The 58,735-nt window shown below is 43.8% G+C and overlaps 1 protein-coding gene across 1 annotated transcript; it reads right to left on the bottom strand.

Annotated features, from left to right (window-relative positions):
* Positions 1-31,631: 31,631 nt before the first annotated feature.
* On the bottom strand, positions 31,632-45,245 carry LOC134503357 (gap junction beta-5 protein-like). The gene is made up of 2 exons (XM_063312144.1): positions 45,018-45,245; positions 31,632-33,177 (listed from the first exon to the last, which is right to left on the bottom strand). The coding sequence occupies exon 2, from the start codon at positions 33,150-33,152 to the stop codon at positions 32,301-32,303; it is 852 nt and encodes a 283-aa protein (XP_063168214.1). The 5' UTR covers positions 33,153-33,177; positions 45,018-45,245; the 3' UTR covers positions 31,632-32,300.
* Positions 45,246-58,735: the final 13,490 nt, after the last annotated feature.

Below are 58,735 nucleotides of genomic sequence, written 5' to 3'. Positions count from 1 at the left end.
ATTGATTAACACAACTGAAGACATCTTTAATTAATACTCTTATTAACAGAACTGACTAGCATGTATTCAGAGATCACACTATTTGATTGCAGTGGACCGTAATTATTATACTGAAATTCCTCCCTCGCTTGACCTTACTTGCCCCTTAAGGAATTCAACATTTGCATTTTGGCATTCTAGGTGGACTCATGGCTGACACTGCAAACTGTCTTCCTGAATTCATTTACCTGACCTTTGCTGGAATAAATGCAAATTTTAAATATAAAAATGTAACATCTACCCTAACCTCACCCTAAAAACAGCGGGGTGGGTTTGCAACAATCTTTCTTAAAGATGCTGCTCAGTTGAGGTAGATTAAGCTTTAGCATTTAGCAAGGATGAAAAGTTATGAACCACTGTTTTTAATAGGAACTTATGGATGACTTCTGGTCATGTTCCCAAGGGCTTCTGGGGGTTCTTCTGTTCTCATGATGTTAAGAACAGACTTTCTGGGGAATTCTGGGACTTGAAGTCTACATACCTTAAAGTTGCCAAGGTTGAGAAACACTGTTCTATATTTTCCTGGACTTACAGACTACTGCTGAGAAGAGAAATTATTCTTCCCACTTTTGTCAAATGAGACAACCAGCCAGTGGACACATGAAAATAAACATGGTGTTACTCAGGTAAACACTCAGCTCCCCAGAACAGATCTTTCTTGCATGACCAGTCCTAATAGCTTTCCTTCCGTCTTTCCCTTGAAGTGGTCTTATTTCAAGGAGTTCAAAAAAAAAAAAAAAGACGCCTCCAGTATTTTGAATTTCTCATTCAGATTCTGAAAATGTGGCTTTTTTTTTTTAAATGCTGAATGAATTTTCACCATTTTTTGCTTGCCTTTTAAACTGGCCACTTGGAAACGTGGCTGCTTTCCATCCGTCTGATGAACAGTATTTATGCTTCCAGCCTGCGGCTTGGTAAGTCAATATTCTGGCTGCCCGTGGGCTGCTGCAGGGTGGGTAGGAACTGTTTCTGACTAGATGCTGGAATTCTTTCCTTAATTAAAGAGTGGGTCTCTCTTCTTTCAGTGCAGACAGCTCAGCCTGTTTGTTCTGCTCCGGGCTCTGGGAATAGCATTCTCTTCCCCAACATACTCTTTCTCAGCCTTTTTCTTCTGGACCTAGAAGGACCTTCATCTCCATGGCTACTGCTTATTGACCTTGCCAGCTGCTCCAGAGTTGGCAACCCCCTTCCTTGCCATGCTCAGCTCTTGCTTCCACCACATGAACATCTGAGGGCGAAATCTGGTTCTTGCATTGGCTTTCTTCCATCCACCACCTCCCTCTCCCTTCTGTCCTACCCAACCCATCTCTGTGCTATCAAGAAGTTCAGTTCCTGGTTCTGCTGACTAAGTAGCTGATAAAACTATTTAGGCAGGCAAGAAGGGTGAGTTTCCCAATCATTAAATCAATCAATGGATTTCAACATTTTCCCCACCCAATTTTCTCCATACTGTCAAGTGGCTTCCATTTCCTCCATTTTCCTCCCCTACTTTTTATTTCTTCCCTAGACCCTTCCTTCTAATGCTGAGCATCCATCTTGCATAGAAGTTCTCATGGATGGTGTAGTTGCACCTTACACTGTATATCGGATTTCCCATCCTGGCATCTTCCAGTTGCATTGGGACTTCAACTCCTGGAATTGCTTATATTTAGCAAAGGAGCTGAGGTCCTTTCCTTATGAGTGATTCCAGACTGAACTCCATTATTCAGCTGTGGTTCTTCAACAGTGAAAGAAAGTCTTTCTGCATGTGCTCTGGAACGCTATAACTTACTGACTCCAAAATTCCAAGGCTGGAGAGACTGGCATGGAAAACGTTTATTGAATGGCTATAGGAAGGATTTTGGGAGATTGGAGCCACAGTGGCTGGAAGTAGATTTAGTGCTTCTAACATCATGTCAATGTGTGTGATTATTATTATTTTTTTGCCTTCTTACAAAAGCTCTCTTTTTAAATTTTAGTATTTCCTCCATTTTCTACAGAAAACAGCCGGCAATTGTGTAATGTCAGGAAGCTCCACAGAAAAGAGATTCAGGGGTCCTTTGCAGCCTCTGATTACCCACCATTTCTTTAACTGCTTTTTAAAGCAGGGTGCAGCATTAAATTAATCTATCTCAGGGGCTAGATTCACCAAACACATTTAACCAGATCATTTACAAAGACCTAGCAACTGCATACACACATTCTGCTAAGCTTGGTTAGTGTTGAGCTCAGCTTCATTATTTGCAGGAGTGTCCAGGGGGTGGGCTAAAAAAAATTAAGATGGAAGCTGTGGTCATGTGATGAATGCCCCACTCCTTTTAAATGCATGTTGCAAGGGGTGGGGCTTTGATTGCCTAGCTGTGACCACCATCTTGACTTTTTTGACCCCCCACAGATACCCCTGATTATTTTTGGCCTAGTGAAACCCCAGCCTTTTTTTGGTTTACATGTCAATATATTGTGAAAAAACGATTTCTAAGTTCAGTACCCCAGTTAAACATGTGCGGACACAGCCATGGAGTTACTGTGAAGTGATCCTGCGGGAAGTAACTCCCTTGAATTGTCTCAGATCCTTGGAGGAAGATTGAGATTTTACAAAATGCCATAATTGTAATTTTTTAATTTTCTTCCATCTCTAGTTTGGAACTAGAAGAAAGGATATTTTTGTTAATCTGAAATGACCTTTAGGGATGCCAAAATCCTGGACTGCTTGTTCTGCATCTGATCCACACATGCAGTTGTAAAAAAAAGTTGTTCTTAAGAGATGGCATTATTTATTCATGAAAGATTCCGTTCCACTTTTTCCTCATTAAATGGAGTGTTGCCTCAAAATATGTACAACTCATTAAACTCTTTCCAGAGAGTTAAAGGATTAAAGCAAAATAATTTAGTAACATCCTATTAAAATCCTAATAATAACAAACCCTCTAAAATAAGGGACAATCAATCCAGATTTATATATATTAAAAGCTGTCCCAGGCTATGGATGATGGAGCAACAGAAATGATTTGCACCATTCCTAAACCACCATTGGGAGCTTGACTCTGCATTAAGCCCAACTTTGACCCAAGTTCCAGTTGGTAAATCTTGGATTTGAAGGAAGATCCAGCAAGGTGGAAATCGGCCCCTTCCTGTTGCAGTGGCCACTCCTATACCATTTCCTAGTCATATGCGAAATAAGGGCACAAATTCCCTTTAACCTAAATTCAGATCCAAGAACCTCGCAGTCTTTTCACAGTAGAGACAATTTTTTGTTTTGCACCTCTGCAGTCCTCCTACGCTGTGATTTTATCAGCTTTTATGTGCCAGCCAGCACACTTTGAGTTTGTCTGGGTAAAGGGAGCCCTTAAAAAAACTTCAAACTGACCGCGCTACCCTTTGCTGGATTGCTTGACCATATATAGAGCCAATAAAGAGTTTGGGGCACAGAAAATTCACATATATGGAAAGAGTGTCCACCAGCACATTAATTAACCGAAGGATAGGTTGTCTTGTTGAGGACAGAGCTGCCTACACCGCATTAGCCAAACCCTAGTTATGTAAAACTAATGATCAGGGAAAATCCCTGTTTGTTTCAGTCATGTATCCTGAAAGCAGGGCTGTCCGAATGCCATACGGGAGGGAAGGAATGAAGGGAGGGAGGGAGGGAGGGAGGGAGGCACTGTTTTCCATATATTATGAAAATTGGGCATCACTGAATTATTTCTCTAATTTTGCATAATGTGGTGGATGACCTGCACTATCTATGCAAGAGAGAGAGAGTGAACACATAAAGCCATGATTTCTTTTATTTTGCATAATATTTTCTGTATGTTTAATATTCTATAAATAATATAGAATCTAGTCTCTTCCCAGTTACATCTACCTGTCCCATCAGGTCCAGCAGAAGAGGTATACTCCAGGTCCCGTCTGCTAAGGAGTTCCATCTGGTGGGACCCAGGAGATGGGCCTTTTCTGCTGCAGCCCCTGCCCTCTGAAGGATCATCCCACCCAAGGTGAGGTTAGCCCTGTCTCTGCTGGCCTTCCAGAAAGCCTTGAAAACAGGCTTTCCTGTTCTTTCTTCCATCATCCCTGGGGACCCCATGGTGAGCTTGCAGAGTGGTGGGTAGGAGGCTAAATGATGGTTGTTCTCCAGCTATCTAGGGGTTCTTTTACACTTTTATTCTTGTATGCTTTATTTTTGTGGTTATTTTTGTTCAGTTTTTGTTTTTTATATTGTGATATGGTTTTAACTGTTATTCTGTTTGCAAGCCACCCAGAGTCACTTTTTGTGAGATGGGCAACAGCATCAATTTGCCAAACAAACAAACATTTCTGCATTTGTAAAAATTACTGCTTTGCCCTGAATTTTCTTCAGCTTTGGGATAGAGACAAAGCACTGTGATGGACACTGCATCATAACCACCTGCCCTCAAAAAAATCTAATTCAGCCACTCTTTATTTTTATTTTATTTTATTTATTTTATTAAAGAGATTTATACAGCCACCCAACTCACTCATGGTGACTCAGGGCGGCTTACAAAAATAAAACCCCAGATACAAAACCCACTACTCCCCTACCCCCCTCTTTGATATTTTACCAGCCTAGGCCTGGCAACCAGCTTGATTGATAAGTGGCAAATAGAGGGAGAAAATGTAGAAGCAGTGAAAGACTTTGTATTCCTAGGTGCAAAGATTACTGCAGATGCTGACTGCAGTCAGGAAATCAGAAGACGCTTAATCTTTGGAAGAAGAGCAATGACAAATCTCGATAAAATAGTTAAGAGCAGAGACATCACACTGACAACAAAGGTCCGCATAGTTAAAGCAATGGTGTTCCCTGTAGTAACATATGGCTGCGAGAGCTGGACCATAAGGAAAGCTGAGCGAAGGAAGATTGATGCTTTTGAACTGTGGTGTTGGAGGAAAATTCTGAGAGTGCCTTGGACTGCAAGAAGATCAAACCAATCCATCCTCCAGGAAATAAAGCCAGACTGCTCACTTGAGGGAATGATATTAAAGGCAAAACTGAAATACTTTGGCCACATAATGAGAAGACAGGACACCCTGGAGAAGATGCTGATGCTAGGGAGAGTGGAAGGCAAAAGGAAGAGGGGCCGACCAAGGGCAAGATGGATGGATGATATTCTAGAGGTGACGGACTCGTCCCTGGGGGAGCTGGGGGTGTTGACGACCAACAGGAAGCTCTGGCGTGGGCTGGTCCATGAAGTCACGAAGAGTCGGAAGTGACTAAACGAATAAACAACAACAACAAGGCCTGGTGAAATGGTGGGAGACAATTCACTTCATTCACTTTCTCCAGACATCCATGCAGAAACTGCCAAGACATTCTTCCTTAGATTTCTCTTTCTAAAATCTGTGTCAAAATATACCTTCTTGTTTCCTGAAAGAAAGTGAATTCTGGTTTTCTACCCCATTCTCAAGTTGCGTTAGAGTTTCCTTTGGATGGCATTTCCCCAATTTTTCTTATTGCAAGAGGGCAAAGTATTGTAGCTCTTCAGTGCTTCATTTCTCTCTGGCATTCTGCAGCCTCCTTGACTGGCCTGTGTTCTCCCTGGGAGGTTCCCCCCTTGGTATGAATGGAAGTATGAGAAGGCAGGGAGGCTGCAGTCTGCAAGAGAAATGAGCGCTTAGGATATTCTATCACTACCACTTAAGAGAAAAAAGCAGATGAACTTTGCATTCCACCCAAGAGCCTTCCATAGAAAGGTTTATACACTTTGGGGAGGAGGGGAGGAAAGCAGTATTTCCATCAAACTGGATGAGAATAACCCCCAAACTGCAGAAAAAAGAAACTGGCACATCAGTATTCTAACTTCTCCAGTGTTTTAGCATTGGTTTAATCTCCCGATATTTTAATTCCTTCCTTTCTGCATCGTTTCCACCTCTTCCATTTCACTGGTGAGCTGAACGTGGTGTTTATTTATTTATTTATTATTCAAATTTAATTACCGCCCATCTCCCCCAAGAGAGGGACTCTGGGCGGTTTACAATAAAATCAAGCTCCAAACATAAACATTAAAATCTCATAAAACCAGCCACATCACAATTATTATAAAATACAATAAATAAATATGTTCCAGATGTGGCTGCACTACAGTGAAACATAAGCACCTCCTGTTTTCCAGTTTCTTGCCTAATAAACTGGAATGTGGATTCTCTTCCAGTGGATCCTACTTTTCCAAACATCATCTTACATAACCTCTCCAGGGTTGGCACAGGGTTTCCTTCTTGTTTCCAGAGACCTCAGTCCAATGCATGTTCGTACAGATGCAGATCAGTCAAAGGGAGGGTTATTTGAAGCTTTTGATGGTGTTGTTTGTCTTGCCACACATTTAAAAGAAGGAGCTGGCCTGGAAACCCTGCCAAAGCCTCACATGGCCAGCACAAGCTTTTTCTTTTTCTAATGACAAACATCTCTGTATCCTTAAAAAGCACTGTCTGTTGTTCCTCTTCAATGTGCTCTTCAGACATGTTCCTTCTCGCAGTCAGAAGAGATTCCTCTACTTTTCTGTTTGGGTCTCTGTGGCTTGCATTTTTTGCCTTATGTGCAAATGTGAATGCCTTTACAGATGTCTGACTCATTCTGTTATCCAAACATGCACCGTTGCAGCATGTCTCACGCCCAAATTAGCATTGAGTCACCCATTAGTTTTGTTACTGTACTGGCCTTCATCTCATTGTACACTGTCCAGTTCCATGCACTGAAAATGCTGGATGGTTTGTTGACTGTGCAAATCAACATCTGGTTAATTTGGAGGACAATAAATTCTTCTTGGCATCCCCCCCCCACCACCACGCAAGCTTTTTGGCGACTAACAGAAGGCTTTGAGAGCCAACAAGATTTTTCATAGCTATTTTCAGGGAGGGTGGAGAAAAGCATTATTAATTAAATGCCTGAGTGAATTAATTCTGAGGAGGTGGAAATCAATTGGTGAGAACTTGTAGAAGTGTGGGAAAAACTGTGATGGGGTAGGGCAAACATACCCTTAGAAGAACTTCAGGGGAAAGGAATTGTGAAGTAACTGGGTATTGATTCTTGCTCAGAATGTAGCAGATTCCTGAGGAAGTGTTGTATATTGATAGAAGATAAACACATGGAGGAATGGTGCAAAAAACATGGAATTGCCTGGATGATGCTAGCATTGTCTGAGAGATCAGAACTTTTTCAGAAATGGGGCATTCTGGTCACAGTTTAAATGGTTTGAATTGGTCCCCATGCATCCGAGATCATATGGGAGGATTCCCACCAGCTCAAACGACGTGACATAAAATGGTATGTGCAGTCATGCCAACCTGCCTGCAGCCTAAAATCAGAAAGTTACTCTTTCATTTATGGTGAAAGCATAGCGAGTTATTGGAACAGTCTTCTCTGTGGAACTGAATTGTTTCTTCCCTTCCTATGTTTTCCTGCTTGATATAGTCTCCAGACCAGGGTTTCTCAAGCAGGGTTCTGTGGCCCCCAAGGGTTCTGCAAGAGGACACTCGGGGTTCCGTGGGAGATCACAATTTATTTAAAACTTTATTTCAAATGCAGGCAACTTCACATTCAAGAGGTAAGTTTCATTCTTTATTTTTAGTTTAAGAACACTGTTCATGCATCTATACAGGCCTACCCATGAGATGAATGTAATAATTTTGTTAACTTCTGGTCCATTTTTGAGTCTGAATGTGCAGGGGTTCCTCCAGGGTTAAAAGGCTGAGAAAGGCTGCTCCAGACAGTGAATGTTCGGCAGCTTTAACTAGGCTGAAGAGACTTGAGCAACTCAGCTTGGAATCAGATCTTTATCATAATTAAGCTATTATTTTAATTGCGCTACTAGTAACTGTTGCATATCAGTGAGTAGGGTAAGACTGATACAAAATGCACAATTCAAGCCATCTTTTTCTGTGTGTCTCCTTGTGTAACAAGCTTCGTGCCTTCTGCTTCTCATGCTAAGTCATTAGTGGCGGTTACATGTTTACATGCTCTGCGTTCCAGCTCTGAGAATCTCTTGCCACTGTTGGAACCCTGACAATGAGTGCTTTTATCTAAAAATGAAAACATTTTTCTGGAGGCAGCCAATTGGAGCTCCATGGACCATCAGTGGGCAAGACCCAAGCCAGAAGTCATAAAGCAATGCGTGTGACTTTTATTTGTTCAGTACCCAGCAGGGAAAAACAGAAGACAGAAGTTCTCTTCATTAGCATCGTAATTGGTGGGACGCAGCAGGAGATAGTATCTGTGAGGCTGGAGAAGGGACAAAACAGTATTTGTCCCCCAAATCAGAGGTTCTCCACCCTTGATCTAGGCAAACAGACCCGTGGTGTTTTAGTGTTAGGACCTGGGAACTAGCATCCCAAGTATTTCTGAATCTGTATTTTTCTATATTAGAAAAAAAAATAATTTCATTGAATTTCACTGACAAGATCACTGCTAAATCAGACAGCATGGTACAATGATGAGTGCCAGGGCCAAATTTATAATTTCCAAGGGTAATATTTGTATTTTTGGCAAGTTACATCCCAGTACTAATCCTAATCTGATAATGGAGAGGAACATTTCTTCCTTCAGTACAAGGGTCTTGAAATCTTTAGATTTGTGAATAAATGAATAAACATTTCTGAAACCACTTTTCGTCTCTTCAGTCATGAAATCTGTAATTGCTCAACATTAAATAAAATTCTGTGGGGCAAGAGTTAACAATACAGTATCCAAGACATCCTCTGACGGTGTCTGTAGCCGCCCTTAGATTAAACAAAAACCAATGTTAAAAGTCATGGTTGAAATCTCATGAGATGAGGCTGAAATTGTGTGAAATTTGAACGTTCTTGCCCATGTCCCCGTTGTTCTCTGAGAGGTCTAGGTTGCTGTACTGCAGTATAGATGTAGAGCAGTCTTTTTCAAACTCGGCAACCTTAAGATGTGTGGTCTTCAACTACAGGTAGTCCTCAACTTACAACCATTCATTTAGTGACTGTTCGAATTTACGACAATGCTGAAAAAAGTCTTACAACTGGTCCTCACACTTATGACCATTGCAGTTTCCCTATGGTCATGTGATCAAAATTTGGGCGCTTGCCATGTATTTATTTACGACAGTTGCAGTGTCCTGGGGTCATGTGACCACCACTTGCAACCTTCCCAACCAGCTTCCGACATGCAGAATCAATCAGGAAGCCAGATTCGGTTAATGACAACATGTTTTGCTTAATGACCATGGCAAAAAATGCTGTTAAATCAAGCACAGTCATGTGATGCCTCGCTTAATGACTACATTGCTTAGCAACCAAATTCTGATCCCAATTGTGGTCGTAAGTTGAGGACTACCTAATTCTGGGAGTTGAAGTTTATACATCTTAAAGTTGTCAAGTTTGAAACACACTGATCTAGAGAGAGGGAAAAAGAGAGGAGCAGGTGAAGAAAAGGGCAATTAAAACATTCAGTGGGTTGAAGCTATACCCCTGTGAAGAAAGGGAAACTATTTGGAGTTTTAAAAATTAAGAAAAAAGCAGGTAAGGAGACAGCATGGTATATTAAAGGAAAATGAGGGAAAATGAGAAAGTGGCTAATGATAAGTTTTACTTTCTCTTTCATGATAAAAGAATTGGGTCCCTTTGTGGAACTTTAGGGTGGGGAAAATGTGGCTGCTCTCACAAAACTTGGTGGCTACTCTGTTTTTAACTGGTGGCCTTTGGAGATTGTCTTCCCACAATGCCCTGGTTCAGAAAGGCATGACCAGAAGCCCAAAGATCACAGCTGGCTCTCAAAACCTGTAGGTGAGGCCCCTATAGCCTTCCTAACTTCATTCATTCATTCATTCATTCATTCATTCATTCATTCATTCATTCATTCATTCATTCATTCATTCTACCCAATTGCCAGGCTTGCTCCCCAAACATAGACTTTGGATGGCTTGTGATAATAAAAATACAAGAGATCAAGACTTAAGATTCAAAATGTTATAAAAATGGAAATTCATAGTAACCCCCATTTGGTCTCCACCCTCCTATAGCCCAATGCGAGGACTGTTTTAAGCACCTTCATAAAAGTGAACAGAGAGGGGGCTAGATATTGCATTTAATATATTTTTGTGAGGGAGGTGCTTCAGATGGGTGGTGCTCAAATTTATGGATCAGAGATTTTACATTTGGGGCTGATTTTGTTTTGCTTCTGTTTTTATTTATTCTTAAATTGTTTTAAGCTCATCCTTGGGTTTACAGAAAGCTCCGTAAATTAGCGGAGGATCATACTACTGGTCTTCGACAAACACACAACCAAAATTGGAGGAGGCCGAATCTTAGACACCACAAAAATGTGCTTTGGGGGCTGGATATCAGCCATAGGTTGCCTTGTTATGGTGTAACATTCATGGTATTGGGGAGAAATCCAGAATGGCATCTGGAAGTCGCTCCACATCAAGGACAAAATAACAAAATATTATGTTGAAAATGAGGCCCAGGGCAAATGACAGCATCTCACAGGGATTTGCGAACTGGCAGCTGTTCAAGTGAGGTTTGACATGGCACCAAGCCAAGCTGCACACATGGAGTAAACACTACTTTTCCTTTTGCAAATGCAGTGATGCTCGTTTGCTGCAGTGTTCTCCATTATAATTTCCTCTACATTTTCCTGTTGATAAAAATGCAGGACCACATCCTCGAAGGGCAGGTGATCTAGAGAGGTGGCAGTAGCTAATCTCCCCCCCTCCAACGTGCATCTTAATGCTTTTTTTATTTGCATCAGAGCCAATAGGAATGCTGGCAAGCTGCAGAGCCAAAGTACAGAATGGGTAAAGTGCACAGATTAAGTGTAAAAATAGCTAAGATAAAGGAAGTTTTATCTTAGAACTAGAGAACAAGAAGGGCAAGACATGAGAAGAATCTGAGAATGATCCATCTGGAAATCTCCCAATCTGGTTTCTTCCTAACCAAACATGGGAAGATGAACTCAGGCTGAAGAGAGTTCCTATCTAGTTTTCTGGCAGAGATGGAGAACAGAAAGGAACAATGGGTAAAATGCAGAAGAAAAGGAGTGAAATCAGAAACTAATAATTTTTTCTCTGTCCTCCCTTGTGGAAACCCCTCTACTGATTCAGAACTGAGTCAAATAGGAAAATTGTCAGATGGTTCAGGAGAAATGAATTATGACTCACAAACCACCCTTCATGCAGAGAAATCTGTGGTGTTTGCTTTGGAAAACTACTTCACGGGGGTAAGAGATGGAAACTATTTCAACTTAAGAGGTGGAAACTATTTCAACTTGCAGGCTGGAGGACTGGTGCTCTCAATTCTAATTCCTAGTCAGTAACCTTCACAATGGTTTCTCTTCATTGCGTGTATTTGCTTGGACCCTCAGCAATGCATCTCTCTTTTTTGGGGTGGAGACTCTTTTGAGTAGCTGGAAATTGAAGAGTTCAGAGAATTGTGGGGTTGGAAGACCTCCAAGGTCTTCTAGTCTAACTCCATATACAGGGCAAGAATCCTCAGACTGTCCCAGACAAATGGTGTCCAAGCTTTGTTTGAAAACCTCCAGTGATGGAGCAGGAGGAGGCAGACTGGTTCACTGCTTAATAGTGCTAACAGTCAAGAAATTCTCCTTTATTTTGAGTTTGGATCTCTCTCTGTAAAGCTTCCACCCATTGGTTCTTGTCCTACTTTTGAACACCACAGACAGTAAATTCACCCCCTCTTCTCTGTGACAGCCCTTCAAGTATTGGAAGGCTGCTATCACCCCTCCCCTTAGCCATCTCTTCTTGAGTTGAAATATCTCACCCCCTGCCCCCAATCCCCAAACAGGAATGTTGGAACTGGTGAAATATCCTCTCCAGACAGCAAAGAGCAAAGGTGAGGCTATAATGGTTCAGGTCATCTCCCAGTCCCTTACTGAAATGGACCTTAATAGCAATACAGAAATAAGCCTTGCTAACAAGCACTTTTCATGTATTGATTTTAATCTTTCCATGGCACATCTGTAGCCCCACTGCAGCTAGCTTTGAAGCTGAATTGAGAAGAAATCCCTGTAGGGGGATTTAGAATGCCTTGTTTAGCAAAAGTACTTGCTGACAAATTGTTTTCTATTGCTGCTAGCATTCAATTCGGGAAGGAAAGGGAAGGAAAGGGAAGGAAAGGAAGAATGGGTATGGGTATGGGTATGAGGATGGGGATGGGGATGGGGATGGGGATGGGGATGGAAGGAAGGAGGGAAGGGAAGGGAAGGGAAAGGAAGGGAAGAGAACATAGAATGGTTGATTGAGCCCTGAGAAGGAAAGAAGATCTTGGTTAAGCCCAAAGTTTGAATGGGGATCTTCAAGAACATGTCATAATGTGGGTTCTGGGAACTAGTGTTGCAGGGCATCATGGGAAAAAGAGCTCCCTAAACAGACTCAGCAGGTCCGGCATTTCCAGGAAATGTTACTGACATTTCTGTGAGACTTGGAGCTCAACATTCAGGCTTGACTGAAACTACACCAATTTTGGGGGCTGTGCCCCCCCAAAAGGACAGCTTCTTGCCAGGTTTATGAGCTCCCTTGTAATGTCCTGCTCTTGTTTTCATACTCAGATATGATTGGTTGTGATTGCGTTAGTCAGGGCCAAGCGCTTTCAAACAGCATCTTGCAGATGAGATCTAGAATTCATTGACATTTTGCTGAAAAGGGTCAACCCCCAAATATAGCTAATTTGGAGAAATAACTGTGGAGTCCGTGGTGCTCTCCGAGCCTTGTTGTTTTCTTGCAGATGTTTCATTGCCAGACTAGGCAACATCTTCAGTGTGAAAAGGGAGTGGGCCTTGCTCTCAGTTTATGTACAGTGGCTCGCCTTGCTTGTGTTGGTGGGGGTGTCGTTCAACACAAGCAGGGCGAGCCACTGTATATAAACTGAGAGCAAGGCCCACTCCCTTTTCGCACTGAAGATGTTGCCTAGTCTGGCAGTGAAACGTCTGCAAGAAAACAACAAGGCTCGGAGAGCACCAAGGACTCCACTGTTCGACCCTGAGCTACAGAGATTCGCTTAGAAATAACTGTAGCAGGAGGGCTGAAGCTTCCCGGTGTCAGATTATGGACAGCTTTTCTGTGGGCAGACAGACGGTCCTAAAGACGGTCCTAAAATACAGAGCTTAAAATTGTCCACCTTTGCCTTCTTCTGCACAAACAATTGTGCAAGGCTTTTCCAGCCATTACCTGCATTAATACTTGGATGATGCAAGCAGGTCTTCCATCCCTGCTGATCACATGAAGTTGGCAGGCGTGCTGCATCCCTTGGACTAGGCTGATGCATCTGTACTATTTGATCCTCCCCTTCTGTAGGTGAATTGCTGAACATATACAGTACATGGCAAGGGAACAGAAACGGCAAGTTTCGTAAGGTAATCATTTGGGGAAAGGAGCGAGAAAGATCTCTAATGGGCCTTTTCCAATTTTCTGCCCTGCAGTCTCTTGAAGGCGGGAACTTGGCCTTTAATCCTTAGAACAGGTTTGTCCAGAATGCTGGGAAAGAGCAGGAGCAGTCAATTAGCTCTTTATACAACCCAAGCATGTCTCATAATTCAGCATGTCTTAACATGATTAAATACGTGGAAGCAATGAGCAGGCGTTTCATTATGAAGGTACGGGGCCACCGTGGTTTGCACAAGCCAAGTCCATCTCACTCCGTCATGTCCAATCTCTCCGTTAATTGAAAAGCAAGATTCAAGTGGAGGACAGTGGCCACCAACACAGAAACCATTTTAGTTCCAGTATGGTAGCACTAAGCAGCTTGAAGCCCTAGGGCTGCCTGCTGCTCCAAACCCCCATTTTTAGGGCCTCCCAACACCACAGATGCCAGAGACTGATGGTACAGTTTCTCCAATTTTAAGAACAGCCTCCATTTTTTTTCCCCAAAAGCAGCCCTTTCCCCCCAAACAGAATATGCTGGCCTTTTTCATCTGCACAGCACAACCGCACCCACCTGAATAGACACCCCATCCATTGGAAAGTCATTGTCCTGCCCATGTGTACGATGAAGGTCCACTTATCTGGATCGCTGATCTCCCCACCACAACTTCTGGCCTCCATAAAGTTGCCAGTCACAAAAAGTAGCAGTTTGGTCAGAGAGGGGCCGGTCCACTCTATGAGCACAATTGTTAATGGTCCAATAGAGCGAGTTGGTACCCCGGTCCCTCATTGAGTAGGCTGGTCCATCTGTCTGGTCACTTTCAAAGGTAGAAAAGGAATGATGTGGGCTCTCTCTTGCAACCATAGGGGAGAAATCGACCAATCTGATGAGGCACTGAGTTTGAAGACTGCTACAGAGAGTGATTGCATAACAATAAAAATATACAGGGAAATCTAAAATAAAGCCAAATGGGGATACCCTAGAAATGAATTGGCAAGGAAGACAAAATTAGCATCAAAGCACTGATGCTATTTCTTCAGCAACTTCATAACAGTGAACCAAGGTATTTGTCTTAAGTTATGCTGATCTTTTCACTGGTTCTTCTTATCTATATGACCACATTTCATTGGAGGTAAATGCCAGAGATCTGGTGATAATGATTTCATACTTATGGACTGTGTTTACACAACGCACAAACTGGTTACTAATCTATTTTCTGGACTAACAAAATGCATTGCCTATAAACCATTCAAAGGGCCTGCATTTACAACAAAGCTAAGCCACAAGAAAACCTAACCCAAATAAACACCAAGTTTAGCATGGGATATGAATGCAACTGTTAGATTAACAGCGGACACATCAGGACATGGTGCACAGATTAGACTGTCTTGGCTCCCTGTACTTAAAAGAAGAAGACCATGTTGAAACATACATGGCCACTAATAGTGGGGTACTTATTCACACCATTCACAATTTCTTAGGGTAGCACTCAAATAATCTTTTCAGTGTTAAGATAGCACTGTAAAAACTGGGAAAAGAAAGATATTGAAAAAAAGGTGAATGGGACATTCTCAGTTAAAACTGTCCAGACAAGCTATTTAAAAAATGAAACAAATGAAGGGATGCATTGTTTGCTGTGTGTGTGTGTGTGTTTGTGGTGGGGCTAGGGAGGGCAAGAATATCCTGCAACAATAGGAATCAGATTATCTCAGATAGGAGCTGGGATGGTGCATAGATGTTTATATATGGAATCTGTTTATCTGGGATGGCTTTTTTGGAGAAAAATCTTGCTTGCTATGTCAATATAGGATGCCATTTCTTATTTGAAGAGGGGTGACTGATGGTACTTCTATGCTGACTATCACAATTTGTAAGAGAACTTTAATTATCAGATATATGTTTTGGTACCTGGAGTTGGCCTCAGGACTTCAGAACCAAACTCTGTTGAAAGATCAACTAAGACAAAGGAAAAGCCCGAGATCTGGATACTAATGTAAGATTTGAAGTTGAAGGACAGCAAGGTGAAGTAAGAGCTGAAGATGGGCCGTTTCCTGAGGAGTTCAACCTGGAATAGAATGGAGATACACAAGAGCAAAGGTCAAAGGTTGCTTTCATAGCAAGCATTCCCAAGTTAGCTAGTTTTGCCCATGCTGGGATGGGCCATCTTTAGTAGGAACCTATTTCAGTTCAACAGCCGTTGATGCTGTCAGAAGACAAGAACCTCTGATCCTCTAGCACTTTTTTTTCCTAAGTTCTCAGAAGGAGCAATGCGGGCTATTGAGAGTCACAGGAAATCTGGTAGAATGAATTCTTCTTGTTCCAGAACTGGGATCATGGGGAATCTGAAGGATGATTTACCTCTCAGTGATAGGCTTCAGTTGGAGTCTGGACTTGAACCACTGACATCAGCTCATAAGAAAATCCAAGAACTGAAAAGAAATCAGTTTAAAGCTAGGACCAGAGAATTCCAGCAATTACAGTTAATAATGGGCTGGCTTTATTTATAAAGAGAAAATTTAAACCTTATGTTTTGTTGTTCATACTGCCCCATTAACAGAGATTTTGGCTCCTCTTGGAAAGGGCTGCCTTGTTTCCACCTGGGTTTTGTTTTCACAATGGTGAGGGCTGCTCTTGTCTGATTTCTTACTGACTGAGAATTAATTCTCACTTTTAGTCTCATATTGCTTTCAAATTTGCAGTCACCTCCCTGGAAGACATAGAGCTGCCTACTTTGACCGTAATGCTCGAAGCCTGATTCCAGCCCCCAACACATGGAAGACATTTCTAAGATGGGCTTCCAATCCGAGGTGGTCACAAGCAAAATGTTCTTGATGGGGCCCATTGATACATTACTGCTTCTACTGCCAGGGAGCTTACCAGGAACCAGTAGCAGCACTATCATTTCATTGTCTCACCATGACCTAGAAGGACTTCCTCTGGGGCTAGTTACCTGAGAGAACCAGGTGTTTATGACCCCTTCTTGCTCCTTGTGGTTATTGGAGAAGGTTTGTCCTGACAAACAGGAACCACGCCGAGACGAGGCATAGGTCTCTAGTGTTTATTACTGCTACGTTAGACAGAAAATCCTACCAAACTGAAGAAGTGTGGGAAAAACCCATACAGATAAACCCCAAAAGTCAAGGTGGGTCTGTTCTGTGTCTCTTTGAATGGCTGCTCAACAACTCACTACTACGCATGCGTTTTCCCCCCTGGATAGGGGCCCCCTCCTGCTCACCATCAGTGCTCATTACACTAATGGGGAACCAAGACAAAACCCTTCTTCCTCCCCAGAGCAGGTGTGGTCTTTGCTGTAATGAGTGCCTATTCTAAAACACTCTCAGACTCATGAGCAGGAATTCAAAGATATCTGATTTATTAAAGAATAGTATGCAGGATCACAGAGAAAGCTGAGAATGATAAAAGCATGCCAAATGCAAACTAAAAACCCTTGGTATGAATGAGATCCCTCCCCCCGTAGAATCTTCCCAAGCTCACAATCTCAGGTGCTGTTAACGGTTTCTGATGGTCTGCGGGAAAAGTCCTTGAGCAGAGCACAGAACCCAAACACATTCCATTGTAATGAACACAGATACAGAGCTCGGTACAAGGTTTCACAGCAGCTCCCTCCCAAACAGAAACGCGCGTCAGCGCCATGACATGTGAAATGTTACAATGTATACTGTACATTGAAACAGTGAACGTGACATTTGCTTAGTCAGGACATCAATCCTACCAAACTGAAGAAGCGTGGGAAAACCCAGACAGATAAACCCCAAAAGTCAAGGCAGGTCTGTTCTGGGTTTCTTTGAAGGACAGTTCAGAGCCTCTAAACTATGCATGTGTTTTCCCCCCTGGATAGGGGCCCCCTCCTGCTCACCATCAGTGCTCATGACAAGGTTCATCTACTGATGTTCATCAGTAGGGTCAAACATTCTCTGTAGCCACTCTGAGCTTATGGCTGCATTCTCTATTGAGCTAAGGAGTCTGGCTTCTTTGCTGGCTTTTAAAAAGAACCTTAAGCTATGCCTACACATTAATGTTTTTAATTGCTTGTGGTTTTAATTTTAATTTTTAATTTGACAGCATTGGTGAATTCTCGTTTGATGTCATTATAAAATACTTTGAGACTCTGATAGCTGATGGTATAAAAATCTAGTTAAAATGAAATAAAACATAATCTATAATCTCCCCTTTCTAGGGAATTTTGTTGAGAAGGTGGTCATGTTGCAACTTCAGAGGGCCCTGGAGAAAACAGATTATCAAGAACACTTTTCAGTTGGGTTTCAGGCCAGAACATAGTAGCGAGATGATCTTGATTGCACTGGTTGATAACCTCTTGGTGGAGCTTGGACAAGGTGGTGCAACTGTCCTGGCCCTCCTTGATCTCTCAGCAGGCTTTGAAACCATCAACCATGGAATCCTTCTGGATCAAGCGCAGGGATTGAGAGCAGGGCATAGTATTGTAGTGGTTCTCTTTCTCCACAGTTGGTTTCAATTGTTGTTGTGGGAGGAGGAGAGGTCCAAAGCTCCTACTTTATGCAGTGCATGAGGGCTTGATGCTGTGCTCCAACTGCCTGTACAGGAGGCCACTAAGTGAGGTCATCTGCAGGTTTGGGACCAAGTGTCATCAGTTTGCTGCTGACACTCAGTTGTGTATCTTGACCCTGGACCTGCCAAGTGTTGCTGACAAAATCTTATTCCAGTACCTGGAGACTGTTGGGCCTTTGATGGGGAGGAACAGGCTCAAGCTCATTGCTAATGGCCGTGGGTTCTTGGATCATCTGCCTCGGGGACTTTCTATCTCCGTCTGTAAAGGGGGCTGCACATCCCCATTCAGGGCTGGTGTGCAATGTGGAGGTCTCCCTGAACATTCGGCTCCTGCTTGGGAAGCAGGTGGCAGCTGTGGCCAGAGAGCCTTTTGCTCTGATCCATCTTGTGCACCAGTTGTGCCTGTTTCTGGTCTGGGAGGCCCTCCTTATTCTCATTCTTGCCTTGATCACCTTGCATGTGGACCATTGCAATGAACACTACACGGGGCTGCCCTTGAAGACCACTTGGAAGCTGTAGCTGGTCCAAAATGCTGCAGCACAAGCTGTTATGGGCAAGTCTCAGTATGCTTATGCGACCCCTCTACTCTGCAAGCTGCACTGTTCATCAGTAAGCTTCCGGGTGCAATTCAAGGCACTAGTTATCCCCTACATGACATAAGGCCTAGTTTTCTGAGGGACTTTCTATCTCCATAATTTCTCCCTATCCATGCTCTGGGTCCCATTGATTAAACAGCATCATCTGGGGTGGGGGCTAGGATGTGTACCTTCTCTGCTGCAGTATCTGCCTTCTGGACCAACATCTCTCCAAAGATTTAAACTGCCCCGACTCTCCCTGCTAATACAAAGGATCTTTTACTTCTGGCTTTTCAACCCCCTTCCTCCACCTCAGATTGTTCCTTCTAGCCCAGCCTTTCTCCACCTTTTGACCCTGGAGGAGCCCTTGAAATATTTTTCAGGCCTCGGGGAACCCCTGCACATTCCAGCTCAAAGATAGGCCAGAAGATACAAAATTATTATCTTCGTTTCACAGGTAGGCCTGTATATATGCATTAACAGTGTTCTTAAACTAAAAATAAAGAATGAAACTTACCTCTTGAATGTGAAGCTGCCCAAGTTTGAAATAATTTTTTTAAATAAATTGTGATCTCCCAGGGAACCCCTAGTGACCTCTCATGGAACCCTAGGGTTCCATAGAACCCTGGTTGAGAAACCCACTTTTAGACCATTATTCTTTGGGTTGTTACGGCGATGTTTCTTCTTTTTAAAATTTGTAAGCTGCCCAAAGTCATTCTGGAGTTGAGCAGCCCAAGAAGTCATAAAGTGAGTGGGGGTGGGCTCTATGGTATGGGATACTTAGGATGACTACCATGAGAAGGTCTTATCAACTGCCAAAAGTTCTTAGATGCTGCTGCTGGCGCTGGTGATTCACCCAGGCCCAAATGTCTGAAGTGGGCTATTTGGATACCATTTTGTAATTTAGGCTTTGTACGAACTGAAGCAGTCAGCGCTTTTCAAGGTTCTGTTATTGTAGCCTAACTCAATAAAGCAGAGTTCTAGTATTTCTTGTGGTGTCTGTTTCCTGACTTGGCCTACCTAGAAGGGCTGAGATCAGTCTTGAAAGCCTAACAGTGTCTCCCATTCCCTCCCCCTTATGCAAAAGAGAGTCAAGGTGAGGCAACTTTATATATTTTTTACCTCACGCTATCTTGTTTCCCAGACTGAGCTCATGTTTTGCTAATAGTCTCTGCAGATCTTCTCCTAGGTCATCTTGGTGTTTCTCTACAGTTCTTGACCCACATAATCTCATGCTAAGAGCAGCCCAGCTACTGCATGTCCTTCTCCCACCTTGGAATGGAAAGTACATTTGGTTTAGTTTCATTTGGTCCTCTAGGCCTTGGCAAAATTGGAAAATTGTCACATGCAACCCAGCTTGGGAATAGCTTTCCTGGCAATGAAGACAATGAGTCATTAGAAATGTTGTCTTTGGGTGCAATGGAATGACACACCCAGATGGATCTGGCTTGACTGCCACACTGTAGGATGGTAAAAAAGCCACCTACTTAATCTTGGAAGGATCTCAGGCAAACAAAGGAGAAAACACTCTCTTTTCCCTCTACATGTACAGACAGGATTGGTCAGGACTGATTAACCCAATCCTAAGGAGCTGGAGGCCAACTTGAACCCAGTGGAAGTTGCAATTATTTTTGTACCTGTCATCCTTGCTATGGCAGGACCCAGAAAAACTAAGGCTATGATTTACTGGGAGGAGGACATACACCCTCTTTCCTTTGGGGGCATCCACCTTAATCCCTCTGGGCAACAAAGAACCACAGATGACAAGAGAAAAGGGCAGATCTTCCAACTAAGAACTGCTACACGCATATGGCCACCAAGGCCAATGGGATGGGGAGAGGAGCAGAACTATACTAAGCCTCAGCCATGAGCTCAAAGGGAGTCTTAAGTTCAGGCACTTGCTGTATTTTTCACTTGGTCTTCCAACATTTTTTCTCTCTCCTTTTCAATATAAATTGAGTTTTTAAAAATGTTATTGGGTCTAAAAGGTAAAGATACCTTCAAACTGAACTCCATTCCTGATGCCTTTATGGAATTTTCTTGGCAGCAGTATGAAGATGGTTGGCCATTGTCTTGCTCTGAGATGTTCATGTTTAATGTTTTGGTCTAGCTTACAGCCAGGGATTCCCTGACGGTTTCCCATCCAAGTACTAATTGGCCTGACCTACTCTGCTTGCAAGAAAAGTCTGGCTAGGTGAGATTGATTATGGGTAGGGGCTTCAACCACCAGGTAGTTCTTTGAGAAGGCCAGTTAAAGTGTGTTTTGTAAGTACTTACTTTGAGTGGGTTGCTAAATAGATTATGTGGCTTTCGTATTCTGAAATAGCCTTGATGTTTTGCAAATACAGGCAAGTGTGGTGTGTTAGGTTGCCCACTCTGATGGCAATTATATTTAACCCCCTCTGATCTACTAATACGAGGACTCTTAAGTCAAGCTGGCACCTCCAAACATGTCTATTATGATCCATGTAGCAGCTGCAAAAATAACTGGGAGATCCCTTTAGAGAAGTGTGAAGATCACCTTGAAGAAGGAATGCAAAAGTGGTTACAGGTAATCCTTGCTTAACAACCACAATTGGGACCAGAATTTCAGTTGCTAAGCAAAGCAGTCATTAAATGAATCCAACCTGATTTTATGACCTTTTTTGTGGTGGTTGTTAAGCAAATCATCACAGTTATTAAGAGAACAACCTGGTCGTTAAGTAAATCACATGGTTCCCCACTGATTTTGCTTGCCAGAAGCTGGCCGGGAAGGTCGAAAATAGTGATCACATGACCATGGGATACTGCGATGGTCATAAATATGAATCGGTTCCAAGTGCCCAAATTGTGATCACGTGACTCTGGGGACTCTGTGAGAGTCATAAGTGTGAGAACTGGTTGTAAGTCATTTTTTTTCAACACTGCTGTAAGTCCAAACTGTCACTAAACAAATGGTTGTTAAGTGAGGACTACCTGTATATACACATCAGCTTAGCCCTGAAAGAGAGGAGGGGGTGAAAAAGAAACTCAAGATTACCCCACCTTGACTTGCTTTGGGAGAGAGAAGGAAGCTCTGCCAGGCTTTCAAGATTGATGCCAGCCCTTCAAGGTAGGGCAGGAACATGACACTGCTAGAATTCTACTTTATTGTTAAAGGGTATAATAAAAGAAGCTTGAAAGGCTGAATTAAGGTCTGCATGAATCCCTGCTCCTTATACTATTCTTCTGTAGGTGTTCTTCACTAATCCTGGAGTAAATCTGGAAGTTTTCTTGCACAGAAAAGTAGAAGACCTGCAGACACACACAGACAACTCACCCCACTCTTTTTTGAGGAGAGGGCATTTTGTTGATTTTGTATTATTATTATTATTATTATTATTATTTTCTGTCAACCAATGGTTTTGGAGTTTTCTCCAATGTTAAGAATGACAGGGCAACTTATAATACTGGGTGTGTCTTCTCATCCCCTGCCAGCGGGCTCAATGACCCACTGTAATATTCCAATAAGTTTGGCATGACATTACATATTTATGTTGGGTTTGGCCTCCTCCAAGCTCTAATGACAAACTGCACGTATTCTGGTTTCAACCTTCCCCACCCTGAAGATATGTGCAGCTCCTATTACACACTTGGCAAATGTCTCATTTGGGAAAGGCTGATGTATTTAGGGAGAAAAGGAAGAAGATGCTTGTATGTGTGGTACGAAGGTACAAGATGTTGCAGCCCAGATGGTCTGGGCCCAGGGGCATCTGCAAGGGGGTCAAAAATGTCAAGATGGTGTCCATGACCATGTGATCAAAGAGCAGTGCCTTTTTTACGTGCGTGGCACATGCGACAGAGGCTGAATTTTGGTGGTGGGACCATGGCTTTTCTTACTGTTCTAGTGGATGCTCCTGTCTGGACATGTTCAGTGCGTAAGTTGTGGATCGCTTAGGAGTCTCGTTATGCTGTTTTGAATTCCAGCATAGAAGGAATATGAATTAAATATGGAATTAATAAATAAAATAGCAATTTTAAGGATATCTATCTATCTATCTATCTATCTATCTATCTATCTATGTAAAGGTAAAGGTTTCCCTTGACATTAAGTCCAATCGTGTCCGACTCTAGGGGGCGGAGCTCATCTCTGTCTCAAAGCTGAAGAGCCAGCGTTTGTCCGTAGACACTTCCGTGGTCATGTGGCTGGCATGACTAAACGGAACACCTTTACCTGCCTGCCGAAGCGGTACCTATTAATTGACTCACATTGGCATGTTTTCGAACTGCTAGGTTGGCAGGAGCTGGGACTAGCAGCAGGAGCTCACCCCGTCACGCAAATTCGAACTGCCAACCTTCCGATCAGCAAGCTCAGCAGCTCAGCAGTTTAACCTGTAGCGCCACCACATCCCTTATATCTATCTATCTATCTATCTATCTATCTATCTATCTATCTATCTATCTATCTATCTATCTATCCATTTTACTGAACTTTTTTTTAAAAAAAAAGACAGGCACCTTTTCTGAATGTCTCTGAGTCCTCTTTGCTTTAACATACTGTATATGACCCATTTGTTCACATCCAAGAATTGCAAAGAGATTACAAGACACAGCACCGGCAGAGGGGATAATTATGATGCGCAGTGAGAAATATATTAATATTCTCCCTTCTCTCCCCCGCATTAGAATTGATAGGAATAATGTAATGACAAGGTGTTACATTAGTGCTCAGAAAAAGTGGGTGGGTGGGTGGAGTAAGAAGATTAATTAATTAATTTTTAAAAGCTAGCCAAAAATTTCAGACCTATTTGTGTCTCACAACACGGTATGTTTCAAATTTCCAGCATCAGAATTTTGATGCTGTTCAAATTCCAAAATGATATGTCAAATGCGAATTTTGTATCCTAGTTTGTAACTCAAGAAATGTGCATGCAGATAGATGTATGATGGAAAAAAATGTATAAAAATGAACAAAAAGTGTATATATGGTTGGATTCTTGGTGTTCTCTGAGCTTGATCAGAGCTGATGATGTTCTCTAGACTAGTAATGAAATGTCTGCAGGAAAACAGCCAAGCTCAGGGAACCCCAAGGTCCCAACAATTCAACCCTGAACTCTTTCTCTCTCCCCCTCCTATCTCTCTCTATTCTCTACTACTGAAAGTGCATTCGTTGAAAACTACATTTATTATTGACAAGATACTTGCAAAAAATATGCCCGTTCCAGGTAATATGCACCAAAATTAGTGTGAATATTTGTGCTGTTTTTTCCTAGACAAACCTGTTAGCAAGGCCAAACACGAGTTGCGTTTGGTAAAGGTAAACTTTTGTTACGTCAGATGCTCCAGCTTATGAGATACAATGATAATGCGTTTTTGTATTTTTTTTAAAGAAAAATGCAAATTATTTTTAGACCCTCCCTGTGCAGTGTACTTGCAGACATACATGATTAGATGATTTTAAACCATTTATGATAAGTTGATTCTACAGTTTAAAATTCCTTTATTCTTTTATTTATTTTTATTGTATCTGTTAACCATTAAGGTACTATTTTCTTTGAGGGAAAGGTAAGATATGAACCTAACAAACAAGCAAACAGATAAATAATGTTTGCTTGGAAATCTGCATCATTGGTTTCAGTGAGATTCCCCCCACCCTCCAGCCAAGTAGATATACAATTATAAGCTTATTTTTCCTTGAAGTACCTCTAAATGAACTATTTTGTAGACAATGGCACATTATTTTCTTCAGAAATCTATTCCTGAAACTAAGTTGAACTAAGCAAGACCTTCTCAAAGAAATATGGAATTACTTTTGAAAGGTGAAAGGTCCCCTGTGCAGGCACCGAGTCATGTCTGACCCTTTGGGGCGACGCCGCTTTCGCGATGCTTTCTTGGCAGACTATATTGGGGTGGTTTGCCACTGCCTTTGTCATGAGTAAGGATGGTGAGCAGGGGGCTCCCATCCAGACTGTTAAGCGCATGTGTAGCACTGAGGAATTGGGCAGCCATTCAAAGAGACACAGATCGGGACCGGCTTAACCTTTGGGGTTTATATGTCTGGGTTTTTCCCACGCTTCTTCAGTTTGTTAGGATTACTGTTATGTGTTAGCAATAAACATTAGAGACCAGTTCCCTGTCTCAGTGTGTTTCCTGGCTGTCAGGACATCAATCCTAACAAACTCCTACTCCCATCGAAAGAGGGAGGAACAAGAAATTAAAGAGAGACTTTTAGAAATGTCTTCAGAAAACCAAGAAATGCGGCTCGCCATCCAGCAATTGGCAGCAGCCCTACAACAACACCACCAACAAGTAGATCTCCAGATCAACACATTACAAGCTGCCATGCTACAGCAGTTACAACAACCAGCTCCGATTAATCCACAACCGGCACCAGCAGCAGCAGCTCCACCAGTAATGTTGAGATCCCAGGGCAGTCTACCAGAGAAATTTGGAGGAGAAGCAGGACAGCTGAGAATCTTTCTCACACAGTGTACTATGTTCTTCGATAGCAGACCTGCAGAGTTTCCCACAGACAGAACCAGAGTCACTTTCATCCTAGGCCTGCTAAAGGGACCAGCTGCCAAATGGGCTGTTCCCATGGTGGAGAACAACGACCCGATTCTCAACGACTACCAGAACTTTTTGGCAGGGTTCCGAGCACACTTTGACAACCTGATCAGAGAAGCCACGGCCAGCCGGGAAATTCGGAAGCTCAAGCAAGATAACAAGAGGGTGGGACTCTACATTGCGGATTTCAAGTTATTAGCAGGAGATCTGGACTGGAATGAGAGTGCATTAAAAGACCAATTCAAACGGGCTGGATGAAGAGATTAAGAATGAATTAGTGTGCCAGGGAACATCAGCTATGTTAGAAGCCCTATATCAGTTATCGGTGGTCATAGATGCCAGACTAGAGGAGCTTAGGCAGATGCAACCGGGGAGAAACAGGACCCTCAGAGCATTTTCAGGATTTCCAACTCTCTCCGTAGCAGCCGCTCACTCAGCACAAGAGGAGCCAATGCAGATTGGGGCAAGCAGGAGACTGATTTCCGAAGCTGAGAGGCAGAGAAGGAGAGGGAGAGCCCTCTGTTTCTACTGCAGAGCCCAGGGGCACATGGTGAGAGCTTGCCCAGCGAGAGGCCAAGCAGCTCTGGTAAGACCCCCAGGGCAGGCAGCTGAAACAAGAACCATCCCTGCCTCTGTTTTCCAACCAGGGAAACTCCGTCGGTCTCCCTCCACAGAGCTCAGCAGGGAGACCATCAATCAATTAAGAAGGGCTCATTCCGAGGATTCCAGGCAAGCCTTTTATTACTTACCCGTAATCATGCAAGTCAGCCCAGAGCACCAAGTCAAGCTAGAGGCCATCGTGGATTCTGGAGCTTCAACTAATTTTATTGATGAGCAGACCGTACAAGACTGCAACCAGAGAATTACCATGCCCCATAGAAGTGGAGACCATTGATGGCCAGCCCCTCAAGGCAGGGCCGATTAGAAGACTCACAGAACCGGTGCAACTGACAATGGGAGATCACACTGAGTGGATCCAACTTTATGTTACTGCATCGATTAATGTGCCGGTAATCCTAGGCACACCGTGGCTGAGGATCCACAACCCCTTGCTGAACTGGGCTACAGGAGCAATCTCCTTCCCAGCTGAGGAATGCCAGCACCACAAGATTCAAGCCGCTCCACGCTCTCCAGCAACCAACGCAGGCACGGAAGCGGGGGGGCTCCAGTTGCCAGCCAAGTATGCGGATTTTGCAGGTGTTTTCAGCAAACAGGAGGCCACAGCACTACCCCCCCATAGGGACTGTGACTGTACCATTGAGTTGCTACCAGGAGCCAAAGTTCCAGCAAAGAAACAATATTCCATGTCTCCCAAGGAACTAGCCACCTTAAAGGATTACTTAGACTCCAATCTCCAAAAGGGGTTTATCCGACCATCTACTTCCCCAGCGTCTGCTCCAACCTTCTTCGTACCAAAGAAGCCTGACCTGTTGGCACCTGCACCCCAGGAGACACCCATGAGAGTGGTCCACGATTTCAGTCCCCTCAATAAAGTAACCAAAAGAGAATCCTATCCTCTGCCATTAATCTCGGATCTGCTAGATCGCTTACAGAGGGCACGCATTTTTACCAAGTTGGATCTCAGGAGTGCATACAATCTCATCTGGGTGAAAGAGGGGCATGAATATCTGACTGCTTTCGACACCAGGTTTGGCAAATTTGAGTACCTTGTTATGCCCTTTGGCTTGTCTAATGCAGGAGCCATATTTTCCAGATTTATGAATCACATTTTTGCTGATTTATTAGACAAGTATCTGGTCATTTATCTAGATGACATATTAATTTTCTCTGAGGATGCCACAACTCACGTAACCCATGTACGTAATGTTTTGCAAAGACTGAGAGAGAACAGGCTGTTCGCCAAGCTAGAGAAGTGTGCCTTTGATTTAACTGAAGTACATTTCCTGGGCTATATAGGATCAACAGAAGGCATATCCATGGATCCTTCTAAGGTCCAGGCAATTCTCTCTTGGCCACCTCCCCGAAATGTTAAAGATGTACAAAGATATCTAGGATTTTGTAATTTCTATAGGCGTTTCATAAAAAATTACAGCGACCGTACTAGACCCCTCACACAGCTTTTGAAGAAAGGCTCAAAATTCATCTGGGGGGAGAGACAGCAAGCAGCCTTCCAGGAATTTAAGCAGCTCTTTGCATCCCAGCCGCTCTTAAGGCACCCTGATCCCATGAAGCAATTCAAAATGTATTCAGATGCTTCAGATATTGCCACTGGGGCAGTGTTATTGCAATATACAAACAAGGCCGAGAATGCATTGCTGCCTTGTGCCTTTTTTTCACGCCTGCTCTTACCAGCAGAGAGAAACTATGATGATTTCAACAAGGAGTTGCTGGCAATTAAAGCAGCATTCCAAGAGTGGAGGCACTGGCTCGAAGGGGCAACCTTTCCTGTGAAGGTTTGTACTGATCACAAAAATTTACAGCTTCTACAAAGCACCAGATCCCTCACCCCACACCAAATCAGATGGAGCCAGTTTTTCTCCCGTTTCAATTTCGTTATTTCTTATGTGCCCGGGTCGCAAAACTGCTTGGCAGACACCCTGTCTCGATCCTTTCAGGCAAGCCCCACCACTCACCAGGAGGTACAGGCTACTATATTACAGCCTCACAACTTTGATCAGTCTATGAGGGGGAGCCAGACAGAGATTTTAACAGCAGGCAGACAAGCAGAGGACCTATTTACAAGAGTCAGAGCTCAGCAGCAACAGGACCCATACGCCAGGGCCCGGATGGGTGACCTCCAGAGGGTCCCGCAAGACAATGCCTCACCTTTCAATGTGGAGGCAGGAATCCTCTGGCATAGCAGGCGATTGTATATTCCCCCTTCATTAAGGGAAGAAGTACTGAGACTTTGCCATGACCACCAAACGGCAGGCCATGGAGGCGTTTTCAAGACTCTCCATAGAGCTCTGAGAGACTACTGGTGGCCCAAGATGGTTGCAGACATAAAGGGTTATGTTGCGTCTTGTCACACTTGCAGACGAGCCAAACCTCTCCCAGGGAGGCCCACAGGACTTTTGCAACCCCTACCCACCCCCAGTCAGCCTTGGGATACTATCTCCATGGATTTCATCACTGATTTACCACGGTCCAGGGGCTGATGTCCATACTGGTGGTAGTGGACCTTTTCACAAAGATGGCACATTTTATTCCTTGCAAGGGCCTTCCGTCTGCACCAGCCACAGCGCAGTTGTTCATGGACCATGTTTTTAGGTATAGAGGCATGGTGAATCATTTGGTGAGTGACAGGGGCCCACAGTTCACTTCCAGTTTCTGGAGGGCCCTTTTCCAGTCATTAGGGGTCCAGATCCACCTGTCATCAGCGCATCATCCTGCCAGTAATGGGCAAGCCGAGAAAATTAACCAATGGTTACAGCAGTATCTCAGGTGTTACACCACTTATCAGCAAGACAATTAGCCAGCCCTGCTCCCCATGGCAGAATTTACTTATAACAACTCTGTGCAATCCTCGACCAAGATGTCCCCTTTCCAGGCACTCTATGGGGTTAACCCTCAGGTGTTGCCCACCTCCTCCCAGCAGGGAGCTGTTCCAGCCGCGGCTGATTTTCTTAAAGAGCAACAAGCCGCACAGGAGTTGTTAAAGGAGCAGCTGAACAGGGCAAAGAGTGCTTACAAGAGAGCTGCAGATGCTCACAGACAAGAGGGGCCAGCGATTGCGGTAGGAGACAAGGTGTGGCTCTCTACCAAGTTTTTGAACTCTACCAGACCCTCCAAGAAATTGGACTCTAAGTTTGTGGGGCCTTTCACTGTGGCGCAGCAGATAAATCCAGTGGCTTATCGTTTACAGCTCCCAGCATCCATGAAGGTCCATCCAGTGTTTCACAGAGCCTTGCTAGCCAAAGACCCTCCCCCAAGTGCCTTGCGATCGCAACTGCCCCCCCCCCCACCTCCAGTAATTGTGGAGGGAGAGGAGGAGTACGAAGTTGAGGAAATTCTGGACTCTAGGAGGAGGGGAAGGGGCATCCAATATTTCATACACTGGAAAGGGTACCCTGAAGAAGAGCGCACGTGGGAGAATGCCAGAGATGTGCATGTACCAGCACTGGTTCATCGTTTTCATCAGCTTTTTCCTCACAAACCCAAGCCTCGCACTCTACCCGAGATTCCTCTTTCGGCTGAGCAGGCCGAAGAAGCCCAAGCAGAAGAGTTCGTGAGTGTGCACCTTCCCCCCCTGCCTGAAGCCTTCACTCCAGTTACAGAGGAGGTGGGGGAGCCGCAGCCCTCCACCTCGGGCTTGCATTTCCCAGGGGGGAGGGGGGATGACTTTTCTAATTATCTAGATGTTTTCCAGCAGCAGCCACCTGGCCCAGAAGCGTTATCAGACCTGGAGAGCAGCATGATTCATCCGTGGAGGAGTTTTCCTTTGAAGACTTTCCATCGTTGCCCAGTTCCCATGGGACCTTAGAAGCAGATGGCAAATCTTATCAAGACTCTGGAGGGGAGGGGGCTGAAATGGAATGTGCATCTGGAGGGGAGGGTGATGTCATGAGTAAGGATGGTGAGCAGGGGGCTCCCATCCAGACTGTTAAGCGTATGCGTAGCACTGAGGAATTGGTCAGCCATTCAAAGAGACACAGATCGGGACCGCCTTAGCCTTTGGGGTTTATATGGCTGGGTTTTTCCCATGCTTCTTCAGTTTGTTAGGATTACTGTTATGTATTAGCAATAAACATTAGAGACCAGTTCCCTGTCTCAGTGTGTTTCCTGGCTTTCAGGACAGCCTTCCCCAGTTGTCAGCTTTCCCAGCAAGCTGGGCACTCATTTTACTGACCTCAGAAGGATGGAAGGCTGAGTCGACCTGAGCCGGCTCCCCGAGAATCCAGCTTCCGCTGGGATTGAACTTGGGTAGTGGGGAGAGTTTCGGGAATTACTCTTACAAGCAATAAAAAAAAATTATAGGCAATTTTCTCTTAGTCCTTCTTTATTTTAAATAATTAGAACTGAATGCATTTTCATAATATCCCAATTGTAACAAAGAACCCCTGTTCTGGGTATAGTGAAAGATGTGTAAGGTATCTTGAAAGAAGACAACGACTAATCATCGTTAGCCAATTTCAACATTTTTATTTATGATTGCCTACCTCATTACATTAGAAGTGTCCAAGTATGTAAATTTAGCTATTATAATTACAACTGGCCCTCAAAAACCAATTAACCATAACTTTGATTAAACCAACTAACACAAAGTGCAGCACAATTTAATAGGTGTTTGTGCAGAGGTCCATGACACTTTATACCCAAGACAGTGAGTGAAACATTGCAGTATAAAACTGTATTGTGATAGGATAGGCTCTAGCTAAATGCACAGAGTTCTGTTCTTCGCAAGCAAGGCATCCAGAACTCTGGATTTTCCAAGGATTTCTTGGAAAGATTTCTGTCTGAAACCCTGAGAATTAGGTGAAACAACAATTAGTGTCAGTATAAGACAATTATCTATGCAGAAGATCAAAGGTTCACTTCCTGGCATCTTCAACAAGAGTTGGAAATAGTCAGCCATGAGACCATGGACAGCTGCTGCCAGTAAGAGCCTATAAACTTGAGCTAGATGAACAAATGGCTTAACTAGGTTTCTAGGCCTCACACAGTGTCTTATGTATATTGTAGACAAGTGAAGCGATTTATTTTATAATTAGCAAACTAAATCAGATGTTCTTGGTTCAAAAAGATGGGTAGCCATTTCTACTTCAGGAAAGATTTCTCAATTTCTCCTCTCCTCTCCTCCAAAACAAACAAATTCATCCAGAGGTTTCTCTGGGCAACTTAGTCATTGAGAAAGAGAGAATTTAGGTCAGTGATATACCGTTTCTCAATATACCATTAAATCATAAGTAGAGAAATCAATAAGGAAATGTGTGCCATATAATTAATAGCAATAAGCCCATCAGTAGCATGTAATTAACTACTGGAGTAGGTTAATGAAGAGGAGTAGTGGGTTTGCCATGGCTTGCAGAGTTTCAACCAAGCTTGGAAGGAATGCTAAGTTGTCGATCAACAAGAAAATCAGGACTTAATAACAGAGATGATCAGTTGGCATTGAGGTGTGGAACTTACACAAGGCTGTAGTAGATGGCGGTGATATTTCTTGCTCTGTTGCATGCCCAGCACCATTCTCCTAAGCCAGAAAGCAAAACAGCAAGAAGATGAGGAACTGAAGTTCATGCTTTGCATGCCAATAATCTTGAGGTTTAATCCCTGTGATCTCCAAATACAGTTGGTGAAGACTCCTATGAAATCTTGGGGAACTGTTTCAAGTAAATCAAGAGAAAAGGGAGCCACATATTAAGTGATCTCATTGGTATCAGACAGATTCTTACGATCCAATATTTGATTTTCAGTTATTAAAATATGCATTGTGTTGTGCCTAGATTAACTTTTGCCAGCTCATAGACCATCAAACTGAATGTCAGCAATGATGGCAGACCACCAGACCATATGCACCTTCTTCTTTGCCATTCCTGGCTTCTGCAAATGAAAACACACATTTTTCAAGCTAAGAACTGTACTACTTCAGGGCTAGATCACAGTGCACTACCTTCCCTCCCTCCCTCCCTCCCTCCCTCCCTCCCTCCCTCCCTCCCTCCATCAGCTATTGTGTCTTAAGTTTTATTTTACATTTCTAAGTTCTCTTGATTGGAAAAACATCTCAGTACCACTTTCACCAAATACCTTCCTTGATAGTGAGATTATTATAAAAACTAGACTGGGCTTGAAAATGAACAAAGAACAATGTTGATAAGTAATTGAGGTGCATTAAGTTGAACAACTCAAAACAAATGGATATGGCAGTTTAATCTCTCTCTCTCTCTCTTCCGGAAAGAGCCGAGCTTGGATAGAAGAAACAGTAACACCATGCACAAGAATTAGCTGACAGTAGAGTTCTATGGTTTGCAATGTTTTGGAGTTGGGAAAAAGCCCAAGGGATGGGGAAGAAAACTAAACTCATGAGAGCTGAGTGTGATGGTTGGAATAAAAAAACATCAGAAAGGCAGATGAGAGGGGGAATGTAATGGACCACTCTGAAGAAGGGCATACTGGCTGGTTGGAACATAAACCAGGAGCAGTTTACCTGGCAATATACAGTAGCTATTAAAACCTGAACAGACTAAGCTAGATGAACATTCCTTTTCCTAATCCCCCGTAACTTCCACCATTTCTCACATTTCCAGCCTAGCAGAAAGTGTTAATATTGGAGTGAAGCTGTATGGATCATGCACAAGCTCCTCATTCTACCTGGATGTGCAATTACTCCAGCTTCCCAAGTTTTGAAGGCTCCCCACAATGGGAGCTGCTTATGAGAGGTGAGGTGACTGGCTTATATTCTGCTCCATGATAGATCTGTCCATCTACTTCAGTTGTGTCCTGTTTACTTGGTGACAGGGAGCACTTGTCTCTTTGGAGGAAGTATACTTCACCACTGGCTCTTCTGTGACTTTCACTTCTGTCCTGAAGGCTGTCCTTACACCTTTTCCCAATGAGGTACAAAGCTTCGATGAGGCTAAGCAGGACACAAACACAGGCAGTAATGATCATGAACAGAGTGAAGATGTTCTTTTCGGTTGGCCTGGCTATGTAGCAGTCAACTTGATTGGGGCAAGGTGGGAGGGAGCATTTGACTAGATTAGGAAGCCTGTAGTTTGGATACACATGGTAAAAGATAAACAGAAACACAATGTCCACCAAAGATTTGAAGAGAAGACTGAAGAGGTAGGTCCACCACAAGCCCCCACGCTTCTTGCCTGGAGGATACCGTGGTCTGAAGTCATTCCCAAATTTCTGTAAACGTTTCTTCAGTTTGGCTTCCCGATAGGCTACATGCATAACAACCAACAGGGAAGGACAGGTAACGAGGATGAGTTGCAGGGCCCAGAGTCGGATGTGAGAGATTGGAAAGTAAAAGTCATAGCAGACATTGGGACAACCTGGCTGCTCAGTGTTGCAGTCAAAGTCCTTGTGGTCATCTCCCCAGACTTTCTCTGCTGCCACTAAGTAGACGAGAAGCCGGAAGATAAAGACTACTGACAGCCAAATACGCCCAAACGCTGTGGAGTATTTGTTCACTCCACCCAGGAGATCTTCCAAACCAGACCAGTTCATCTTTGTTAATTTCTTTTAGCAGAGTCTGGAAAGAGAAAGAGTGTAGTTAGACATTTCTGATCTCATTGATACTGTCCAGGTTGGTTTCCTTCAATAACATGATCTCCAGAGGTCTTGGGTTTCAACTCCCATTATATATAGCCATGGAAGTGGGGTTCAGCCTGAGTTTCCCTTCATCACTCCCTCTTGCCCATCAATCATTTTATTTGATAAGCTTGGTGTCTTTCTTGCCCTAAGCCTACCAGATTTGATCATTCACCTTGAAGGTCCAAATAAGAGGAAAAAGAAATGATACTGTTGGAACTCCCTTAAAATTTGTATAGCTTAGTCTTCTCCAGCTGAGTACCATCCATATTAGGTCTAGAAGTCCCAGAGGTTCATTGCTGTGAACACCCTGGAAACTGCAAGGTCAAATACATCAGCCTGGTGCTAGGTTGGAGAAAGCTGGTATTCAATCCTCAAGCACTTGTCTTTTCATTGTGGCAGTTCCTTCAGAGAATGTTTGTGATGTCAATCCATTTTAATGTGTTTATTTATTGAGATCACTTTAACCTAATATAACCTTCCTCTAGTTTTGTTTTTATGTGTGCTTCTTCATAGGTGTCTTCAGCAAACTGAGTTTATGAGAAAATGATGACTTGTGTATATTGATATGACAACACAACTCCCTAAGAAGTAGTTGGCATTAACAAATGGAGTCATTTATTACAGCTGATGTAATGGTATATGGGAATGACCTTGGGAGACAGGGCAATGAGATGGAGCCAAGGGAACAGTCGGATAAAAGGCAACTTAGCCCACAGCCAGGAACGTGGCTGGGGCAAGAAGCTCAGAAGGGACCCTCCCTAGTTTCTTGGGCTGTAAAGGGGACTGGAGTGGGAGGGGGGGAGATTTGTACTTTCAGATTTGCAAGATTCTGTTAATGTAACCTTACAATAAAGTAGAATTAGCTCATCTGGTTGGTTTTCCTGTCTGGTTTACTTCATAAGGCTGACAGCTACTGACTGGAATAAGTTTGGAATTGGGGAAGTTTAGAAAGCCTCATCCTATTGATGACCTGGGCTCATTCTCCCTTTGGAGCTGAATCCAGACTGCAATAGTATTGACCACTTCTGTTAAATAGCCCTATTTGTGATTCCTCATATTTTCAGGCCAAGCCAACAAACAAGCAAGCAAGCAAGCAAGCAAAATACTAAAGCATCCTGAACCCAAACCTAGCCCATGTCTGACCAGGGAGGGCTGACTTCTTATTAAAAAAATCCAAAGTTTTGGAATCTATACATGCCTAGGCATTGAGAAGGAGGACTTGGATATCTAAATAGTTTCCTCCGGCTAGTATTTTGATTTTCTTGCACAATTTGGGGGAATGACTGCTGCTCTCTGAAATCAACAAAGACCCATCCATCTGGGGTCAAAAATAAAAGTCTATAGTTGATGAAACAAAATAAAGGCATGTTAGAAGCCTGGGGAAAATGAGCTTCATCAGAAACTTGCCAGGCGGCTTTGAAATGTAGGGGGGACAAGTGTAGGAATGTCAATTAGGGCCTGGAAGAGTATTGCCCTGCTGTTGCAGCTCTTTTTCCTCTTAAAGACCTCTTCTAGTAAGGCAAATAGACTGAGCATCTTGAACAAAACGAATATTTGTAAAAACAGCCCAAGGCTTCAGGAACCAGGCAAAGGTGTTTCATCTTGAATCCACCTAACCACCCAAGGTTTACTAATTCATCACAGACAACACACTAGTAAGGTTGGTATTGCTATGTTGGAGGAGATGAAATTCCTGCCTCAGAATTTTATTTCTCAAAACGTACATATCTGGAGTTTCACTGGTAGAGAGGGAAGAATCCTCTTGTTTTTCAGGGGAGCATAGTTCCTTTCAGAATGAGGGGCTTATTTGGCCCTTGAAGGCATTCCAGGGGCTTCTTCAGAATAAGTCTGTGATCCTGGGGCAAACATTACATTTTATCTTCCATTTAATGTAAATATAAGTGTAATATGAGGGCTTTTTTTGGCTAGGAGAATGCATGCAACTCAAGTGTTTTAACACTTGGAAACTTCCTAACAGTAAGAACAGTTAAAACCGTGGAACCAATTGCTCAGAGAGTGCTGTGGTTTCCTTCATTAGATGTGTTCAGACAGCCACTGGCTGGGATGTTTTAATCTGGATTCGGGCACTGTACTGACGGTTGGCATCCATGGTCTGACTGGTCCCATCCACATCTATGATTCTATGCCACATGTAGTGTTATTACTCAGCGTGCTACGATATTTCTAGAGCTGGACAGGAATAGCCCTGAAATTCTCTACCAATTTTGTGGGGAGGGGAATTGAGTAGATGAGTTCTCCTAATTTCTCCAGAAAAAGGAGAAATTCTTTTTCCAAGTTGAGATACTACCTTCCAGGTCCTGAAAGAAGAGATACATCACACAGACTTAATATTTACATATGTATTTATCACCTACCTAAATTATACAGCCTTGGTATCTCCATTCATCTTTGACATACCTTCACCAATGATACTGGCCAGAGCTTGACCATGTGGGCCTGTATCTAAGGTTAGAAGGTGAGCTCAAACAACCTCCAAAGAGACAGGCATTTATCATTATTGGAAGGAAATCCATGCCCACCAATCTGTTATGTCTGCAACAGCTGCACACATTGTAAAATTTTTCCTCTAGAGTCAGAGACAGGAAGATGAACCAACTGCATTCTCCCTGTGCAACCGTATGGTCAATGAGGCCAACAGAACATTAGCAAGTCCATCTACCCAGCACCCTGGTTGGCATCTTTTCCCTCCTGGGGAAAAATAGCATGAAAGGATTTATTTGAGATGGAAAATAGCAATGTGGGATCCCATCAATAACTTCTTTCCACTCAGTTGCCTTCTAATGGCAGTCTTGAAAAAATCCTCTCTTAAAAGGCAGGGAAAAGTCAAATGGATCTCTGTACACAAATTAGTTGGGTCCTCAGTTTTGCCATTTTTACATCTCAGTCCTTCAGGATGGGCCTTGGTAGCAAATTTCCCTACGTTGATGCTCTCTATATATGTTGGTATATAAGTCCCATAATTCCTAGCTAGTAGGTTGTTTTAGGAAATTATGAGAGAACATCACACAGTCCCATTGTTAGCATAACCTCAGAACCATTCTTTCTACAAATGGAGCTCTGATTTCTATTTCCTCTATTATCCATCTACTTCCATCTATTAGGAATGTGCCAAAATCTCTCTTCCAAGCTTTTCCAAATTTTCTTTCTCTGCAAAAAAGCTCCTTCTTTTTCTAATATTTTTCCTCAGGATGCTTGAGAATTTCTTCCAAATTTCTCTTGCTGGTGTTTTGGAGCTGACTTTGAATCTTTCCTGGCTCCTCAGATTTCCAATCAGGAAAAGCCCCTGGAAGTAACTCCCTGATTAGGTCTACGTTGGGGGATTTAATCAAGTATGGGAAGCCAGGGAGGCTGCAGAAGACTGACAATAGGATATTCACATGTACACTTTTGACTACTTCATCACTAAGTAAGTGCAACACACTGTACATTTCACCCACAAGATTTTCACTGGTTTTTTCTTCTGGGTTGAAAGACATTTCAGAATTTAATTCTCTTTCATCAGTTGTATGAAAACTGGTAGAGAAAATCGAGAAGGCCTTTTTGCACTTCATTATTATATATTACTTGCTTATATAAGGGCTAACTTAAAAGCAGTAAAAAGGAATGTAAACCACAGCAGCTAATAAAACAACGTGGTGGGAAGGATAACTCACGATGTCTGACCCTTCAGATCAGCAAACCTGTCAACTTCTGCCGTTTCAACCTTCCCACAAGGAGTGAATCAAAGGAAGTGAGGTGTCTCTCCAATAAATAAATACCTCTCGGCATATACTGTATCTCCCTCTCTTTCTTGAGCCAAGAGACAAAACAGTAAGAATGAGAAATTAATTTTGCAAGAGAGAGCTTTTGTTTCCATATTCAGAAGTCAGAAAGCAGCAGAAGCAGCAGAAGGTGGTCCAAGAAGCAGCCTGTGATGGACAAATGAATGTTTCAGGGCCTGGACAGCACTGGAGGCCAATTGGTAGCTCTCTCCTTTTGCAGTCACGCTCATTAAAGTTAGTTAAAAAAGGAGAGAAAATGGAAGGAATGTTTGGCCTGGAAGTGTTTCTTCTCATGGTCCTCTTCTATGTTGTCCTAAGCACCTGAGAAGGACTCGACATTCATATATACCATATATGAAGGAGAATGAGAAGCTGGAGAACTTCCAGGGCCTGAAGGAGGAACTAGAGAGGATGTGGAAAGTGAAGGCCAAAGGGGTCCCAGTGGTGGTAGGGGCACTTGGGGCTGTGACCCCCAAGCTGGGAGAGGGGCTCCGACAGATCCCAGGAGCAACATCAGAGCTCTCTGTCCAGAAGAGCGCAGAGCTAGGAACAGCTAAGATCCTGCGCAGAACCCTCAAACTCCCAGGCCTCTGGTAGAGGACCCGAGGTTGAGGAAGACCCATACCACCCATAGGGGTGAGAAGGGAATTTTTCATAAAATACATATAGCCAAGCATTTGGTTTATCACACAGGCCATCCAAATTACTAGGCATGATGGTATGTTATCTGTTCAACTCTTGCTGTTCGATTGCCTAGAGTTGGAAGGGAATCTGGTGTCTTCCAAATCTTCTGGATGATGATTCCCACACAGTTAATCAATTAAATAAAGAACTTTTACCATCTATCCCTCTGAATATATTATTTATTTAAGAAGACTGTTTTATTGTATTTTAACTAGGACTTATTCCTGCTTTATTGTAAACCGCCAGAGTCACTCTTTGAGTGAGATGGGTGGTGACTAAATTTGAAATATAAATAAAATAAATAAATAGTCTCTAACCATCATGTTGGTTGGTATTCAGGGTAGTTATCCCCCACAAATGCCTGGATGGAAGTGGATCAGCTAGTCCTGCTGCAGAATTTTTAAGTAAGAAGATCTTTCTCTCTGAGACGAACAGCCAAATGGCTTGATCATGGCATGAATGGGCAAGTAATGCAGCATTTATGTATTTATGTATTTATTGAATTTACAGTATTTATTTTCTATCCCACCCTTATTATTTTTATAAATAATTCAAGCCAGCAAACATATCTAATACTCCTTCCTCCTCCTATTTTCCACACAACATAGCAAATTTGATCGTAGCCATTTTGAAATATCACTCACTTCTAAAATGACATGCATACAACAATGATCCATTTGGGAAACTTGCAAATAGAATAATACACATCTGGAGTTACTGTGTAAGAGGAAAAAGATATGTACTTTATGATGGGAATTGTAGTCCAATATATCTGGAGAGCATCAGGTTGTGTAGGGGTGTTCTATATCATAACAATGCTATTGCTAGGTTGCCTGTGGACATCTAATTCAGGATTTTCTTATAGGGCTTGTTTTGGTGTTTAAATGTAACTACAAAGAGACAAGCATCTTTTGAATCAGGTCATATAATCCACTATACTTCTTTATAACAATGGTCAGCTAGATATGATTATGGAGTTATATTCATGGTAAGGTAAAGGTAAAGGTTTCCCTTGACGTAAAGTCCAGTCGTGTCCGACTCTAGGGGGCGCTGCTCATCTCCGTTTCTAAGCCTTAGAGCCGGCGTTGTCCGTAGACACTTCCGGGTCATGTGGCCAGCATGACGACACGGAACGCCGTTACCTTCCCGCCGAAGCGGTACTATTGATCTACTCACATTTGCATGTTTTCGAACTGCTTGATGTGCAGGAGCTGGGACTAGCAACGGGAGCTCACCCCATTGCGCGGTTTCGAACCACCGACCTTCCGATCGACAGCTCAGCGGTTTAACCCGCAGCGCCACCGCGTCCCATTTATATTCATGGTAGCAATAGCCATATCCACTGTGCAGCCCTAACATCTTGCAAAACATCTGTAATTCTGCAGAATCGTACAGCTGGTACTCTTGGAAATCCATGAAAATCCCCCACCATTTATTTTTAATGGCAACTAACTGTTACAATCCTGGCTCCAGATGGATATGGAGCACAACCAGCTGAAGCATACTAAGAGCATACTCATGTTCTCATACTATTTTATTTTATTTTATTTATATTTCAATTTTCGTGACTGCCCATCTCACTCAAAGAGCGACTCTGGGTGGTTTACAATAAAGCAAGAATAAATACTAGTTATAATACAATAAACCATTCTTAAATAAATCATATATTCCAAGGGATAGATGGTAAAAGTTCTTAATTTAATTAATTAACTATGTGGGAATCATCATCTGAATCAGCATCATAGAGCTGAAACTCACAGCAAGAGGTCCATCGTACAGGAGGTAAGGAAATTAGTTCTTATGGCCAAAATAACTGATGTGGCAGCACCCAGTTCCAGGAATATATACATATATTGTACCTATGTAAAATCAGGCTATTCCTAGGATGTGCGTAGAACCTGTTCTTTTCATTGGTGTTTGTTTTACTTCTCCATCCAGCTACCTGTGAGTTGATACCAATGTGTATTCTTTTCTGGAGTGCCCCACCCAATGGAAACTTGTTGCGAAGTTATAAGGATATATATGATGTTGGAAGGCCTCAAGTTCAGCTAGCTTTTGTATGTGGGCAGACAGCAGTCAAATCAATGACCAGATTTTCTCTATTCAAGACTTAGGGTTTCTTTTAGTGCTAGATACAATTCACCCCCAAATCTGTGGGTAGAGAAATTGACTGGATAAGTTCTCTGATCTTCAGACAAAGGAGAAATCCACCAATGGTTTCTCAAGGGCAGAGAAAAACCTTTGATGGAAGGAGAAACTTTGATATATCTTTTCCTGGGATTGAACTGAAGTCTGGGCAGTCAGGGATGCTGCAGAGAGATGGAGAGAGGGTTGCAGAAAAAAGGACAGAACAATCACACCAATTCCTTGCTCATTTTGCTATGAAATAAGTGCAAACGCTCCTCAGTCCACTCATGAGAACTTCATTGGAATGTTTTTCTCCCTTGAAATCAATTTGAGAAGTAAATTCTTTTTCATCAGCATTGATGACTGACTGATAGGGGAAAATGCAGGCATGTTTCTCTGTCCAATATTAGTTTAACCAAGATGCTGAAATTGTAGGAAGCTGTTCTCTGGAGAACAGGGAAAAACAACTCCAGGATGTGGGGGCAAGTTGGCGTGGAGTTTTTAAGGGCCATATTCCTGTTTAGCTACCTTCTGTCTCACCAGTCAAATAAACATGGCAATAGGTCATGTGTTTTGAGAAATCAGCTCTGCTCCATGAAAAAGTCCCGGTGAACTCCTGACTTACATTATCTTTCGGCTTTTGTTGATAGCGACTTGAGGATGGGGACAAGAGAAAAAAAAGAGTTTATATTCTGCCCTTCCACCACATTCTCCTTCACTAGTTACATATAGCTCTTGTACCTTCAATGCATAGTGCAGCCTTTCTCAACCTTTTGACCCTGGAGGAACCCTTGAAATATTTTTCAGGCCTTGGGGAACCCCTGCACGTTCAGGCTCAAATGGAGGCCAGAGGTTACAAAATTATTATACTTGTTTCATGGGTAGGCCTGTATATATGCATCAACCGTGTTCTTAAACTAAAAATAAAGAATGAAACTTACCTCTTCAATGAGAAGTTGCCTGAATTTGAAATAATTTTTGAATAAAGCATGATCTCCCAGGGAACCCATAGTGAGCTCTTGCGAAACCCTAGATGCCACAGAACCCTGGTTGAGAAACCCTGGCATAGTGCCTGATGGATATTACTTTAGGAATAGGTCCAGTATCAGAAAAGACTGGGTGCCTGCTAAGGGCCACAGCTCTATAAAGGGCCTCCTGCAAGTATCCTGTCTCTTCTGGATATCTTTTTCCTTCCTCCTTCCTTCTTTCCATGATGTCCTTTCCTGTTCCTACAGCCACTGCAAAAATGCAAGAGGTATAAGGAAATGGAATACCACTTCCCACTGCTTTTCTTCTGGCTTGAAAAGTGAATTGAGTCCAGCAGATGTGGACAACCAAAGGAGAAGTGGTGGGCATGGTGAGGAGGAAGGGGAAGAGAAGATGCACTCACTAGGGACAGGAGCTCACAGGAGCATCTTTTCCAAAGCCTTCTCCCAGACCTGTCCCAAGACATTTTGCTACCTATGGGGAAAAACAAGATGGCACAGATTCACTTGTTCCACAAGTAGAAAATGAGTAGAGTTTTATTTCAGCTTCAGGGAGAGATCCACATTTTTTATCACACCCAAAGACAATACACCAGTTTGGGAGCTCAGGACAGGCTGTGATGCCCTCATGGCTCAGTTCACTGACAGGAAAAGGCTAGCAAGTCCAAGAGGAATAGCTGGTAAATCCTGTCGCTTACCCACAGGATCTGCCACCTGAGGCTGTTGCCTCACTCTGCCTAATGGAAGGGTTGGCACAGGCAATTCCTCCTAAACTGGAACCAACACCACTCAGAAGACAAAGATAATCAAATCATCTGGTGGGCTAGATGTTATCAGCGCCTGGATAGAAGACCTGCTCTCCGCACCTTCTTTAATCTCTTGGACCTGAGAACCATACACCATTTTGGAAACGGGTTCTTCTTATAAACAAGGGTGAAGTCATTGGGTTATCATTTTTCTCCATATATGGTGGGTTAGTAGTAGTTGTTTTTAAATATGTGCAGTGCACATATGGGGTTGGGGAAGATAATATGGGTGACGTGAGCTCTATACAATTGTAAGTCAAGCAGTAACAAGGAGAGATGCCCTTCAAGGTTCCACATGCAGGCACAGGGATGCATATGCAAGACCCCTCTTCTCACACTGATCAGGATGGTTGCCTGATATCTCTACACAGCATCTCTTTTGGGCTTTTTTGAAAGGCTGTTTTACTTAGATGCAGTGTGTGTGCGAAATTAAAAGCAAACAAAGTAACAGTTGCTTTTCTGCTTATATCGTGAATTAAAACACAATTGTTCTATTATATAAAGTTCAAAATATGACCTGGACCAGCCTTGCCCCAACAGGATTCCCTCCTAATATGTTGGACTACAACTCCCAGCATAGTATGGTATAGTATAGAGTCCCCCGACAGGAGGAGATGGGCAGGGACAAATTGGATAAATAAATAAATAAATAGTATAGTATAGTTAGTCCTTGCTTAACAACCATTCATTTAGTGACAGTTTGGACTTACGACAGTGCTGAAAAAGCTAACTTATGACCGAAACTCACACTTATGACCATTGCAGCATCACCACAATTACATGATCCCGATTTGGGCACTTGGCAACCAGTTCACATTTATGATTGTCACAGCATCCCGTGGTCATGTGATTGCCATTTTTGACCTTTCTGGCTGACTTCTGGGGAGCAAAATCAATGGGGAACCATGTGATTCACTTGATGACTGCCACAAAAAAGGTTGTAAAATCGAGTTGGATTTGTTTAATGACCGCTTCACTTAGCAACTGAAATTCTGGTCCCAATTATGGCTGTTAAGTGAGGACTACCCGTATAGTATTTTTTAATCTGTTCAATTGTTTCTGATTCTTGGGGACTGCCTGGACAAGTCCCTGCAGTTTTCCTGGCAAGGTTTTTCAGAAGTGGTTTGCCATTGCCTCCTTCCTAGGGCTGAGACAAAGTGACTGGCCCAAGATCACCCACTTGGCTTTGTACCTAAGGCAGGACTAGAACTCATGGTCTCCTGGTTTCTAGGCTGGTGCCTTAACCACTACACCAAATTGGCTCTCTCTATATTAGCCAGAATAGTATAATATATAATATATAATACAGTATATAATATATATATGCCAGAATATATATATTCTGTATATAGAGATTATATATATAGTATATACATATAAAGGAAAAAGGATTTTCTCACTCCTATGAGTGGTATGTGTCTTCCTCAACCTCAGGTCCTCTACCAGAGGCCTGGGAGTTTGAGGGAGTTGGGCTGAGAGGGAGGGACTGGCCCAAGGTCACCCAGCTGGCTTTCATGCCTAAGGCAGGACTAGAACTCTCCTACCATGCCTGATTGGCTCTTGGGCTGAGAGAGAGGGACTGGCCCAAGGTCACCCAGCTGGCTTTCATGCCTAAGGCGGGACTAGAACTCTCATACCACGCCTGATTGGCTCTTGGGCTGAGAGAGGGGGACTGGCCCAAGGTCACCCAGCCGGCTTTCATGTCTAAGGAGGGACTAGAACTCACAGACTCCTGGTTTCTAGCCCAGCACCTTAACCACTAGACCAAACGGGCTCTCATATATGTATATATGTATATACTATATATATATTCTCTATACAGAGAATATATATATTCTGTCATATATATGTTATATACCGTGTGTGTGTATGTATGTATGTGTATGTGTACACACACACACACACACACACACAGTTTATACCTCCATATAGAGAATCTCTATATAGAGATATAGAGTATATGGAATCTCTATATGCTAGCCAGAATAGTATATAAACTCTCTACTTCAAAGAGGATAACACTGTTGAAAGCATGCTGGGCTTTTAAACTGTTTCATATACAAAAACTGCATAAAGTTTAGAAAGTAAGTGCACCTCTGAGTCTGATCTAGTAAACTTCTGGACTGCTTTTTAAAAATGAGTACAAAAAATTGTTGGTCTGCAAACCCCTTCCCAACAGAAGGTAGTTAAATGCAGCAACATACCATGCCCTATTAAAAAGGTAGAAGAAACTGGAAGTTCCCTGCTCCCCTTCTGAGAATGCTGACAAGCTTCCTATTTCTAGGTGTTTTTCTCAGTCACGAATTAATTGTCTTCCCCTCTAATTGGTGAGCTGGAGTGGAAAAGAATTCCGACATGTATTCCGTTGTGCGGGAATCTGAACACATGATTTCCATTCATCTCCACAAAGGCATGGATACTCACTTTGGCATCAGGGGTCCATTGACCCAACGGAAGGATAAATGCCCTTTGTCGGAGGATTGTGGTGGAGATGAATTCCAGCTATCCTCAAGGTGAAATCTCAAGTCCAAATAAAGAGTTTAGAGGCCCTTATTACTGTTCAGAACTCCAGTTGGTCATGGCTGAAGTTCCATTGATTTCAAGGGCAGTTGAATTTTGGCTGCCTTAGTCTGGATCTCAACTCATCTGCAGCGTTCCAGCACAAGTGAAATGTAATTTAATTGAACTTCAGTTCCCACTGAAATCAGTGCAACTGAAACCACGATCAGCTTGTTGCTACTGATATTAATAGGGTGCCCTTTCTGGATCTAACCCAGAGCTTCTGTCTAAACTTCTTTTTTAAAGGGTCCTGCTGAAAAGAAGGATAGCGTGATCATTTTTAATGCCTGACCTTTCTGCTATAAATCAAATCTATTGTTTGATCTCTCTCAAAAGGCTGCGACTTGCTCTTGAAATTGCGTTCACTTTAATTAATGCAAAGGTGGCTGCACCCAGTTTTGCCTTTAGTTTGTTCTCTGTCTTCAGAGTTTCACTGGGATCTGCTACCCCAGAATTAAGAAGAGGTGCATAACACTTCCTCCCTCCTAAAACAGTCCCAGACTGCAGAAACTCCAAAAACATTCCAAGCTTTTGCTTCATTCATTCAAATCCGCACACCGCTTCTCAAATTTCTAATGTAAGCTGAAACTTTTGCCTTTCTGCCAAGTGATTCTTTTCAGCCGTGCTTCATTTCAAGGATCAAATTCAGCACTGAGGTGGGAGAACTTTTTCCAGAGGGGCATCTATTAGTTTTAAAAGCTCCATCCCATAGGAGCAATACCCATATTTTCAGACACCAATCTCAGTGCCATCAACACTTTTCTATTTTAGCCACACAGTCGTTCAGAGGCACTCTCATTCCCCTCTCCTCTGCAGTGGGGAAAAAGAACTTACTTGTTCGGGGAATCCTTCTCTTCTTCACAGGCCTTTTCCAGGTCCCTCCATCTGCTGCACCGAAATTCCCCTTTCCAGGAGGAAAGGCCATCAAAGCATCAGAGATCCTTTTGGCATTCCTTGAGCGAAGAGGAGGACAACAACAAGGCGGTGGAAAGGCAGGAGGAGGAGGAAGGAAGAATATCCCAGCAGGAACATTCCAGGGGTGGAGTTGCATTTCAAGGCAGCTTCCTAGCACACCCTGGCTTGTTAGCTTTGCCATAGCTGGTGGAAGCTCAGAGCTTTTCCGGTTAAGTAATACAGACACATCAGCAAAGTATGCAGAGCTCCAGATGCGCCCAAGTGATTCCACTAGTGTTTCTCAACTATGGTGCTAGTCCTATGTGCTCAAGGTATAATACCTCCTTTGCTGTGGTAGCTGTGGAAGATGGGCATTGTAGGGTGTCATGTTTCTGAATCTGGGCACTGCTCTGACCATTCCTTGCATAACAGATTGTTCCTTAGCTTCTAACCCCTTGCAATGATCTCTGATTCTCTTTGCATAAACCTGCAGCCATATGGGCCCATGATGTCCTCTGGCAGGCTCCTGATACATCTCCTTTCTGCTCTTCTGATTTTGGAAGGTCCACCTTAGAGAGGACAGGAGTAACTAGGTCTCTGTGGGACTTGGCAGGAGGTATCTAAGATTAGGTCTCATGAGAACACAAGACTGGATCAGGCTAAGAGGTCATCTAGTCCAGCATTCTGTGTCCTACAAGGGCCAACCAGGTGCATGAAGAGGAAGGTATGAACTCTCATCCAAGATTGTTTCCCCAGTAGTGGCCATTTAAAATCAGCGGCCTGTGATTCAGGAGGTGGTATCCAGCTACCAAATCTAGCAACTGCTGGTAGCTTGATCCTCCATGAATTTGTCCTGTCCCCTTTTAAAAACATCTAGATTAATGGTCTTCATTACATCAGGTCACAACAAATTCATGGTTGAACTAGGCATTGTAAAAAGCCTCTCGTATGACAACAGACTACCTGGCCAGAGAGGAAGGAAGTCCAAAAAGTCAGTGGTGTCCTGGGGGTGGTAAAAAAATTCAAGATGGCAGGCACAGCCCTACAGCCAAAGCCCTGCCCCTTTTTTATATAGATGTGATATCAGTATATGTGTAAAAGGGGCAAGGCTTTGATCATGTGATTATGACTGCCATTTTGACTCTTTTGACCCTCCCATGGATGCCACTGCCAAAAAGTCCTATAGACTCGGGAAAATTGTAGAATTTGATGATCAATCAATCAATCATTCAGTCTTTACTTGGTCATAGACCAGCAAATAAAACAAAATCACAATTAATTAGGATAAAAAGAGAAACGCATAAAATTCTAAAATATATAAGAAAAATTAGAGGAGATACTACGGCATATATAAAGGTGGGATAAAAATAAAATAAAACAAACAAATAAATAAATATTGTGCAAACTATAGAGCAGAACTTAGCTGTGGTCAGTGAAATAAAATCAGATTGATCTGATAGTAACAACTTAAGATAAAATGAATCAGAATTTGATGAGCTTTGTGACTTTTTTCAGCAATAGTTTGTGATGTATTTTTTTAAAAAATGCACCTGGAATTCCATATACCTCTTAATGTATATCTTAGGGCCTAAACATGCTTGCATGTTTTATTTACTTCTTTCTTCACGGTATTTTTCATCCTTCTTTTTAGACCCTTTGTATCTCCCAAACTGGCTTGTATCAGTTATAAAAAAGGAAAAAAAGCAAAAACAAAAAGCAGGTCTCCTCTCTAGACTTAGAATCTGAAACATTCTGAACCCTGACCGGCCATGGAAGAGGAAAAGGCAAAGAAGTATGGCCATTGTTTAAAAAGAGGGGAATAACAAGGGAAGCCATGGACCAGCCTTTATAGCAAAAGAGAGGCATCCTCAGGGGGTCAAAAGGTCAAGCTGAAAGCTGGGACCATGTGATTGAAGTCAAGCTGCCATCTTGACTTTGTTGACCCCCACAGATGCCTCTGCAGCAGGAAGGCTTTTATCTTTGGAGGCTGCACTTCCAACACTTTTAGTTGCCCCCTCTGAGGGCTGCAGAAGGCACCCATGGACATTGCTAGAATGAAGGCGGTTGCCTTTTTTGCCCTGTTTTATTTACATTTCAGTTTTCACTTCAGGTTGGAGAAGGTTTTTTTTTCCCCGAGAGAGAAATAAACATGTTAAACCTCTCAGATGGGGAACTATTGAAGTATCTATTCTGAGTTTTAAATCATCATACACCCACACCCACACCCACACAGGTAGTCCTCGTTGAATGTCCACTTGTTCAGCAACTGTTCAAAGTTACAACAGTGCTGAATGAGGGGAACTTATGATGGGTCCTCACACTTGTGGCTGTCAAAGTGTCCCTGGGGTCATATGATCACAATTTGGGCACTTGGCAACTGGCTCGCAGCATCCTGTGGTGATTTGATCTCTATCTGCGACCTTCCCTGTTGGCTTCTGACAAGCAAAGTCAATGGGGAATCTGGCAGGAGGTCACAAATGGTGACCATGGGATTCTGTGACCATGTGGGATTTGCCTAATGACGGCAACTGGGACTGCCGCAACTGCTGTCATAAGTTGGCACATCCATGTGACGTTGCGCTTTACGACTGCGTCGCTTAGTGATGGAGTTGCTGGTCCCAATTACCATAGTTAAGTGAGGTTCTACTTGTATATATTGGCTCCATAGGGTCAATCTCATTATGTTTCATTTTTTTTCCCAGAGAAAATGTTTCTGTACTTACGGGGCCTGACTTTTGGTGCACCCTGTATATCTCCCAAAACTGACATTTTATTGCCAATTTTGGTGCATAAACCTGGGAAGCCCTGTGGGCTACCATATAGGACATGGGTTCTCCAAACCTTCCTGGCAAAAGCTTAATAAAATACACATTTCTCTTTAAAAGAATGCATTTCTGCACTTTATTTGTTTTAATAGGCTCAGATTTGTATGCATTTTTATTTACAATATCTCTTTTTCTTAGCTTTTTTTTTAAATGGAGAATTTCACTTCAGGGGTTACAGAGCACCAAAATAAAAATTAAAATAAAATAAAATAAAATAATAAAATAAAGGATTTCTGCATATTGGTTGGTTTGTGGGGAAACTGAGTTAGGCAGCAGGTTTACATAAAAATGAGAACCCCTTGAGATTCTCCCCCGTCCCTAGCTCAAAGGTAAGCTGACACAGGAAGAGCTGCTTCATAATCTTTCCCTGGGATTTGACACAAGTGGGGCAGGGAGCTAAGGCTGCAGATTCCCAGGAACAGCGTTAAAAAGTCAGAGCAATCTCTCCCTCTTCCCCCCCCTGCTCACACACACACACTCACACACTCAAAGCCATGGATACTTCCTCATGAAATAAACACAAGAACACCACACTTCAGCCAGCAGAACATCTGCAAAATTCTCTCCTCCTATAAAATAATTTCTAAAGCAAATTCTCTTTCCTCCAGCAAAAGGAGAATTGGTAGAAAAAGATCAGGAGAATTTCTCTGCTCAGCAGTAGCTGAGTCACTGACATTGCCCACATGCTTTTTCCTCCGTGGCTCAGAAAAAGTTGGAACTTGTTCCTTGAGCCCCATTCCACACACTCATCCACTCATCCATCAGCAAAGCCTCTGATGTTTAATTCAGATTGTATATTTAACCTTAGCTGGATGCCCCAAGACAGCTCATACAATTTATAAAAAAGTGTTGACTTTGCTGGCTAAAACTGGAACCCCAGAAATCCCTGAAAGGAAATATGCTTTTAATACTTCAATGATTTTTGCAAAAACAAGTAACTCCCAACCCCCCTGGCTAGTTTTCAGCTTTGGCCAAAGAATATTATGAAGGTGTCACATGACTATCATGAAAGGTAAGAAGTTAATTAGAGGTTGAAGTAAGTAAGGAACCTCTAAATAATTAAGGTCTCTTTACATACCAAGAATGCTGGAAGAATTGACAAGATCCAGAGGTCTGCTCATGAATGTATTGAATGCAACAGTGGTGATGAAACTGCATTTCCAGATCATTGGTTATGACTTTTTAAAATCATGTATAATAACTCTAGTAATGGTGTGGCAGATGTAGAATATCTCTATCAATCAATCTGTCATGTTCACCGTTCCAATGTTACCGCTGCATCGTAACGTTTTGCATGTCATTTGGCTGATGCGTGTTTCGGTTGGGAGGGGAGGAGAACTCTGTCTCTGGGATGTTATCTGTATTCAGCAGGATTGGAATGTGTTTGGGTTATCTTGTGTGTTCAAGGTTTTCTTCCCAGGACATCAGCAGAAATTGTTACCAGCACCTGTGGTGGGGAATTTGAAATGGTTGGGCGAGGGGAGGGATTACGTTCGCACCGAGGGTTTTTAGTTTGTATTTGGCACGCTTTTGCTCATTCTCAGCTTTCTCTGTATTTGCATACTATTCTTTAATAAATCAGATATCATTAAGTTCCTGCTTGTGAGTCTGAGTCTATTAGGGTAGACAATCCTTACATAAAGCTGAAAATCTCAAAAAAATTTCCGTTAGCCCCTTTCCAGATTTATTTTGTGAGGGAGAAGTGCTAGCAATGAGCAAACCAAATCCCCAAACCACGGAAAGTGAGGAATCGAGCGAGGGGGAACCCGACTCCACGGTGATAAGAACAGAGAGGGTCCCTACTCGGGAGCTCTCAGAAATTCGGGAGGTGTCGAGCTCCAGCCTGGGAGAAGAGGAGGTTGGAGGTAAAAGAGCCCCTGAACTGACCGGCGAGTCACCAGGCGAACTGGTCACCTGGGATGAAACACAGGGACCCCTACCAGGGACGTCCAAAACATCTTGGAAACAGCGGTACCCGAGTTCCCCAACTGTGGTGAGGCAGGAGGGAAAGGAGGATTCCCAAACTCCTGACCGTATAAGACTGGTGGAGGCCAAATTGGAGTCACTAGAATTTATGTTTCAGAAAATGTCAAGGGACTGGGGTCCCGGGAGAGGAGAGAGGAGTCTAGTAATAGGCATTTGTCTCCTTCTTCGCCCCCACCTTCTTTGGAGGAAAGGAGTAGGACCCGGCGCAGAGAGGAGGCAAGGGCACCGAGGGTGAGAATTTCAAGGTCCCCTCCTCGAGAGCAGAGATCCGTGGGAGCTAAAAGAAAGTCTGACCACCCAGCTGAGGCGAAGGGACCGCCCGGAGTGGGGGTTAAGGACTTTACAGTTAAATTTGATGGAGATCCAACTAAGCTATCGTTCTTCCTTACCAATGCAAGGAGTTATATGGATGAATGGGAACCGTATTTTCGTTCAGAAAGAGCCAAGATTAATGCCATTGCCACTAAGCTCAAGGGGTGGGCTGCCGATTGGTATGTGCAGTTATGTCAAACAGATGCCCCTGAGCTGGAGGAGTTTGAAGAATTCCTGTGGGCATTGAAGCTACACTTTGAAGACCCATTAGCTAAAGAAAGGGCAAAACGGGCACTGAGGGAGCTTAGCCAGGGGCCACGATCGGTAGCAGACTATGCTCTGGAATTTAAGGCTTTGGCTGGGAAGGTTGAGGATTGGTCCCAATCTACCTTAATAGAACTTTTTAAGGATGGTCTGAACACGGAGGTCCTGAGGTGGTCGCTCAGTAGGGACGACCCAGATACCCTGTATGAATGGATACAGTTGGCAGGGAAGGCTGAGCATGCCCATGAAACCTTCGCTCACAGGAAGGTGATGAGATATTCTGGGCTCAGCAAGGGTTCCTGCCCTGCTGTGCCCACTGGAAAGTCTGGTCAACGTGCCTGGGAGGGGGAGAGGGAGCGCTGCTATGCGAAAGGGCAGTGCCTCCGATGTGGAAAGGAAGGTCACCGAGCGGCGGCGTGCCCGAAGGGCAAGACCGATGATCATTCGGGGAAGCTGACGGGGAAATCTCCCTCCCTACCCAGGAAAATGAAGGCAGCCATGGCTGAAACTGAAGTGGAGGAGGTTCTTTACTTCAGGGGCGAGGGGGAGCCCAATCTACACCAGCCGGCGGGAAATGCCAGCCACCTGCTCTAAGGAGCACCTGTGGGCAGGTGGTGGAGGATGGGCATGAACATGTTTCGGTGAGTGCCAACTATCCCACACTGAATGTGAAAGTGAAGTTAGGCTCCCACACAAGAACCATTGAAGTTTGGGCATTGATCAATTTGGGGTGTTCGCGTTGCTTGATGCACCCTGACGTGGTGGCTGCTTTGGAGTTACCCAGCTTTCCACTGCAACGTCCCATGATTTTCACCCAGCTGGATGGCTCTACGGCGGGGGGGAAACTGGTCACCCTTTACATGGGCATGGTGGCGTTGCAAATGGGCAGCCACCGTGAGGGGCTGCCGTTTCTGGTGGCACCTGTGGGGCATCCCTTAGTCATTCTGGGGATTCCTTGGTTGGTCCAACAAAACCCCTATATAAATTGGGTACACAGGACTTTGACTTTTGGGGATGCTTTCTATCAAGCCCCTGGGGAGGACGATGCTCCGGAGGCTGCAGTGGGGAGGGCGGCGGCAGCAACCCCGCATTTTGCTGTCACACCACTGGAGGGCTTGCCGGAGCAATACCAAGGCTTTGCGGATGTGTTTGGTGAGAAAGAAGCAGACCAACTCCCACCCCATCGAAAAACTGACTGTCCGATAGAGTTGGTCCCCAACGCTCAACTGACCAAACCAAAAATTTATGCCATGACTCAAAAGGAACTGGCGGCGTTGAGGGAGTTTGTGGACAAAAACTTGGCCAGGGGTTTTATTGAACCAGCAAATTCGCCAGTGGGCGCCCCCATCTTGTTTCGAGCGAAGAAGGATGGGACATTGAGACTTTGTACAGATTACCACGGATTAAATGCAGTCTCAATATTAAACAAATATCCTCTGCCGTTAATAAAAGACATGTTAGCACATCTGGCTAAGGGGAAAATCTTCTCTAAGCTGGATTTGTGGGAAGCCTATTTCCGCATCCGCATACGGGAGGGGGATGAATGGAAGACTGCTTTCAATTGTCCACTGGGCTCTTTTCAGTATAAAGTTTTGCCTTTTGGGTTGGCGGGGGCACCAGGGGTGTTCATGCAATTGATCAATGAAGTGTTACATGAACATTTGTTCAAGGGTGTACTGGTCTATTTGGATGATGTTTTGATTTATACTGAAACGGAAGAGGAACATGAGCGCTTGGTGAAACAGGTGCTTAGCAAACTGAGAAAGGCTGAGCTCTATGCTAAGCTTTCTAAGTGTGAATTTCATCAGACTCAGCTTGACTACCTGGGGTACAGGATCTCTGACAAAGGCATTGAGATGGATCCTGTGAAGATTCAAGCTATTTTGGGGTGGAAGAGCCCGCGCACCCGCAGGCAGCTCCAATGTTTTCTTGGGTTTTCCAACTATTACCCCCAATTCATCCACTGGTTCGCCGAAATTGCATTGCCTCTCACTGACTTGTTACATACGAAGGGGTTGGGGGACACACGCAAGGTAAAGAACCCAGGGGCATTGCTCAATTGGACACCTGACTGCCAGTTGGCTTTCGACAAACTCAAAAGCCTGTTCACTGCTGAACCCATTCTTCAACACCCTGATCCCACTAAACCCTTTGTGGTTCAAGTGGATGCTTCTGATTTCTCAATTGGAGCACTCTTGCTGCAAGCGGATGCTGACAACCGCCTGAAGCCATGTGCGTATCTGTCCCGGAAATTTTCTGAGATGGAAAGGTGGTGGCATGTTTGGGAGAAAGAAGCTTTTGCAGTCAAGGCTGCTTTGGAGGCATGGCGCCACCTATTAGAGGGGGCTAAATGTCCTTTTGAGGTTTGGACTGACCATAAAAATTTGGAAGCGCTCAGCACGCCCCGTAAGCTCAGTCCTAAGCAGATCCGCTGGGCTCAATTTTTCAGTCACTTTGACTTTAAGTTGAAATTCATTCCGGGCAAGAAAAACTTCCTGGCTGATGCGCTTTCCTGCCTGCCCCAGGATTCAGTCCAGGAACCTGACGTTGTGGGTACACTGTGGACAGAACCCCAATTGGGTTTGCAAGCTGTCACACGCAGTCAAACTTGTGCGCAGCTGCCCCCAGCTTCAGTTTCACCGGCTGGGGGAAGGACACCAATTCTCTCGCAATTGCAACAACAGTTTCTGCTAGAGGTGAAATCTGATACTTGGTTGCAAGCGAATAGAGGCAATGTTACATTTGACAGAGGCTTAGCTTGGAAGCAAAACCGCCTCTATGTCCCTGACAGTTTGCGAAGGGAAATTTTGATTAGGTCTCATGATGATAAAGTGGCTGGTCATTTTGGGTTTGTCAAAACCTTGCATCTGGTACGCCACCAATTTTGGTGGCCCACAGTGAGACGTGATGTAAAAAGTTATGTTGCTTCTTGTCCTGTCTGTGCCATGTCAAAATGGAAGGGGGGTAAGCCGCATGGGCTGCTGCAGCCGGTGGCCAGCCCCTCCCGTCCTTGGGAGGAGGTTTCTATGGACTTCATTGTGGATTTGCCTCCTAGTGAGAGAAAGACTGTGATTTGGGTGGTAAAGGACTACTTTTCCAAGCAAGCCCATTTCATTCCATGTGCTTCTATTCCGTCTGCTCAGCAATTGGCCCGCCTTTTTCTAATCCACATCTACCAGATTCACGGGAGCCCCTCCCACTTGGTCACGGACCATGGGACACAGTTCACTTCCCAATTTTGGAAGGCATTTTTGAAGCTGGTGGGCACCAAGTAGGCGTTGTCCACTGCGTCACATCCAGAGACTGACGGATCTACGGAGGTTCTTAATTCCACCCGGAACAATTTTTGAGGGCATTTGTCAACTATCAGCAGGATAATTGGGTTGATCTGCTACCTTTTGCTGAGGTGGCTTATAACAATGCCGTCCATCAGAGCACAGGGCACAGCCCTTTCCATATGGTTTTTGGACGGGATTTTGTTCCCATTCCTGAGTTGCCTCAACCCCCCTCCCCCGCAGCCCTGCTCTGCTTCTGATTGGGCTGCTCAACTGGCTGATTCATGGCCAGTGATTCAGCAGGCATTGGCTGATGCCCAATCTGCCTATAAACTGCACGCTGATAAGCGACGAGCCCTTCAACCTGCTTTTAAAGTTGGTGATAAGGTCTACCTTTCCACCAAGTTCATTAAGTCCCCTCAGCCCTCGAAGAAGTTGGCTCCTAAGTTTGTTGGTCCTTTTCCCATTGTGGGAGTTGTGAACCCTGTCACATTTAAACTGGATTTGCCACATAATCTGAAACGTTTACATCCTGTTTTTCATTGCAGTTTGCTCAAGCCTGTCAACCACTCCCACCATTGGCATCCGCAACCCCCACCTACTGCTCCAATCATGATTGACGGACAGCAACATTTTGAGGTGAAGGAGGTCCTTGATTCTCGCCAACTTCATGGCACCCTGCACTACCTCATTCGGTGGAAACACTTTCCCCACCCTGAGTGGGTGTCTGCCCGTGATGTTCACTCTCCTGTTTTAGTTAGATGCTTTCATCTAGCTTATCCTCTGAAACCTGCTCCTTAGTGTTTTTGGGGGGGCGGTATGTCATGTTCACCGTTCCAATGTTACCGTTACATCGTAACATTTCGCATGTCATTTGGCTGATGCGTGTTTCGTCTGGGAGGGGAGGAGGATTCCATCTCATGGGATTGTTATCTGTTAGCAGCTGGATTGGAATGTGCTTGGGTTATCTTGTGTGTTCAAGGTTCCTTTCCCAGGACATCAGCAGGAACGGTTACCAGCACCTGGGGCGGGGGGGAGTTTGCACCGGCCGGGCGAGGAGAGGGATTACGTTTGAGCCGAGGGTTTTTAGTTTGTATTTGGCACGCTTTTGCTCATTCTCAGCTTTCTCTGTATTTGCATACTATTCTTTAATAAATCAGATATCATTAAGTTCCTGCTTGTGAGTCTGAGTCTATTAGGGTAGGCAATCCTTACACAATCAATCAATCATCCATCCATCCATCCATCCATTCACCCAACCATCCTAAATAGGCTGACCATATTTCCTTGAGACAAAAACAGGACATTGGGATGGCAAAATGGGGCAGGGCTGGGCAACAGGCTGGATCGGCAGGCAGGAACTTCTCTGGTTTTCTCGGGCTGGGAATCTTCGGATTCCTTTGTTTGCGAGAGGCAAGGCTGGGCTGGAGAGTCTAGTGAATGGTTGTCCCCAACAAGCCATTCCTCCTCTGGCCATGCTTTTACGTTCTTTTCTTCCCACCGTTTCAAGGCAGGAGCCAATCGGCTGGCCCTTTGATCACCGCCTATCAGCTGATCCTGTTTTTTCCTTTTTAGGTTTCCTGCCGGGTTGAGCTCTGTGGCTCTTTTCCCACCATTTCTGCTGAGCTCCCCCTCCTTCCACCCAAAGTCAGGCTGCGCTCTGACAGGTTCGTGGGAACTTTCAAATTTTTAAGTAAGTTTTTTAAGAAAACGGGACAAAATGGACATTTATATTAAAATGACGGGACGGTCTGGAAATGTTAAAAAAATGGGACATATGGCCAGCCCACATACATGCTAAGTGATATCTGGCACTAAGAATCTGCAGTTAAAACAAATGCTCCTAAAAAGCCATTCAGTGCAACATCATTTATTGACTTATGCTTCTGCATGAAGAGTTATTTCCTAGGACTGTGCACACTCTGAACACTAGAATGGATGTTTCAGCTGACGCCAGAAAAAGCTGGTCTGCTTCATGTTGTCCACAAGGGGAAAGGGTTAAAAAAAAAAGTCAAGAATGCCGCTGCAACTGCATGATGAAAGTCCCACTCCTTTTTTATGTGTGTTGCTGTTCAGAATATCCATAAGTTGTGGGCTTGTTCCATTGGTAGCTACTGGGTTGGGTCAAAACTGGCAAAAAGGGTGTTCAAAAGGGGCGGAGCTTGCTTTGTGACATGGTGTCCATCATCTTGCTGATTTTGACATCTCCCCTGAACCCCCACCCCCATGGATGTGATTCAGAGGTATATCTTGATGTCTTGACCGTAGTGTCACGAAGCGAATGTGTGAAAGCTATCAAGAGTGAAATCTACAGAAACAGCATTTTAGGAACTCCATTTGGGGCAGCTCAGTGCTTACAACAGGCCAGTGTTCACACCTCGATTAGATTTCCTCCTAACAGGAGGGGTAACATGCATCTTGCAAATGGATCAAGACAGGCATTCAATTATAGGTGCCTCAAATACAGCAATTCAGACTAATCCAAAATTTCTGGATGAATGGATGGGTGGAGGAAAAAAAAGGGGTGAAACTCTTAGAATCAAGCCAAGAAAACATGCATTGTTACAAGGGACCTGTATGGGGGAGGGCTCCAACATGTCCAGTTGGCAGCCCCAGTAGTGTTATTGAAGCTCTCTTTTTTACATGCAATGCACACATATCCTTAATTATTAGGTAAAGGTAAAGGTTTCCCTTGACGTAAAGTCCAGTTGTGTCCGACTCTAGGGGGCGGTGCTCATCTCTGTTTCAAAGCCGAAGAGCCGGCGTCTGTCCGTAGACACTTCCGTGGTCATGTGGCCGGCATGACGACACGGAACGCCGTTACCTGCCCACCGAAGCGGTACCTATTGATCTACTCACATTTGCATGTTTTCGAACTGCTTATTACCCTGCTTATTATTTACCAATTCAAACCTCTCTAGTACAGTTTTACAAGAATAAAACCAATACCGTTCGATTGCATTTTGAAATGGGTGAGCTCTTCAGATACTGTTAGAGGAAAAATAAACCTTGCTTTATTGTTTATTGGGGCTTTCAGACTATTGCTCCAAAACCCTTTGGGAATGTAATAACCTTATACTGGTTATTAAACTATTTATGAGTTCCTGCAAGCCCGCAAGGCTCTCTGTCTCACCTAACTTTTTTTTCCCCCCAAAGATGCTTTTAATGAAAAAGCTGAAATTAAATGGGAAGCTGGCATCCTGCAAAACCAAAGCAGCAACCTCCAACTTCATATTTATTTCCAAGGATGCCTCTGAAACTCACACTGGCTTTGCTGGTATTCTTAGAACATAAAATGGCGAGTGACTGCAGCCCTTTTCATGGACAGCAGGCTGTGTGTCCTGGAAGAAAGATAACAGTAAATGAAGAAAGGAAAAAACATTCTTGGGAGTGGGAGAGGGACAGAGAGAGGGAATATCTTCAGAGGGTCATCTGATCAGCGAAGGTTTGGTGACTGGCCACCCCGACTAGTCCAATAGAAGAGAATCTCTGTAGCTCAGGGTGGGACTGTGGAGTCCTTGGTGCTCTCTGAGCTTGGTGGTTGGCTTGCAGACGTTTCATGACCCAACTAGGTGACATCATCAGCATTGATGATGTTACCTAGCTGGGTAATGAAACGTCTGCAAGCCAACCACCAAGCTCAGAGAGCACCAAGGACTCCACACCTCCACTATAACAGCCGTTCTGTGTGTGGGACCAATTTTGACAACTTTATTCATTCATTCATTTATTTATTTATCAAATTTGTCACCGCCCATCTCCTCCCACCGGAGGGACTCTGGGTGGTTTACAACAAACTACTCAGTAAAACAATAAATATATAAAATACATTATAAAATTACATATTATTAATAATAAATAAAAATGAAGTCCAGATGGCTGTCTCTCATTCAGTCTTCACATGGAAGGGGTATTTCAAGGCACTAGCCAACCCCAGGCATGACTCCTCTCCTCCCCACCCCAGGCCAGCTGGCAGAGCCAGGTCTTCCAAGTTTCTCCGAAAGTCCAGGAGCAATGGGGCTAGCCTCACCTCTGGGGGGAAGATGTTCCAAAGGGCGGGCACAACTGCAGAGAAGGCCCGCCTCCTGGACCCCACCAGATGGAATTCTCTTACCGATGGGGTCCTCAGCATGCTCTCTCTGCAAGATGGGCTGGGGCGGGTAGATGTAATGGGGAAGAGGCGGTCCCTCAGGTAGCCTGGCCCCATGCCATGTAGGGCTTTAAAGATGATAACCAACACCTTGAATTGGACCCAGAAGCAAACTGGTACCCAGTGCACCTCGCACAGCAGCGGTGTTACATGCGCCCTTCTAGGGGCATCACAAATAGCCCGCGTGGCTGCATTTGGGACCAGCTGAAGCTTCCAGATACTCTTCACGGGTAGCCCCATGTAGAGCACACTGCAGTAGTCAATATGGGAGATAACACGGGCATGAGTGACCATTCAAAGGGCCTCCTGATCCAGGAAGGGGCGTAACTGGCACACAACACGAAGCTGCGCAAAGGCCCTCCTGGCCATGGCTGCCACCTGCTCTTCAAGCAGGAGCCGTGAGTCCAAGAGGACCCCCAAGTTGGAATTCTTGAAGGCTTTCCAGGTTTTATAGTGTCCCAACAATGGGACAAATGCAAATGGTGCTTTTTAGCCCCAAACTATGCATTAGTAGGCAAAGGTTCATCAGAAGAATTCTTCTCCCCACCCTTTTCATCTTTCAACACACTTTGCGTAAGCAATGTAATCCATCATGTTCTGCAGATCTTTTCATCCAAGGCTGCTTTGCAGGATCAGGTTATCCCATTCTTTTCTTGATTTCTTAATATGTATTTCACCATCTATAGCCTGAGGTTTTCCACTAGGTTACAATTACTGGAAAATAAACAGAGGAAAGGAAAAAAGCAGCAATTAATCCCCTTTTAAATAAAGCAGAGTATAATCCTAACATACCCCACAATGAGAATTTTGAAATTATTCCTTGCAGGCGTTCCTTTTTCAGGCATG

The sequence above is a fragment of the Candoia aspera genome, chromosome 10, assembly GCF_035149785.1.
Source record: "Candoia aspera isolate rCanAsp1 chromosome 10, rCanAsp1.hap2, whole genome shotgun sequence".
NCBI lineage: Eukaryota > Metazoa > Chordata > Lepidosauria > Squamata > Boidae > Candoia > Candoia aspera.
The sequence above is the reverse complement of the archived record's forward strand: the minus strand, read 5'-3'. Positions and strand labels throughout refer to the sequence as shown.

What these genes read in the sequence shown, in the direction of transcription:
- LOC134503357 (XM_063312144.1), bottom strand. Translation starts at nt 33,152, where the DNA reads ATGAACTGGTCTGGTTTGGAAGATCTCCTGGGTGGAGTGAACAAATAC.